Here is a 72,089-nt window from a genome sequence, read left to right as displayed (position 1 = left end):
TGCTGGTGAGCGCATCTCAGTTGGAGACCGAGTGACTTTCTCCATGCTGACACAAAATGTTGCTCGCACGGTGTCACGAATGGACGTTTACACACATCCCAGTGATGACGATCCAATAATCGGTGATGTTCAAGCGATGAGCTGTCAGACTGGCTGGACTAAGACTTGTTATGCCTACTAAAGTGTGCAATGCAATCCTGAAAATGTGTTTTGTCGTTGAGTTCTCTATTTATTTTGTATTTCATTCCATCTTGTAGTGAACATTTTATTTTTGTAATTAAAAAAAAAAGGAAGAAAGGAAATGGAGTTACCCACAAGAGTGTGCAATTAATTTCTGTCTCCTAGTTGTGATGTGATGTAATAATAAAAACTAAAAGTGTCTGTTTGGTGTCTTCAATCGAAAGTCAAGCTTAATCGTATAGGATACGCGTATCCACAAGATTAGCTTCAATTTTATTTGGGTTTAGTTGAGATCCAACATAATCATCATTGTGCATACAATGAAGAAAATACGTATTTGAACACCCTGCTATATTGCAAGTTCTCCCACTTAGAAATCATGGAGGGGTCTGAAATTTTCATCGAAGGTGCATGTCCACTGTGAGAGAGAGAATCTAAAAAGAAAATCCAAAAATCACAATGTCTGATTTTTTAAAAGATTTATTTGTGTGATACAGCTGCAAATAAGTATTTGAACACCTGAGAAAACCAATGTTAATATTTGGTACAGTAGCCTTTCCTTGTAATTACAGAGGTCAAACCTCCAAAGATTTTCTATTGGGTTTAGGTTCTAGAGACAGGCTAGGCTACACCAGGACCTTGAGATGCTTCTTACGGAGCCACTCCTTGGTTTTCCTGGCTGTGTGCTTCGGTTCATTGTCATGTTGAAAGATCCAGCCATGACTCATCTTCAATGGTCTGACTGAGGGAAAGCGGTTGTTCCCCAAAATCTCACAATACATTGCCGCACTCATCCTCTCCTTAATACAGTGCAGTCGTCCTGTCCCATGTGCAGAAAAACACCCCCAAAGCATGATGCTACCAACCCCATGCTTCACAGTAGGGATGGTGTTCTTGGGATGGAACTCATCATTCGTCTTCCTCCAAACACGGTTAATGTAATTATGACCAAAAAGTTCCATTTTGGTCTCATCTGACCACAAAACCTTCTCCCATGACTCCTCTGTATCATACAAATGGTTATTGGCAAACTTAAGACGGGCCTTGACATGTGCTGGTTTAAGCAGGGGAACCTTCCGTGCCATGCATGATTTCAAACCATGACGTCTTAGTGTATTACCAACAGTCACCTTGTTACCGGTGGTCCCAGCTCTTTTCAGGTCGTATCTTGGATGGGGCTTCCCGCCGATTGAGATTGACCATCATGTTTAGCTTCTTCCATTTTCTCATGATTTCTCCAACAGTGGACCTTTTTTCACCAAGATGCTTTGCAATTTCTCCGTAGCCCTTTCCAGCCGTGTGGAGTTGTACAAATTTGTCTCCGCTTGACTTTAGACAGCGCTTTGGTCTTGGCCATGTTACAAGTTTGAGCCTTACTGATTGTATGGGGTGGACAGGTGTCTTTATGCAGCTAACAACCTCACACAGGTGCATCTGATTCAGGACAATACATAGAGTGGAGGTGAACTTTTAACAGGTCTATGAGGGTCTGAATTCTATTTCATAGACAGGTGTTCAAATACTTATTTGCAACTGTATCACACAAATAAATCATTAAAAAAAATCATACATTGTGATTTCTGGATTTTTCTTTTTCTCACAGTCGACACGCACCTACGATAAAAATTTCAGACCCCTCCATGAGTTCTAAGTGGACTAACTTGCAATATAGCAGGGTGTTCAAATACTTATTTCCTTCACTGTAACTACAAACTAAAGAAAGATTGCATGCAACCAGAAGTGAAGAGACACTAATTCCATCAAATTTATAGGAGGCCATATTTGTCCTGCCACATCATTTTATGTGGCCCACAAAAGCCAATAAAGTGCCTGCTTGCTTATTATTTTCATTTTAGGAGAAGTTGCATTTTTTGGTAAATTTTAATCGACATCACAAGGATTTTTTTTCACTGAATACTTTCTTAACTGAAAAATGTTTCTAGGAGACGTGCGATCGTTTGGATTAACAATGTATCCAATTGGTCATGTCATATGTACTGTACCTTGAAAATTAAGGTTCATCATTTATCATTTAATGGTGTTTTGAGAAGATTTTTATCAGCAATTACGAATTTTCATGGACGCCGCCATTTTGGAGCGTCACATGACCTACAGCCGCGAATGTGACGTATTATGTGCCCAACAAAGGCTCGCTTACGTTGGGACACAATTATGGCCAGCGGCAATTTTTCGGATTTATCCACATCTGATGAAGAAATAGCAGTATCGGTTGATCGGGAAGATGGAGGAATACATCCATACAGATTTGAACCTGTGGCTGTAAAAAATGTTGAATATTCGGATGGTTCTTCGGACTGGAATGGTGCAGAGTCTCACTACTCGGAGGCTGACGCGCGGGACATTAAATGCGTAAACAAAGGCTCGGTTAGATTACGACAAAATCATGGACAGCGCTGATTTCTCGGATTTATCCTCATCTGATGAAGAAATAGCAGTATCAGATGCTCGAGAGGACAGAGGAATACGTCCATACAGAGTTGAACCTGTGGCTGTAAATGTTGAATATTCAGATGGTTCTTTGGACGGGAATGACACGAGTCTGATTACACCGAGGCAGACACCGATTATCTATCGCACTATCGATTTTGGACTTCGTTTAGGCCAGCCAGCAGAAGACTGCACTGAGGACAGCATTCGTGGCCATGAAGGATGGTAGAACTCATCAGTGAAAGGTAGGCCGTACATTGTGGGAAAGGTTGTTTGAGCCTACAGGATTGTTAGGATCCAAGTGAAAATGAAATGGTCTTTGGCTTGGTGGAAGTTAATACTACCTCCACACCAGCGGCACGGTAACTCAGCTGGTAAAGCGTTGGCCTTACACTTCTGAAGACCTGGGATCAGTTTTTGTGGATTTTTTTTTTGTAGTTTTTTTGCTTTTTTTGTGTGTATGTGGAGAATTCTGGAGTTTGCATGTTCTCCCCGTGCCTGCGTAGGTTTTCTCTGGGAACTCCAGTTTCCGGTCCTGAAATGATTCTTTTTCTTACTGGGCAGAACATTCTACTGAACATCCCACGTCTTATTTCTATACAAATTATGGCAAAATTTCGCGATACAGTATGGGTGCTCAATGCGCCAATCACGACTGACCTGTCGATCGCGAGGCAGTCTTGGTCAATCGCGACGGCGTGCCAAAAAAAGAAAGAAAAAAAAGACTTCAGCAGTATTTTTTTTTACCTTTAGCTCACTGCACATGTGCAAACAACGACACAGTACAGGAAAAAACGCTATTCACCGAGTTCCCCCACTATTTTAAGCCCTTGCTTTTTTCATAAAGTAAAGAAATGTTATCAAACATGAGTATAGATGTTGGAGCAAAGAATAAGACATAAATGTATCACTTTCATACTGAATGGCAGGCAGACTTTTTTTTTCCACGATGTCATTTTCGAAGTGCGTTTGCCTCATCTGCCAGTGTAGTGAAATGTGGAGTGGCATTTTCAAACTGTTCATGGCAAATATGACATCGACATTCCGCCAAAATGCAAGCTGAGAATGAGAAAAGTTAACGAACTAAAAACCCAATTGGCCGTAACTTTTCACAGCTCAAAGTCCAACAGCGAAAGCTGCCATTCCTTCCGGGTTCGTCACATCATTGTTAATAACAAGAAGTCCTTCCAAGATGGAGAGATGGTCAAAGAGGCAGAGCTGACTCATTGTTCCGACCTTTTAAAAATAAGGCAGAAATATTACCTTCAAAAAAAGCTCTACCGCTGTCAAGGAGTACAGGAACACGGGGCTGTGAAGCCATGGCTGATGTGTGGAAGGACATCGGAGTTTGTGTTCGTCACTGCAGTTGGACGAATCCACAGGCGCAAGTGACAGAGCCCAGGTGTGCATTTTCATTCGTATGGTGTTTAGTGATCATCAATGTGAACTCAGATAGTTACAAACATTTTTTATAGTTAATTATCTTGTGTTGTGCAATATTTGCTCATGCGGTTATGCAAGGCACACAAACTTATATTTACACACAAAGAATCATCAATATACTTTAAAATAAATGTGTTTTGCATTTTTATGGAGTGTAGATATTTGTGACTTGGTCATTCTATTTCATTGTTGGTCATTCTAAAAAGAAAAAAAAAGACTTCCCCCCGTCGATCGCGAGACGATGGCTGCTTGAAAAACAGATCTTGGGGTAAAAAAAAAGTCTGGGCACCCCTTCGCAAGACAAAAACACAGACTACACCCTGAATTGGTCACCAGTCAGTTATTGGGGAGATAGCAACACCATCACAGAGTGGGAATCAATTCCATGCTGCCTACACCAAAGTCAGGCATGTGTACCATTACACCATCAGTGACTTTTCGATTGAGTAATTAGTTATAATTACTTTGTCATCTATGTACATTTACAACCACCTCAATTAATTTGGTGCAGCTCTTCATGACTGCAAACTAAAACCACATTAATACTTTTATTGATAGACATTGAGCTCACTCACAGTGTCAATCAAAACATTGCATTATTTTCTTTGTCAATGAATTATTTGTGATCCAGCTCCTGTATTGGATTGGACGACTGATGTGGGCAGTGAGCGTAAACCAGTGAATATCTGTCTGTTTTCTGTCATTTTTAATAAGCAGCACATCTTTCAATTGTGTTTATTTGTACTTCTCCATTGTCGCTCTAAAGAACGCCACACTGCAGTTTCGAGAGGCCCAGCATGCCTTAAAGATGCCGTGTAACTGCGACCGCAGCTCACCTGCTGAGGTTTACCCACAAGCATCATAAAGTAAAGCATGACTCTTGTTCTTCATGAGAAAGGCTCTAAAAAGTAAGACAGTGGGGGGTTGCTGGGCACCCTTTCACAACTGGAGAAAAGGCTGAGCACCACGCCTTCACCCAAGATGGATACGGGCCACTAATGACTGTTATAAATGGGAGGTGGGTGGGTGGGGGTGTCACACCCCCAGGAACACAGCATACAATTCATTATCTTGGGGGCTGCTGGACCCACAATATTCAGTCTTCTGCGTACACTGGAAAGTGTCAATTCCATCATTCTGGCTTGGAAAGAGAAAATATTTTCAAGGTCAATTGGACAAGAAAAAAAAAAATCATCACACTTACTGCATGGGATTGCCATATTAAGGGGAAGATGGATAATAAATTATCGGTGATTATTATTATTATGAAACGTTAAACAGTATAAAAGAAAAAATGTACCATCATTATAAAGGAACAAAAAATCTTAATTGGATTTAAGTCTGGGGTTAATGTTTTCCTCTGTGGTATTTCAATTAATTGTTCCAACTTGCAAGATTCATATATTTGAATTTGTTTTAGAACAATCCTGATTTGTACAAATCTATTTCATATAAAACTGTTAGCCGTGGTGTTGGTGGATCTTTGTCACGGCTACCCTGGTTTATTGTGACTTGATGAATTTTGCAAAACCGAGTGTGCAAATGTGCGTAGCAAAATTTGCAGTATATTATCCTTTTGATAGTGAAGATGCATCTTTATGAAAAATTTGAGAGGTGGTCAAAGGAGTCACGACAAATATGGGAAGAAGCTTAACAACAGGACAACTATGATTAAGAAAAGCACTTAAAAAAAAAAAAAAAAAAATATATATATATATATATATATATATATATATACTGGGTCTACGCTGCATTGTCTTACATTAACAGGTAATTGGGGCCTTTTAATTGGTCTGATAGTGGTCAAAGAGCAGCACATCGATTTGCACTAAGATGTCTATAAAATCCGCCGGTGTGGTTAAGTGCAAGACATTTGTTTTAAGTATCCCCTGGTGGTACTAGACTCTAGAGCATCAGAAAAGAAAGATTGATGTATGTTGATCATGGACGTCCTAGTGTCTGCAGGACCATCCAGACAAGCAGCACGATAGTGTGAAAGATAGCAAGTGGGGGCTGTTGAAGGGACTAACAGATGTAGAGGAAACACCCTTGAGAGGAAAGCAGCACTCAACCTTCATAAAGCTGATGGAATACTGGGCCAAATGGAGAGGAACTAGGAGAGACTGGCTGGCTGGAATAAAGGCAGTATACTACAAACAACTACTGCAGTCCCAATAGTCTACGTCCACGTCTATGACTCCAGCTGCTTCAGAAGCTTTTAAACGTTTAATCTGTGCATGCCGTCCCTACAATATCATGCTGTATTTTTTACATGAACACCAAAAACACAAGATTAGATATTGTTCTCTTCCAGATGCATAACTGTTGAAGCCAGAGGTCTACATACACTTACATAAAGAAAAGTTACACGCAATGGGCTTTTTTCTCTCACCGTATAACTTGAAATCAGAACAAACTTTCCCTGTTTTAGCTTAGTTAGGACTATCACAATGATTTCCATTTGCTAAATGCAAGACTAAAGAGAGAAGGATTTTTTTGGGCTCAGTTTTTCATTACTTTCTTCCAACACCCCATTTTACATAAGATTAGTGTCTCTATATAATTTGGAAAAACACAGATGGTGCCATTATTTTGGAGGTTTCTTATGTTTAATCACAACATTGGAGTTTATCAGACACACAGGTTTGGGTTTGTTTTATCCTAGAAGACTTCACAGGAAATTACCCCTTTTGGTTAAGGAACTCTGAGACAAAAAGACTCATACAGGTCGCAACACCAGGTTGGGCACCAGAGGTCACAATGAATACACTATACTTTAAAATCCTGCTCAATATGGAACAACGTCACTGTCTCATTAAGCAGAGATGCAAACTCCAAAGGAATGAAAAAGATGTGTGTGTGTGTGGGGGGGGGGGGTGACACTGTATCCCCAGACCTCTTGAGAGAATTGTTTTTTTTAACATAAATTAAGCAATCTGGAAGAGTCTGAATAGTACAATACGGCAAAATACATTTACACCGCTCTAAGTGTCATTGACATCTCTATATACATTTTAAAATAGATATTGTTATGAAAACTACATATAATATTATTCACTTCAATGTCTGTACGGAAAAAAAAATGAGCGTGTCATTAATGCGCAAAGTTGCAGAAGTCTCACTCAACATCCCAGTGGCAGCCATATTGCCTGCAACGTCATTTAACGATGTCACACTGGGACAGTCGCCATTGAGAAGATGCTGTGCAACCTGCAATGGAGACAAACAACTGAGATTTTCTGATTTTTCCGACGTCCCTTCTGACACAGAAGCTTATTTCGAATAAGAGCACATCTCACAATCGAGTGAAGTGACTGGGCCAATATTACCCTATTTTTTCAAGCCTATAATTGTTCAATTTCTTAACTCTTTTACAAGTCTTGTATGTAGTGTACTCAGGAGGACCCATGCCAGGCGAATTAAGTATGTCAGAGGTACCCAGACACCGGTGGCCGGTTGGAGTGGGGGGTGGGTTGGGGAGCTCCTTTCTCCTCCCCGTCCGATCCACCTCCACGTCAGGGATAACGCCGGCAAACAACAACAACGCTGGTGGACAACAACAACACCAGCGAATGACATCACTCCCGCGGCCGCGCACATCGACACATTTAGCAACCCTGACTTACGTACTTTATGAAGTTATTATGACACGGATCTTTTGTTACATTCTGAGATGAAAGATTACGTCGCCAGACGTGGACGGAGCTTTTTATGATTGCTGCTTTCAGAGATAAGTTGTTCGAGTTTGGTGACTATACATCTAGTTAGCTCGTGTTACACGCTACCAAACTATCTTTGTACTTCTATTTTATTGTATTGTGTGTGTGTGTGTGTGTGTGATTAAATTGTCTTCAACTCAATACAAGTGCGTTGTTATATGTTGTCGGTTTGACCAAGGGGATTTATTCTAAGTTCACACGTACCATATGCTATAAACTGTGAGACAAATTTGTCCACCACAACTATTATTTTTTTTAATAGCTCGATACACACCTACCTACCAGTTAGAACCCACAAAGCTCTCGTCCTTTGCACCTGTGCAATCCATTTTCTCACGACAACCCAGGTGTTTTGGGAAAAGTGTGAAGAGTGAATCCATCTTCCCGAGTGTTCAAGCAAAATCCAGAAATACGACAAGTCGGCATTTTGGCTAACACAATGAAAATGGTACAATAGGTATAAACCAATACAAACACCCAACCCTGCTCCTGTAAAAAACGTCACTTCCTGGTTCTTCTCCAAAATAAATGCTTTTTGATTTTCATGGCGGGAGATGCAAAAATCCATAGAAGGCAACATCATGATGTGTGGTGAAAAAAACGGGTAGGTCCATTGTGGCTGCCTTTCTTAAAATTAAAAACGTACTAAAAATCATGCTTTATGTGCTGGTAGCACTTTAAGTACATGTTGATGTACAAATTTAACATTAAAATTAAATTTGCCCGATTGCTTTTTTTTTGTCTGCAACTTAAAACAGGCCCATCTCTACCTGCACCTGATATCTGCTTCAAGATGAAAACTAGCCTTGTGTTAAATCTGGCACTTTTACATTTTAATGATATACTTTGTTTAATAGGTTTTATTATTGTGCATTGTCCTGTGCAAATTTTGGGAAAGTGAAAAGAAACCATCCAAGATAAGAGAATTGTGGACCTGCACAAATCTGGTTCATCCTTCGGTGAAATTTGGTGCATGGAAGTGCCATGTTCATCCATTCAAAAGGGAATGTTCTGCCATCATCCAGCTCAGGGAGAAGAAAGTTTCTGCTTCCCACAAATGAAGATGCCTCAATCTGAAATGTGCATATTGACCCAAGAACGAAAACAAAAGACCCTGTGATGATGCTGGCTGAAGTTGGTAAGAGTGTGTCATTATACACAGTGAAATGAGTCCTATCCAGAAATGTGCTGAAAGGCCATTCTGGAAAGAAGATCCATTACTCCTAAAGAAACAGATTCTTCTTTTCCATTCAGCTTGTCCTATTAGGGATTGCCGCAGTTTGTCACGTTTTTCCATCTAAGTCAATCTCCTGCACCCTCCTCTCGAACACCAACTACCCTCATGTCTTCCTTCACAACATCCGTCAACCTTCTCTTTGGTTTTCCTCTTGCTCTTTTGCCAGGCAGCTCCTTCCTCAGTACCTTTCTACCAATATACTCACTCTCTCTCTTCTGGCCGTCTTCAGACGTCTAAGTCTACTCTCTCTACCTTTTTCTCCAAAACATCTAACCTTGGCTGTCCCTCTGGTGAGCTCATTTCTAATTTTATCCAACCTGCTCACTCCGAGAGTGAACCTCAACATCCTCATTTCAATTCCAGCTCTGATTCCTGTTTTCTCTTCACAGCAACTGTCTCTAATTTGTACATCATGGCTAGCCCTGCCACTTTATTATAAACTTTGCCCTTCGTCCTTGCATAGACTCTTCTGTCACATAACACACTAGATACCTTCCGCCAGCTTTTCCAACCATTTCTTCACACCTGCTGCTTCACCACGTTTGCTTTGGAGTCTGCACACCTCTATTTGACGTCAGTCAGTTGATCTCAGAGCCCTACTGTGTTTCTATTCCATTAGCATTTCTTTCGTGTATTCAGGACCTAAACCATTAAGTGATTCATGGACCAGTAGCAGAAGTTTAAAATCTATTCTAAAACTGACTGGAAGCCAGTGCAAGGACTTTAGGAGGCTTAGTTTTGGTCAGAACGCGAGCTGCAGCATTCTGAACGAGCTGCAGCTGTTCAATGGTCTTTTTGGGGAGCCCAGTCAGAAGACCATAAAGGAGGATAAAAGGATAAAAGCTTGGATAAGCTTCTTCTTGTCGGCTTGACAGATGCAAGCCTTCACTCTAGATATGTCTAGCATTTAGAGCAGGTAGAGTGTGTCAACACCCCACATCATGTTAAGTTTAGACACACTACCCTTACCCGTTCGCGGTTTACCGTTATAGAGCAGACCAATGACAATTGTGCAAAGGGAGCAGTTTAAAGTGACGAATCGTGCAATAGTTTACAGTATATATTACTAATTACTAATACTGATTGGACCATCAGGATGTGAGGGTCTGTCCCAACAACGGCACAAGGCAGAAAATAGATTCGCTGATCAAGAATTTTACGACTTAATTGAATGAGGGAAAGAAGCATCGCCGTCTTTGATGAGGCAGATGACTGTGGTGTCACAGCGATCTTCAGGAGTTTGACAGCTGGGTGCCTTGAAGTGCAGTCGTTTGTGTAGAGCGAGAAGAGCGGAGGTGCTGATAGTGCACATGGATGAGGTGGTGTCCCCCAACCTCACCTCATTCAGGGGGGTGGTAAGCTTGTCAAACACAGCAAACAGAGTGAGAGTATTGTTCAGGTTCTTACTGATAGAAACATTTTTCTGAAACTTTCTAGCGCCGACTAACTCTTGCTTAAAATTACAAAAACACTGTCTGTGGAGGCCATAGTTATATTAAATAGATTGAGTTTGGCTGCACTAAAGTGATCTGATGAGCCTGGACATAAAATGAAGAAACCCAGTAGAAAAAGCATATCGTGGTTTAAGAATTTTAAGACAACATAGGTTCATGTATTTGAAGATCACGATTTTCAGTTTCAATACAGTGTCTTTCTCATATCATATACAGTGAAGAAAATAAGTATTTGAACACCTTGCTATATTGCAAGTTCTCTCACTTAGAAATCATGGAGGGGTCCGAAATTTTCATCGTACGTGCATGTCGACTGTGAGAATCTAAAAAGACAAATCCAGAAATCACAATGTATGATTTTTTAACAATTTATTTGTGTGATACAGCTGCAAATAAGTCTTTGAACACCTGAGAAAAACAGTGTTAATATTTGGTACAGTAGCCTTTCTTTGCAATTACAGAGGCCAAACATTTCCTGTAGGTGTTTGCTGAGGTTTGCTCAGACTGCAAGAGGGATTTTGGCCCACTCCTCCACACAGATCTTCTCTAGATCAGGTTTCTGGGCTGTTGCTGAGAAACATGAGTTTCAGCTCCCTCCAAAGATTTTCTATTGGGTTTAGTCTGGAGACTGGGTCTGCCACGCCAGAACCTTGACAAGCTTCATACGCAGCCACTCCTTGGTTTTCCTGGATCATTGTCATGTTGAAAGACCCAGCCACGACCCATCGTCAATGCTCTGACTGAGCGAAAGGTTGTTCCCAAAATCTCACAATACATGGCCGGTCATCCTCTCCTTTAAACAGTGCAGTCATCCTGTCCCATGCGCAGAAAAGAAGGGATGGTGTTCTTGGGATGGAACTAATCATTCGTCTTCCTCCAAACACAGTTAGTGGAATTATGACCAAAAAGTTCAATTTTGGTCTCATCTGACCACAAAACTTTCTCCCATGACTCCTCCGTATCATCCAAATGGTCATTGGCAAACTTAAGACGGGCCTTGACATGTGCTGGTTTAAGCAGGGGAACCTTCCGTGCCATGCATGATTTCAAACCATGACGTCTTAGTGTATTACCAACAGTCACCTTGAAAACAGTTGTCCAAAATCTTTTCAGGTCATTGACCAAGTCCTGTCGTGTAGTCCTGGACTGATTCCTCATCTATTTAAGAATCACTGAGACCCCACGAGATGATATTTTGCATGGGGCTCCACTCTGATTGAGATTGACCGTCATGTTTAGCTTCTTCCATTTTGTAATGATTGCTCCAACAGTGGACCTTTTGTCATCAAGCGCTTGGCAATTTCTCTGTAGCCCTGTAGTACGTGTCTTTATGCAGCTAACAACTTCACACAGGTGCATCTGATTCAGGATAAGACATGGAGTGTAGGTGGACTTTTAAAGGCAGAGTAACACGTCTTTGAGGGTCAGAATTCTCGCTGATAGACAGGTGTTCAAATACGTATTTGCAGCTGTACCACACAAATAAATCGTTTAAAAAAAATCACACATTATGATTCCTGGATTTTTCTTTTTAGATGATCTCTCTCACAGTGGACATGCACTGACGATGAAAATTTCAGACCCCCCCACAATTTCTAAGTGGGAGAACTTGCAATATAGCAGGGTGTTCAAATACTTATTTTCTTCACTGTATACACACAGTATACATATTCAGTCACTCATATTTGAAAAATGTACGGGTGTGGTCAGTCATGCCCGCAGATATAAAGTTGCGGGTGTGATTTGGGATGGAATTTCAAGACCTTAAAATAACCCACTGAGTTGTTATATCCGAATATGTAGTTGTTACCTAATACTATAATCATAATTTATTGACACTGCACAGACTGAGACAGACATTTTAAAAGAGGTCAATAGAGATTCAACTTCAAAACTAAATATAGTCTATAGTCTAACGTTAGAACTTAGATCAAATCAAGGTAAATCACAATCGCATACTTATTATAGTTAGGTCCTGAAACATTACCTGTGTTATAGCCCAAAAATGTTTTCAGTGTAACTGAATTTCCTTTGACATGGCTCATGATGTTGATGACATTGACATAAATTCGCTCCCAGTACGTGAAAAAGCTCAGAACATTTGCTTTTGGCATAACTTCCGAGCATGCTCAGTACGGTTAAGTTGCATTTCCTGTTTCCGGGTGAATAATGATTGTTTAGGACCAGGCTTGTTTTGTTCCCAACGTTTCGAAATAAACACATAAATTAATGTCAAGACTACACAAAATAAGCCATGTCTTTCAAGATCTCTTTCTACTCGTAACAAATTTTAGGCGCATGATTTTTCGTGCTCGACTGTGCAGATTTGCGAGTGCAATGCTGGGCTCAACATTAACTTTTGCAGCTACTTGCCCTATCGGGCAAGTGAATCAAAATCTCACTTACCCCATCCGAAAGCCCACTTGCCATAGCTTTCAACAAATAGTAAGTGCTTTTCTTCGCAACTGTTGATAATCCCTACATCATATAAAATACATTATAGGTTTTGTTATCATTTATTGCATTGTTTATTGCATCCATGTGACAAAAAATAAATAAAATAATAAAAACAGAAATACCTTTTAAAAAATATGGTAATGGTTTTGGACAGTAACAAATGACTAACTAATGAAATGGCAAATTACTAAATAACGACTTTTAACAAATAACGAGTGAATTACAAAAATATGGCAAAAGGTTGGCACAATAACAAATGACTAATAAATAAAATGACTAAATGACTTTTTAGCAAATGACAAGCAAATAAAATACATTTTTTTTTAATCTGGAAATAGAGCAAGTCATCTTCATCAGCACAACTCAATAGGAACTATGAATTGCCAATCAGTGTGTAATTTCAAACACGTGGATTTATTTACAACATTGACAGGATGCAGCCTAATATGTCGGCCGGTTTTCCCTTTTGTTTTGCCGTTGCATCACAATATATACTAATGACTAATTGTGTCCTGTCAAAGTATTCACCGATGACAGCACTTATCATGTGTATTTAAAAAATATATACAATAACGACTTTCTTACCCCAGAGTTTCCTTGATTCTAATTTCGATGTTCAACTATTACTATTCTATACAACTATCTATCTAGTCCAGGGGTGCCCAGACTTTTCGCGATTGAAAAGGAGGAGTTGGGGCCAGAGTTTTTTTTTGTTGTTTTTTTTTTTAGAATGACCAATGATGAAATAGAATGACCAAATGACCAAGTCACAAAGATCTATCCACTATCTATCCATCTATCCACTACAAAAATGCAAAAAATATTTATTTTTAAGTATATTGATATATATACTTATATATCTTTATGTGTAAATGTAAGTTTGTGTGCCTTGTGTTTAGTATTAGTTATAGTAGAATATAGACTAGATCTGTGGTACTCAATGTGTCGATCGTGATCAACTGAGCAATTCTGGTCAATCGCAACAGCGTGCCAAAAAAAAAAAAAAAAGACGTCAGCCTGATTTACGCTAGTCAATGGATTCCCCCCTATTTTAAGCCCTCGCTTTTTTCTTAAAGTAAAGAAATCTTATCAAACAAGAGTATGGATGCTGGACCAAAGAAGACGACAACTTTCACTTTCACTCGGAGAGAGAGGCAGACTTTTTTTTCACAATGTCATTTTCAAAGCGCGTTTGCCTCACCTCCCAATGAAGTGAAATGTGTAGCGGCATTTTTGAACTGTTTATGGAAAATACGACACCGACATTCAGCCGAAAAGCAAGCTGAGAATGAGAAAAGTGAACGAAGTAAACTCCCAACTGGTGGCGCGGGAGTCACAGAAGCATCGTTCCAGGTTCGTCACATCACCATTAATAACAAGAAGTCCTTCCAAGATAGAGAGATGGTAAAAGAAGCACAGCTGACTCATTGTTCTGATCTTTTAAAAATAAGGCAGGAATATTATCTTGAATAAAATCCCTGCAGCTGTAAAGGAGTACACTTACACAGTGCTGTGAAGCAATGGCTGATGTGTGGAGAGACAACGGAGATTGTGAGTGTTTCTCACTGCAGTTGGACGAATCCACTAACGTGAGTGACACAGCCCAGGTGTGCATGGTTTTCATATGGAGTTTAGTGATCATCAACGTGAACTCAGATAGTTACAAAAAATGTTTAAAGTGAATTATGTTGTGTAATATTGGCTCATGATTCTCGACCAAAGCACAAGGCTTAAAATAATTGTAACTGTGAAACAAATGTAAAGTTTCCTGTATTTTTTTAAATTCTTCTACCACTTATCTGAGGTCGGGTCGTGGGGGCAGGAGCTTTTGCAAGGATGACCAGACTTCCCTCTCCCCAGCCACTTCATCCAGGTCTTCTGGGGGGATCCTGTTCGCAGGCCAGCTGAGACAGTCTCTCCAGCATGTCCTGGGTCGTCCCCCGAGTCTCCTTCCAGGGCAACGTGCCTGGAACACCTCACGAGGGAGGTGTCCGGGAGCCATCCAAATCAGATGCCCCACCCAACTCATTTGGCTCCTTTCAATGTAGAGGAGGAGTAGCTCTATTGTGAGCTCTTCCTGAATGACCGAGCTTCTCACCCTATCTGTAAGGTATAGGCCCAGGCACACTGTCGAGGAAGCTGATTTTGGCAGCTTGTATCTGGGATTCTCGTTCTTTCGGTCATGACCCAGAGCTCGTGACCATAGGTGAGGGTGGGAACATAGATCAACCACCAAATAGAGCGCTTCAGCCTTCGACTAAGCTCCTTCTTGACCACAACAGACTAAGTCTGCGTCACTGCATACGCTGCACCGATCTCACATTCCATTCTTCTCTCACTCATGAACAAGACTTCAAGATACTTGAACTCCTCCACTTGGGGCAGGATTTCATCCCTGACCTGGAGAGGGTAAGCCAACCTTTTCCGACTGAGGACCACCGTCTCAGATTTGGAGGTGTTGATTCTCATCCCAGGTGCTTCACATTTGGCCGCCAACAGCTTCAGTGAGAGTTGGAGATCAGGCGTTGATGAAGCCAACAGAACCAGATCATCCGCAAAAAAACAGAGATGCAGCACTGAGGTCACCGAAATGAACCCCCTCCAGCCTTGGCTGTGCCTAAAAATTCTGTCCATTAAAGTTATGAACAGAATCGGTGACAAAGGGGAGCCTGGGGGGAGTCCAACCTTCACAGGAAACGAGCCCAAATTATGAAGGCAATGCAGACCAAACTCTGACCTCACTTGTACAGGGACTGACAAGCCCGTATCAGGGAATGCAAAAACCTATCCTCCCGAACCACACCCCACAGCATTCCCTGAGGGACACAGTCGAATTCCTTCTCCAAATCCACAAAACACATGTAGACTGGTTGGCCAAACTCCCATACACCGTCGAAGACCCGACCGAGGGTGTAGAGCTGGTAAACCGTCCCACGGCCAGCATAAAAACTACATTGCTCCTCCTGAATCTGAGATTCAACTTCCTGACAGAACCTCCACTCCAGCACCACTGAATAGACCTTCCCGGAGAGGCTGAGGAGTGTGATCCCCTAGTAGTTGATACACACCCTCATGTCCCCATTCTTAGAAAAGGGGACCACCACCCCAGTCTGCCAATCCAGATGCACTGTCCCTTATGTCATGCAATGTTGCAGATGCATGTCAACCAGGACAGCGCCACAACATCCACAGGCATTAGGAACTTCAGGCAAATCTCATCCACCCCCTGGAGAATTGCCACAGAGGACCTTTTTAACCATCTCAGCGACCTCAACCCTGGAGATTTGAGAGCCCTCCACAAACCACAAAACCTCCACCACATTAAGGTGATGGCTTCGAGGAGGGCTAAATTCACTTAAATGTATAATAAACCCGTTGCTGCATGTTTCGAGATAAACATTGCAAAAGGTATATATTACTTTTTTAATTTTTTTTTTATCACAGGAATACATTTGCCTATCTTGGATAACAGGCTTAACCTGTTAAACGGGGGAGAAAATTACAATAAGAGAGCAACATTTTAGCTTATCTAAATCATTCAACTAACATATCAAACAAAAGCAAACTAATTGACGGAACAAAATAGGTGCAGGATTGTGTGATCATCTAGATACTTGATGATTTTATGACTCTCTGTGGCTTCTGTCATTAAACAATGTGCCCAGAAAGCCATAATTGAGTGAAGGAAACGCTAAGTGGTAATAGTGAAACCCTATATTGACAATAGAGATTGTGTTTTGTTCACACTAAAACAACATGAACATAACTATTTTAAGTTGAGGTCTTATCTTACAGCACTGCTGCCTCCATTATAAATCAGTGCAAATATTTTGCGATACCAGAGGCACAGTCACGAAAAGCTCAACTTAAATACATACACACATGGATAAAAATTGTTGGTGCTGCGGTTAATAATAATAAAAAAAAATGTGGTCACAAAAATAACTTGAATCTAACAAGGGTAAATAAGACATACAAATGTTGTATAATGAAAATTAAACAATGATAATTTCTTTTGAAATTGTGCTTCAACAGGATTATTGTAAATGAAGCAGGCCCGGACAAAAATGTCGGTACCCCAAGAAAAGATAATTTAGTACAAATAATTTGTACGTATATTGGACATAGTGAACGGAGTGTCGTCCAATTAGCATCACAGGTGTCTTCAAGCTTGTAATCAGTCACTCGGCCTATTCCAAGGGTGACAAATAATCACTGTGCTGTTTGTTGACATGGTGTATATCACACTATACATGGAACAAGGAAGCAAAGCAGAGAGTTCTGTCAGGAGATTAAGGGTGAAAAATAACATGGTGACAAAAGAGCACAGCACAACCTTCAAATAAATTAGAGGTGAAATCCAATGTCAATGTACATCAGTGTCAGATTGCACTGCTGTTGTTTGAGCCAAATTGGACTTCTTTGGAGATGACCAAGGAGGACACCACTATTGAAAATAAACAATAAAAAAGCAAGATTGACATTTTCAAAATGAACTTACCAAGGCACATCAGGTCAGTGTTCACAGAAGCAAAAATGAAGCATACCAAGAAAAGAACACCAGCCCGAATGTGAAATGGAAGAGGCTCCATTATGTTCAGGGGGCTGCTTTGCTGCATCTGGCACAGAGTGTCTTGAATCTGCGCAGGGACTGTCAAGGTATTCTAGAGAGAAATGTGTTGCCCAGTCTCAGAAAGCTTGATCTAATTTGCAGGTCTTACAACCTGATAATGAACTAAAACATAGCTAAAGCAGCAAAGAATGGATCAGAGCAAAAGAATGAATATCTCTTCAGTAACCTCCTATGAGCTCCGATCTAAATCCTTTTGAACCTCTGTGAAAGGAGCTGATATCTGATGCTTGGAAAAAGCACCCCTCAAACCTGAGAAAACTGAACCTGTGGGCCAAAAATACCTGCTGAGAGGTGAAATCTCATTGAAGGTAAGAAAAATCATTTGATTGCAGTGACTGCCTCAAAAGGTTTTGCAACAAAATAAGTTTAGGGGACATTGAAGGCACTATCATTTTTGGCTGTGTGTGTTTCATAAATTTTAAAATAATTTTAAAACAGTTCTCTCAAACCGGAACTCAAAAGCAATGTCTGATTTTCATAGACATTTTTTTTTCAGATTCAAGTTATTTCTGTGACTACTGTGGGATTTTCTTTCATTGACAGAGCGGTATCAAAAATTGTGTCCATGTTTACATAAATACACAGTGATTATACAAAGTCTATACACCTCTATTCAAAGCAAATCAGTTTAAGTTTTTCCACCATTGTGACCTATATAACCTGTACAACGCAATCGAAAACAAACAAAAACAAAAATCTCTCAGCAATGTGAAGTAAAAACAACTGAAATTTTGTGGTTGTACACGTGGGGCTTAAAAGTGGAGCTGTAGCTGTGTTCACAACCAACTACAGAATTTGGAGTGAACAAGTACTGGTACATATTCTTCAGACTTCAACTAGAAAGCTGAAAAATGTCAAGAAAAGCCTATTACAGTTTAATTTGGTGTTGATCAGGCGGATTGTAAATTGTGGTAGGTGTGCTGTCTCACCATTTACCATGTGATTGAATGTAAATGGCTCTAAATTGCCCCTAAGTGTGATTGTAAGTGCGACTGTTGTCTGTCTTCATGTACCCAGCGATTCGTTGGCCACCAGTTCAAGGTGTAACCTGCCTCCTGCCCATTGACAGCTGGGATAGGCTCCGGCATTCTCGCGACACTCGTCAGCATAAGTGGCTCAGAAAATAGATGGATGAATGGTTAATTTGGAATAAAGCCAGATCCAAGTAATAAGATGTACACACGTGTGTAACCAGAAAATCTTAGTTGCCTACTTTTCCTTCCCCACGCAATTCCCCTCCAATTGAGTTGTTTCGGTTCCAATTTTTGTTTTTGTTAACCGATGTATATATGTCGCTAAACCTGGAATTTGAACAGGGGTGTGTAGACTTTTCTATTACCTCCACTTTACTGTTTAACCTTTCACAAAAGCAGGACAACAAGGCACTATGTTAGAGTGCACCTTTTTGTGCTTTTGCGTTACCTACCCAGTGGAAATTATAAGAACAAACAGCATTCTTTAAAATGAATACTGCAGGTGACAAATATACTTGGATTAACAGCAACAAAAGTAAATGTTTACAACACATTTGTTGTAATAACTAATAATTCACATGGTATTCAGCTGCTTTTTCTACATATTGCATAGTCAATAGAAGTTATAGATAATTGCATAAAGACAATAGGATTCATGAAGACACCCTGGCAGGCCAGAAATAAAGTCATATCTTAGCTTTGATTATGGCTCATGCTCTGGCGTCACTTTGATATACTTATGAAATGTCACAGCAGACTTTTCTCATGATTTTTCATTATTTTATTCAGATGATCTCATTTTCATCAAAAATACTATGACAATTGTGATGTGCATGTGACTCGATTTCCTTGTTAAATGAAAGGACTAACAATAATTGCTTTTTAATTATTGTTATTTTACAATTACATTTATCTTTAATTATTTTCAAAAGGAATAGGAGAATTGCTGCTTTTTCTATTTTGTCCACCTTCCTCTCGAATTCAAAAAGCATCCACATCAGGTTAATTGAAGACTAAATTGTCCACATTTGTGGCATAGTGGTCTCCTCTGCAGGCGTAACACTATCACAAGAAACACCAATGCATCCATCCATTTTGTATTGCACTTGTTCTTATTAGGGTTGCAAGTTCTGACTTTACCCTGGAATGCTTGGCAGCCAATCACAGATCGCCAATCACCAAACAACCATTCACAATTTCATGTACACATAAGGACAATTTAGAGACTTCAACAAACCTAATATGCATGCCTTTGGGAAGTGGGAGGAAGCCAGAAAAGGACAACACAAGTGTGGGGAAAATATGGAAACGCCACAATAGATGGCCACAGCCCTGATTCGAACCCCGAGCCTGTGGACTGTCAATCATCTTGGCTAACCTGTCCCACACCTTGCCGCCACAATGACCTTTCTTCATAGAGCAAATTGCATAATTTATTGCCAATATACATGTTTCAGTAGAGTATGATGTATTACTTTATGTTCTGTCATGTTATTAATTAAATATTGATTGTGAATTGCTCCAGATGAATGTGGCAATTTGGTAGTATTTGATGTGATAGTTGTGGAAATAGCGGGTGGATTAAGTTGGGTGATAGTGGTAGTAGGCATAGGGTAACGTGCTCAAAATCAGCTTTAGAAAATGGGGTTGAAACAATCAGTTCCACAGACTCGACCATTAAGACCATCGCTAATTGGAGAAACAATGTTTCGCATGCAAATTTACTAAGTGGTGCTTGTCAGAGGCACTAAAAAGGGCCTTGAGCATGACATTATGCTTCCATAATAATACTTAACTAAATTATCATGATGAAAGATAGCTTAAACTTCAAGTCACATACTCATTAGTCTTCATTTGTGCTTGTGTGTGAGCAGAAAAAGTCATCTTCCCAGGATGCTTTTAGGTGTGGCTCTGGGCTCTTGGCGAAAGCCAACACAGCTGGCGGCATGAGCAGCACGCAAGGCCGCCAGACCAGAGATCCGCTCCGTGAACGGCGTGTCGCTCTTCCACTCATCTGTGTCGGTGTTGAACACGTGAACATATTTCATCCGGTTGCCTTTGTTATGAGAGCGCCCTCCCAGCACATGGATACGACGGTCCAGTACTGCGATGCCAGGTTCCCCAAGGCCAGCAGGGAGTGGGTTTAGTAAAGTCCAAGAGTTGTCTGAGGGCTCAAAGCACGCCATCTAAAAAACACGATATATTGATTCTAAAATATATTTAAAAAGATCAGTCCCATTCAATAAAAACAATGACATTTTACCTCACAAATATCCTCTCAATTTTCCACAAATTTAATTTGTCAGAAATGTGTATCGTGACTAGCTCCGAAGCGATGAGGATATTTATCACCAAATATTTTGATCAAATTTAATACGTGTGCATAAAATGGGTAGCTCATTGCACTTATCAGTACCCAAGAAGTGGTTCTCAGCTTCAAAAAAGTTGGTGACCTCTGATATATACTACATATTGTAGGTGAAGTTATTTGAGAAGCAGTTGTTGTTGTTGTTTTCGGGGGCAGTGAAAGGGCTAAAATGAATACAGGCTCCTTTTAGATACACTGTACATACAAGGGGTCCTTGGTTTATGAGCATCCCGGTTTTTCACAAAAATCTGTGGCCAAGAAAAAATTGCAAACAGCAGGTATCGGGGGTGTCAAACTCAATTTTGTCGTGGGCCACATAGAAGTTACAGTTTCCCTCGAAGGGCCATTATGACAAAAACCATGAAAATCATTAATTGCATCATCATATTTACTTATGAAATTTATGAACTATTTTTGGAACCAGAAATCAAGGGCAATGGGTTTTTCAACTATTGTTGACATTTGGAAACACAAAAATGCTTGCAATCTCTCATAATCATTTATGATAAGACAACTGGAGGTTTGATACAGATTTTAACGAAAAATCATGGAGGTTCATACAAATGATTTGCCTTTGCGGGCCACATAAAATCATGTGGTGGGCCGGATCTGGCCCCCGGGCCTTGAACTTGACACCTGTGGTGTAAGAGTTTGACAGCAAAAGAGAACAAAATATTTGCCTCAATACTTCAATGAAAAGTGACCATCCTACCTGTAAGACATCCCGCCGGTAGCCGCGCTCGTCATTGCTTCCCCCGATGACATACAGGCGTCCATTCACAGCAGCCATGCCGTGCCATGCTCGCCCCACCGGCCCGTCCGCACAAGCTGTCCAGTTATTGGCTGCCGGGTCAAAACAGTAGGTCTCTCTAAGGTATGCCCGCTCTCTGCGTCCACCAGTAATGTAAATTTTGCTGTCTACTACAGGTCCAGCATGGGCGTAAACCTGCAACCAAGATCATTGCTGATATTAAAAATAAAAAAGCCTGAGATCCAAGTCCATACAGCAGGAGTGCTGAATATATAGCGCCCTCGTGTGTACATGGACAGAGTTACAGGACTTACCTCTCTAGTGAGAGGGGAAATAAATTCCCAGGTGTTAGTGTGAGGGTTGTAACGCTCCACTGAGCACAGCTCCCTGGTGTAGTCTCGACCTCCGATGGCGTAAATATGTCCACCCAACACACACACACAATGGTCTGTGTGCTCGTGCTGCAAAGGCTGGATGGAGCACCAACTGTTGTGACGAGGGTCATATCTCGAGAATGGGGACACAAGCTGATAAGTATTAGGACTTCACAACTAAAGAGAAAAACGTACGCAGATCGACTCCAATGAAAATGCCCACCAGAGAAGTCAAAACAGACTCCGCAAGTTATTTCATGACCATTCCTCATCTACATGACAGGGCTTGCACTGAAGACCTGCGGCCCGGATCAGGTTCTCCACGCCATTTTATGTGCTCACTAAAGCTTGCAAAAATGTGTGAAATTCAGGGGTGATTACATCATATGATAGAGCGGAGTTCATTTTAGATTTTGTTCATCTACAATACTAAACGTGAACTGTGGCATTAAAAATAGGGGTGTCCCTGCCCAGTTTCTGATCTTTGAGATCGGAAATCAGTCCAATGTCAGCAAAAAAAAAAAACAATCATCAGATCACATTGGACAGGATGAAAAATCGTATAACTCGAACAATACAAGCAGTCCATGCCATGTTCTGCTCCAGCACTTTTATCCAGTGGTACCCTGACAGTACGCAGGTCCCATGTGATCACAACAGGTTGCAAATATAGTAGCAAGGAGGAGTGAATGTTGAAGTTCACTGTAAAACTAAAGTTTCAAAGCAAAAGTATTACACCGTATTGAATGTTAAAATACATCACAGCCTTCGTTTCTTTCTGTTGTTATCCACAAAAAATTGTTAGTTCAACGCTAACACAGAATAAATAAAAGACATCATTAATGAGCTAATGAAAGTTAGAAGTGAACTTGCAGCACTTATCTCTCAAAATAATGACTATTGGTACACAAACGCTGTACAACCACATACAAAGGAAATATAGCAATACTCTGGTATCCACTTCTAATAATATATGATTGTGACTTCTACTTTCTTTTCTCCTGCAAATGTGTACCTAATTGCGTGTATCACATTACCCCTTAGAGGCCAAGATGTGCACAGCAGGATTAGTGGTTGTCAATAAAACTACACTGTACCCAAGTTGCAATAAGAAATTCAAAAGCATACTGCCACTAGTGTTGGGAAAGTTCGTTTTCTACACCAACTAGTTCCAAGTTCAGTTCATCATTAAAAATTCTGAACCAATAATCCAAAATGGAACTGGTTCATAGTTCATAGTATTACTCTCAAAATACTGCACAAACATTTCATTTTCCCCATTGTTGCCATCCATGAAGTCCACAACCAGTTGTGCGGCTTTCACCCTACAATTTCGAAAAATGAGGAAAAATGTGTTGCTTGGTGTTTTTAAAAACGAGGAATTGAAACAAAACCAGGTCCTTTCTCCTTAATGTGGTAACAAAATATGCAACACAGTATGAGAGGAATGATAGTGAAAGCACATTGTAACTGCATTCCTTGCAGCTCTGGCTGACTATATTAAAATATTTCATCTATTCTTATATTACAAAAACTAAATAAATCCCATATCATGACAGTGTGAGCGTACCATTTTAACTAAAGCATTCTGATACAAATAATAGATTTCATAGTAATATAGGTCACTTGCACAACTTCAGAGCAAGTGCATTGTGGGTAAGAATTTTTGGTGTGTCGGCCATTTTGGGAGGTTGTAAACAGTTCTTAAAGTTTGTCTACATACCAGCATCGCGTTCATTGTATCTGCACTTTCTTTGGCGTTTTCCAAGAATTTCAAGGATCTGTCGGCTGATCTGAAACCCTACTACAGGCAGAAAATCAGTTTATGTGAGGATCTGGACCCGTATAGTCTATCGAAGGCTGATTTTGCGACTGAAAAATGTTGGCCGAGAGTGGAATACCTCGACATTGTGAACTACTTGGTGCTTACAACCAACAGCCTTACTAACCAACAGATGAAGGCCTACAAGTCCTTGGAGGCTTACAATTACTTTGTAAGCGGGTGGATTCAGAGTGTCCTCTGCAAAACGTTGTCTGAAGAAAAGGTTTTAATTGTTGCCCGAGTAAGTAACTTGTAATCACCCGAGACAGAGTGCATAACTCACTGTTGTTGTTGTTGTTTATGCTTAGCCATTATGGCCTTTTCAGGTCCGACAAATCGGACCGATTAGGGAAAAAGATCTATGACAAAGTAGTGTGACAATAATTAAAATGTACAAGGTGTAAATTACGAAGTACTAACAAATTATTGCGTGAATGTCTGAATGTAGCCCTAATAGTAATACTAGCCCTAATACAACAGTAGCGGCTTTCTATTTGTTCACATTTGCCTTACTCAAATGTCAGCATATAGAAAGCTGCTACTGTTTTTATTAGGGATAGCGTGAATGATGCCCTGGTAGATGGTACATGCATACTCGTTTTGTTTTTAATATATATACGGTATATTTCCTTCTTAAAAATAATTTGACGTTTACAGACAGTAAACAGACAGCAAACGCACAACACACATTCATACAATTGTATTCTAAACTGTAGATGAAAAGCCTGTCACTGGCGGCAGATTTCGATCGGCGGCCGAGTTGGATGTACATGTACATGTAGACCTATCAAACACCGTTAGTCTTGTGATATAAAACACAGCAAACCACACATACATGTAAAAATAGTGGTAGGAGGATATGGTCAAAGTGCAATACTAGGCTTAAACTTACCACTTATGAAGTGCTCACTGCACACATGACTTGAAACTGTGGGACGAGTGAGATCTACATGTGAGATATTACCGGGCCACTTCGCTTGCCGTTTGCTCGACATTTCTTCTGTTTGGGGTCCTTGGTGCGTAATTATTTTCGGAAATCGGAAAAAACGTCTGTTCCCTTCTTTGCTGAACTTGTTATAGCAGCCAATAACACAACACGTGTGCACCATCGTCTCAGAAGTCAAAAAGCGTCTTATGTAATCTAATGTAACCAGCGAAATGAGACCTCCCAATATGGCGGCCAGAAAAAATTCAAAACGGATGTGACGTCACCTGCAAGTCACCTATACCTTAACAATCCTCTACTGTATTACAAAAGATCCACCGAATAACAAACTCCCATTTACATTTATTTCCTGAATGCACCGCGCATTCTCGCAGCTGCAACTTTGCCTGCCATAAAACATGGCCATCACCGCACTACTTTGGCTGCCAAAAACAGCATTTATCCACTAACATATGAAGTCTCATTTATAGTGTGTTCACGTGTGTTTTTCCTGAAATCAAACCTGGCACTCTAAAAAGAAAAATTAACTTAACTGGAAAACATTTCTTTGATGCCAGAATGACCATGTTCTCAATTCCGTTCATCTGACGGAAATGAACCAAGTTTAGCGCTTACGAGCACAAATTAAACTGCAAACAAACTTGTTCATGAACTTTCATTCATTGAACTCATACACATAGAGCAGTGATTGGTGCAAATGTGGAAAAAGCAATGTTCACGTGTACAGACAGTTGGAAAAAAAATTGTCATTTATGTTTTATCGATTGAAATGTAGAAGGTGACACAGTGCCGTAGCTGTGAAGGCCTGGCCTCACAGTTCTGAGGTCCAAGGTTCAATTCTGGCCCCACCTATGTGGAGTTTACATGTTCTTCCTGTGCCTGTGTGTGTTTTCTCCGGACACTCCGGTTCCCTCCCAAATCCCAGAAAACATGCAACATTAATTGGATACTCTGAATTGCCCCAAGGTGTGGTTGTGAGTGCGACTGCCCTACGATTGGCTGTCAACCAGTTCAGGGTGTACCCCAGCTCCTGCCCGATGAAAGCTGGGGTAGGCTTCAGCACTCCTGTGACCCTTGTGAGGATAAGCGGCTCAGGAAATGGATGGATGGATATTTTATTGGTTTTAACAGGAATTCCTAAAATTATTTTAAATTTTTTTTTCCAATTGCATCCATCCATCCATTTTCTGAGCCACTCCTAACAAGGGCATCGGAAGTGGACCATCAGTGACCTTTTCAATTGCAGTATATTCTTATTTTTAAAGTTTCTTTCTGAAACCCATTGGTCAGTTTTTCCTCCTACCTACTGTTGCTGATGATTGTTCTCTGAGTAAGATCACTTCATCAAAACTTTCCAAAATTTCCATACTACTCAATAAGTAAAGTATACATGATTATTGCTGATATTGAAGAAAATTCAGACTGTGGTATTGCAAAGCATGCTGGGAGCATGTAAATAGTGTTTAAACTGCATGTTTTGTGTCAATTATTTTGAGACAATTTTATTTTATTATTTGCTAGTTATGCTTTTCTGTTTGCTGTGGTGTGATAATTTTAGTCTCAATCCGATGAGTTGCTTCCAGTCTTCAAACTGGTAGCAGCTTAAAACAGAAGGCTCTGGCCAGCCCAATCGTAATTCAATAAATCCTGCTGAATTTGGACAGAATGTTGTGAATACTCGACGTGGGATGCTCCTGGGAACAACTTCAGTGGACTAATTTTGTGCAATCTTAGTACCCAAATTGGAGCCATATGATTCACGTCGAAGCTGCTCAACCTAAGTTAGCCTAGCTGGACCGCTAACAACAAAACGCATCTGTTTTCTAATATTTACTGAGGAAGAAAACATCAAACGCTAGTATCTACACATCCTGCAAAACCGTATCGTATACAACGAGGATAGTGAGTACTCAAAAGTAGTTGGGGCGAGCGGAAACATCAACTTAAACTTGGTTGACAGCCTAGTATTCCTTAGCTTAGCTTGCTAACAACGAGACACGTTTGTGATCAATTCGTGGATGTTGAAGAGACACTGAACGTGAGTAACTTCATAACTTGTACGACGAGGGCCGTGAGGACTTCTAGGAAATTTAACAAGTCTTATCTTAGTACATCTTAGTACCCAAATTGGTGTTGTATTGTTCGGGTTGAAGCTGCTCGGTCTAAGTTAGCCAAGCGGGCTGACAACATTACCTACGTAGAGTATAGGACCAAACATCAAACGTGGACTCAACCTTCAACTACTCAAGTGAGCACCATTATGGTTTGAATCCTTTCTATCCACATATCCTTTAAATCGCCATATCCTTTATATTTTCACACAGGTAGTAAGTGATTTGTATACCTTATGTGCTGACTGTGTTTATTTGATTGCTTCTTCTTTTTGACTATCTGCAGCCCGTTGGGCAGCACAATATTGTGCTACCTGTTGGTCGGTCCCAAGCACGGATAAATGCATAGGGTTGCGTCAGGAAGGCCATCCGGCGTAAAACTGTGCCAAACATATATGAGCGTTCATTATACGAATTCCATAACGGTTAGGTCGTGGCCTGGGCTTCCTACCCCCACACTCGGAAATGTTAATCTGCAAGGCGTAGGTAGAAATTCAGATAATGTAGAACGAAGACAAAAATAGGAGGAAAGCGGCTTAGTCGGCAGAAGAAGAAGAGAAATGCACAGACCATACAGTTGTGTGTAGGGACATTTGAATGTTGGGACTATGACAGGAAAAGATCAGGAGTTAGTTGCCATGATGATGATTAGGAGAAAGGTTGATATATTGTGCATGCAAGAGAGCAAGTGGAAAGGGAGTAAGGCTAGAAGTTTAGGTGCAGGTTTTAAATTACTTTATCATGGAGTAGATGGGAAGAGAAATGGAGTAGGGGTTATTTTAAAAGAAGAGCTGGCTAAGAATGTCTTGGAGGTGAAAAGAGGTTCAGATTGAGTGATGATGATGAAACTTAAAATTGAGGGTGTTATGTATAATGTGGTTAGCAGCTATGCCCCAAAGGTAGGATGTGACCGTGAGTTGAAAGAGAAATTCTGGAAGAAACTAGACGAAGTAGTCTTGAGTATCCCAGACAGAGAGAGAGTTCTGACGGGTGCAGATTGTAATGGACATATTCGTGAGGGAAACAGGGGCGATAAAGAAGTTATGGGTAAGTACGGCATGCAGCAAAGGAACTTTGAGGGTCAGATGGTGGTGGACTTCCCAAAATAGATGGAATTGGAAGTGGTGAACAGTTATTTCCATAAGAGACAGGAACATAGAGTGACCTACAAGAGTGGAGGTAAAAGCACGCAGGTGGATTATATTTTGTGCCGACGATGTAATCTGAAGGAGGTTACCGACTCTAAGGTAGTGGTGGGGGAGAGTGTGGCTCGACAGCATATGATGGTGGTGTGTAGGATGACTCTGGTAGCGGGTAGGAAGATTAAGAAGACAAAAGTAGAGCAGAGAATGGGCAAAGAGGTGGTAGAAGTTAAGAAAGGAAGAATGTTGCGTGGCCTTTCGAAAAGAGGTGAGACAGGTTCTAGATGGTCTGGAAGAGCTTCCAGAAGACTGGAATACAACTGCCAAGGTATTCAGAGAGGCAGGCAGGAGCGTACTTGGGGTGTCTTGTGGGAGGAAAGGGGAGAAGGAGACTTGGTGGTGGAACCCCAACATACAGGAAGTCATCCAAGGAAGGAGATTAACAAAGAAGAAGTGTGACACAGAGAGGACTGAGGAGAGGCGTAAGGAAAACATTGAGATGCGTCGTAGGGCTAAGGTAGAGGTGGCGAAGGCTAAACAATAGCCATATGAAGACATACATCAGGTTTGATACAAAAGAAGAAGAAAAGGATCTCTACAGGTTGGCCAGACAGAGGGATAGAGATTGGAAAGATGTGCAGCAAGTAAAGGTGATTAAAGATAGCAATGGAAATATGTTGACTGGTGACAGTAGTGTGCTAAGTAGATGGAAAGAGTACTTTGAGAAGTTAGTAAATGAAGAAAATGGGGGAGAAGGTCAAGTAGAAGAGGCAAGCGTGAATGACCGGGAAGTTGCAATGATTAGTAAGGGAGAAGTTAAAAAGGCACTGAACAGAATGAAAAAGGGAAAGACAGTTGGATGCGATGACATACCAGTGGAGGTTTGGAAGCAATTTGTTGAGGTGGCTGTGGGGTTTTTGACCAACTTCTTCAATGGAATACTAGCAGGAGAGAAGATGCCAGAAAAATTGAATAAAAGTGTGCTATTTTTAAGAACAAAGGCGATGTTCAGAACTGTGGAAACTACATAGGAATAAAGTTGATGAGACACACAATGAAGAACCAGTAGTGGAGGCTAGACTCAGGACGGAAGTAAGTATCTGCGAGCAACAGTATGGTTTCATGCCTAGAAAGTGTACCACAGATGCATTATTTGCCTTAAGGATGCTCGTGGAAAAGTACAGAGAAGGTCAGAAGGAGCTACATTGTATCTTTGTAGACCTAGAGAAAGCCTATGGCAGAGTACAAAGAGAGGAACTGTGGTTCTGCATGTGCAAGTCTGGTGTGGCGGAGAAATGTGTTAGAATAGTACAGGACATGTATGAGGGCAGCAAAACAGCAATGAGGTGTGCCGTAGGTGTATCAGAAGAATTTAAGGTGGAGGTGGGACTGCGTCAGGATTCCGCGCTGAGCCCTTGCTGTTTGCAATGGTAATGGATAGGCTGACAGATGAGGTTAGACTGGAATCCCCTTGGACCATGATGTTCGCAGATGATATTGTGATCTGCAGGAAAAGCAGGGAGCAGGCAGAGCGATAATTAGAAAGATGGAGGTACGTACTGGAAAGGAGAGGAATGAAGATTAGTCAAAGTAAAACAGTATATATGTGGAGGAAGAGTGAAGCTCCAGGGAGAAGAGATAGCGAGGGTGGACGACTTCAAATACTTGGGGTCAATAATACAGAGTAATGGTGAGTGTAGTAAGGAATTGAAGAAACGGTTCCAAGCGGGATGGAACAGTTGGCAGAAGGTGTCTGGTGTTCTATGTGACAGAAGAGTTTATAAAACAGTGGTGAGGCCGGGCATGATGGAGTAGAGACGGTGGCTCTGAAGAAACAACAGGAAGCAGAACTGGAGGTAGCAAAAATGAAAATGCTGAGGTTCTCGCTTGGTGTGAACAGGTTGGCTAGGATTAGAAATTAGCTCATTAAAGGTACAGCTAAAGTTGGATGTTTTGGAGACAAGGTTAGAGAGAGCAGACTTTGATAGGTTGGACATCAGAGGCGAGGGAGTGAGTATATTGGTAGAAGGGTGCTGAGGATGGAGCTGCCAGGCAATAGAGCAGGAGGAAGACCTAAGAAAAGGTTGATGGATGTTGTGAGGGAGGACATGAGGACAGTGGGTGTTAGAGAGCAGGTTGCATGAGAAAGGCTTAGATAGAAAAAAATGACACACTGTGGCGACCCCTAACGGGACAAGCCGAAATAAAAAGAAGAAGAAGAATCTGACACCGTGAGTGTGGACAACATTGTCAGTGATGAAGTGCATACACAGGAAGTGTAGGAGGCAATCTAAGCTTCTTCTGTTTACAGATTTGAAATGCAATTGATCCTCATTGCGTTGTGAGTGCCATCATATGGTAGATTTCGAACACTCTAGAACACATGCTAGAATACATGCTAACAGTGTAAACAGTGTGTTTAAGTGTACTTTGTTGGACAAGTAACACATTTGCAAATTTTGAAACTCCATATGCACATAATGTGAACCACATTCCACTTTCACTTTCAACATGACAATGATCCGAAGCATACAGCCAGGAAAACCAAGGAGTGACTCCATGAGAAGCATATCAAGGTTGTGGCATGGCCTAGGTGGTCTGCAGACCTAAACCCAAAAGAAAATCTTGTTGAAACTCTGTTTCTCAGCGACAGCTCAGAAACCTGTCTGATCTAAAGAAGATCTGTGTGGAGGAGTGGGCCAAAATCCCTCCTGCAGCGTGTGCAAACGTGGTGAACAACTACAGGAAACGTTTGACCTCTGTTCTCACCTCCAGCAGCAAGTCTCATGAAATCCAGTGGTATTCCTGTCTCCACCAATAAGATACACAAAGTTGTTAAGCACAGCAATTCCCTGGTTGGACATCCGAGGACTGTTCACTGCATTAAGAACCCACCACTCGCTCCAGCTGGGGTGGAACACCTGGATCAGGTGCTTGCTGACCGTTTCAGAGGGTGAAGAAAACATCCCACCGAAGCCCAAGATACAGTTGAAAGTGGAGCGGGGCTGTCTGAGAGGACTCTGAAGGACTGGCTGCCACATCTCCTGCTCGTGATAATGGAGGGCTGCGGACACAGTTTCCTTTAGCGGACACTGTTCCAGTTTATTATGCAACCTCCGAAGTACTTGTTTCTCTATGAGGCAGAAGTGCACGGCATCAAACATCTTAAGACGGTCCTGCAGTTCAGTGGATTGAACAATATTTAGATGTTCAGTGAAACTCGCTTTAACATGGGTCATCGTTCATTGCAAATTTAGAGTAACTTCAATCGTTGTTGTTCCCTCAGAGAAGATAAGAGTGCCCGTGAGAATCATTGTATGTTTTCTCTGTACTGCTCCTTTGTGTATGTATGTATGTTAAAGTAGCAGTTTTCAAAGATTTATAATCACCCTAAGGTATGCTAATTTTTGTCAACCCCTCTCTGACACTTCGCATTACGTAGTGGACATTTTTGAGTGACAAAATCACATGGTTTGATATACAAATCATTGTATACAATGAAGAAAATAAGTATTTGAACACCCTGCTATAGTGCAAGTTCTCCCACTTAGAAATCATGGAGGGGTCTGACATTTTCATTGTAGGTGCATGTCCACTGTGAAAGAGATAATCTAAAAAGAAAAATCCAGAAATCACAATGTATGATTTTTTAACGATTTATTTGTGTGATACAGCAGCAAATAAGTATGAGAACACAGGTCTATCAGCGAGAATTCTGACCCTCAAAGACCTGTTAGTCTGCCTTTAAAATTCCACCTCTACTTCATGTCTTATCCTGAATCAGATGCACCTGTGTGAGCTCGTTAGCTGCATAAAGACACCTGTCCACCCAATACAATCAGTGAGACTCAAACTTGTAACATGGCCAAGTCCAGAGAGCTGTCCAAAGACACCAGAGACAAAATTGTACAACTCCACATGGCTGGAAAGGGCTATGGACAAATTGCCAAGCAGCTTGGTGAAAAAAGGTCCACTGTTGGAGCATTCATTAGAAAATGGAAGAAGCTAAACATGACAGTGAATCTCAGTCGGAGTGGAGCCCCATGTAAGACATCACCTCGTTGGGTCTCAATGATCCTTAGAAAGGTGAGGAATCAGTCCAAGACTACACGACAGGACTTGGTCAATGACCTGAAAAGAGCTGGGACCACCGTTTCCAAGGTGACTGTTGGTAATACGTCATAGTTTGAAATCATGCATGGCACGGAAGGTTCCCCTGCTTAAACCAGCACATGTCAAGGCCCGTCTTAAGTTTGCCAATGACCATTTGATGATACAGATGAGTCATGGGAGAAGGTTTTGTGGTCAGATGAGACCAAAATGGAACTTTTTGGTCATAATTGCATTAACTGTGTTTGGAGGAAGACGAATGATGAGTTCCATCCCAAGAACACCATCCCTACTGTGAAGCATGGGTGTGGTCAGGGTGCTTTTCAGCACATGGGACAGATCGACTGCACTGTATTAAGGAGAGAATGAGTGCAACCATGTATTGTGATATTTTGGGGAACAACCGCTTTCCCTCAGTCAGAGCATTGAAGATGGGTCGTGGCTGGGTCTTTCAACATGACAATGACCCGAACCACACAGCCAGGAAAACCAAGGAATGGCTTCATAAGAAGCATATCAAGGTTCTGTCGTAGCCTAGCCAGTCTCCAGACCTAAACCCAATAGAAAATATTTGGAGGGAGCTGAAACTCCATGTTTCTCAGCGACAGCCCAGAAACCTGTCTGATCTAGAGATGATCTGTGTGGAGGAGTGGGCCAAAATCCCTCCTGCACTGTGTGCAAACCTGGTGAACAACTACAAGAAACGTTTGACCTCTGTAATTCCAAACAAAGGCTACTGTACCAAATATTAACAATTGTTTTTTTTCTCAGGTGTTCAAGTACTTATTTGCAGCTGTATCACACAAATAAATTGTTAAAAAATCGTACATTGTGATTTCTGGATTTTTCTTTTTAGATTTTCTCTCTCACAGTGGACATGCACCTACAATGAAAATTTCAGACCCCTCCATGATTTCTAAGTGGGAGAACTTGCACTAAAGCATGGTGTTAAAATACTTATTATCTTCACTGTATATAAATGTTTAAGTCTTTTCCTTTTCCGGTAAACTTCAACTGGGACTGATAAATAAATAGCTGCAACCATGCATTGTTGCATCTTATTTGGAGAACTGTGCAAGGCCATGAGAACTGGCCGTACATAACACTTTCAGAAGTGTGTTTAAATGGCTTGAAGTGTTTTACAAAGTCTTAATAGTGTAGCAATGGTAATAGCTATAAAACAAAAAATCTATTTTATATGGTCCATCTGTAGCACAGCTTTTCACTTGTCGTGGATGAGTCTGGAACAAATCCTCTAGGATAAATCGGGGTTCACTGTACGAGGAAGTACAAAGTGTCGAGCATCGCCTTGTGTACAGTGGGTGACAGAATTGAAATGAACATGGACACACACGACTGACCTGCAAGTACACTTGGTTATGGTCCACCTGTTCAGGACTGTGGTGGTAGTGAACCGCTGCTTCATCCACCTCGTTCTCACTCTGGACCTCCAGTTCATCACTGCTCAGCACTCGAAATATTTCCTCTTGGGGGAGCTGTCGGTAGACGTCTGTGCGAGACAAAGCCTGGAAGTTGCTCAGGATGTGGGACTGAACTCGGGCATTGAGCTGCTGCAGTCCGTAGAGGTCAGCCAGGTGATGCATTTCCAAAAGGTTGCCCTCATCCAGCCAGGAGAAGAGGAACTCGAAGCAGAAACCAGTGACATCCTCAAGCTGTTCAAAACACAGAACATACAACACAACAGGAATAGCTGAATTATGTACAGGGTCAACCTATACAGTGAAGAAAATAAGTATTTGAACACCCTGCTATAGTGCAAGTTCTCCCACTTAGAAATCATGGAGAGGTGTGAAATTTTGATCATAGGTGCATGTCCACTGTGAGAGAGGTAATCTAAAAAAAAATCCAGAAATCACAAGGTATGATTTTTTAATGATTTATTTGTGTGATACAGCAGCAAATAAGTATTTGAACACAGGTCTATCAGCGAGAATTCTGACCCTCAAAGACCTGTTAGTCTGCCTTTAAAAGTCCACCTCCACTCCATGTCTTATCCTGAATCAGATGCACCTGTGTGAGGTCGTTAGCTGCATAAAGACACCTGTCCACCCAATATAATCAGTGAGACTCAAACTTGTAACATGGCCAAGTCCAGAGAGCTGTCCAAAGACACCAGAGACAAAATTGTACAACTCCACAGCGCTGGAAAGGGCTACGGACAAATTGCCAAGCAGCTTGGTGAAAAAAGGTCCACTGTTGGAGCAATCATTAGAAAATGGAAGAAGCTAAACATGACAGTCAATCTCAATCGGAGTGGAGCCCCATGCAAGATATTACCTCGTGGGGTCTCAATGATCCTTGGAAAAGTGAGGAATCAGCCCAGGACTAGATGACAGGACTTGGTCAATGACCTGAAACGGGCTGGGACCACTGTTTCCAAGGTGACTGTTGGTAATACACTAACACGTCATGGTTTAAAATCATGCATAGCACGGAAGGTTCCCCTGCTTAAACCAGCACATGTCAAGGCCCGTCTTAAGTTTGCCAATGACCATTTGGATGATACAGAGGAGTCATGAGGGAAGGTTTTGTCGCCAGATCAGACCAAAATGGAACTTTTTGGTCATACTTCCACCGCGTTTGGAGAAAGACGAATGATGAGTTCCATCCCAAGAACACCATCCCTACTGTGAAGCATGGGGGTGGGAGCATCATGATTTAGGTTTGTTTTTCTGCACATGGGTCAGGACAACTGCATTGTGTTAAGGAGAGGATGAGCGTGGCCATGTATTGTGAGATTTTGGGGAATAACCTCTTTCCCTCAGTCAGCGCATTGAAGATGGGTCGTGGTGGGCTTTTTCAACATGACAATGACCTGAAGCACACAGCCAGGAAAACCAAGGAGTGGCTCCCTAAGAAGCATGTCAATGTTCTGGCGTGGCCAAGCCAGTCTCCAGACCTAAACCCAATAGAAAATCTTTAGAGGGAGCTGAAACTCCATGTTTCTAGGCGACAATCCAGAAACCACATTCCACTTTCACTTTCAACATGACAATGATCCGAAGCATACAGCCAGGAAAACCAAGGAGTGACTCCATGAGAAGCATATCAAGGTTGTGGCATGGCCTAGGTGGTCTGCAGACCTAAACCCAAAAGAAAATCTTGTTGAAACTCTGTTTCTCAGCGACAGCTCAGAAACCTGTCTGATCTCAAGAAGATCTGTGTGGAGGAGTGGGCCAAAATCCCTCCTGTACTGTGTGCAAACCTGGTGAACAACTACAGGAAATGTTTGACCTCTGTAATTACAAACAAAGGCTACTGAACCAAATATCAATATTAGTTTTCTCAGGTATTCAAATACTTATTTGCAGCACAAATAAATCATTAAAAAAAAATCATACATTGTGATTTCTGGATTTTTCTTTTTATATTATCTCTCTCACAGTGGACATGCACCTACGATGAAAATTTCAGAGCCCTCCATGATTTCTAAGTGGGAGAACTTGCATTATAGCAGGGAGTTCAAATACTTGTTTTCTTCACTGAATAATTCATGTTGGATTGAAAGCATATAAAAGCAGGGGTGTACGGACTGTGGCCTGCTACAATTATTTAATCTTGCCCATAAATTTACATGGTCAAGAGTCTCGTAATATGTGTTAACTACCCCCACACCCACTATTTGGTTAGTTAAAATGTATTCATTCATGTTTTATTTGTTATTCATTTATTTCATAACGGCGGCACGGTGGAGCAGCTAAAAAGTGTTGACCTCACAGTTCTGAGGTCCAGTGTTTGATCCCGCCCCCGTATGTGTGGAGTTTGCATGTTCTCCCCGTACCTGCGTGGGTTTTCTCCGGGCACTCCGGTTTCCTCCTACATTCCAAAAAATTGCAACATTAATTGGACACTCGGTGTGATTGTGAGTGCAGCTGTTGTCTGTCTCCGTGTGCCCTGCGATTGGCTAGCAACCAGTTCAGGGTGTACCCCGCCTCCTGTCCGTTGACAGCTGAGATAGGCCGCAGCACACCCCGCGACCCTCAAGAGGATAAGCGGTGAAGAAAATGGATGGATAGCTAAATACATACCCGGAGACTGGTTGGGTGGCAACCACTCCACGGTGTACTCTGCCTCTTGCCTAAAATGAGCAACGGGTAGGTCTGATGGGCACCAGCTATACCATGACAATAATGAGTATGGGGGTGTAGAAAATTTATTACTGCATGTCTATACAGTTGATAAAAGTTTATGATGGTAGGCCTGCAAGATATGCAGTGTGTTACCCATGTATTTCCAAAGGCAAGAGATCTCACCTGCAGCAATGTGGCCGCTGTCAGGACATCGTGTATACAGTCCAGGTCCAACTCTATCTTTGAAGTGTACATATAGTCAATTATTTTGTTCATGCCCAAAAAGGACACTGTGAATCGGGATCTCATTCTGCTGCGTCTCCCGAAGGCCTCCGGTGAACATCCCCCTAAGGAGAACATTGACAGGGTGTTGGAGAACTGCTGGCCTGACCAGGGTGATGCTAACAAACCTTTTTATTTGTTAAACTGATAATCAGTATTGAAAAAGCTATTGTACTAGTAATCCATTTTCAAAACTGTTGTCTTCATTAGGGTTGTGGAAAAGATTGAGCCTCGGCCAGCTGGGTTTTGGTGAAAGGTAAAGTACAACCGAGAATCGCCGCAAGTCCATCACAGGTCATTTAACCATTCACACTGACCTATGGACAATTTAGCATCTTCAATTAAGCTACAATGTATATTTTTCAAATGGGGGTGGGGGGCACAGGCACAGAAAGAACGTAATCTCAACACAGAAATTCCGAAACCGAGATTAAAAACTTGTGACTATGCAACTGAGGCAGTTTGCTTAGCTCTTGGGCAATGTGCTGCTGTATTTAAAGTGGTTTTAAAATAAACCTACACACCACAGTTCCCATTTTTTTTCTTTGTTATATTCAGTGGAGGTGGGACGGTGGTCAAACTGGTTAGAGCGTGTGCCTCACGGTTCTGTGGACCTGGGTTCAAATGACAGCCGCACCTGTGTTGAGTTTTCATCTTCTCCTCCTGCCTGCGTGAGTTTTTTCTGAAAGAACATGCATATTGGGTTAATTGAAGACTCCAAATTGACCGTACGTGAGAATACGAGTGCCAGTGGTTACGTGTGTCCCAGGATTGGCTGGCAACCAGTTTAGGGTGTACCCCGCCTCCTGCCCGAAGATAGCCGGTATAGGCTCCAGCAAACCTTCGTCCCTTGTGAGGACAAGCGGCTCAGAAAAATTAATGGCTGGACGGATATAAAGTGAAACCTCAATAGAACAAAATAATTGGGGCAGGGGGCAGGCGATATTGCTGATAGTTCATTACACTGAAGCACTTCTTTTTCTGAGGCATATGCACCCACATGTACAGTACAGAATTATCATTTTGTAGTTTGATTATGTGGCTGAAAATGGTCAGTACAGTAAATTGCTATTGGAGAAAAAAATGAATAAACCCTAAAAAATATTTGAACATTTCACATTTTATCCAAACTTAACATGACAGTGTGTTTGGTCAATTTGAGACGTAACACTTTGTTAAAAGCATGTTATGTGATAAATATTTTTGGGACCATTCAGTTGAGTCCTGACGATCCATTTTATCTGCTATCCGTTACATTGGGCTCCATTTTATTGAGGATCCACTATGATGATGATAATAATAATAACAATAATAATAATGAGTTACTGATGTGCTTTTCAAGACACTCAAAGACAATTTACAATTGAACACACAATTCATTCCCTCCATGGGTCCAACCACTAGCCTGACCCCTACTGAACTGTGTGTTGATCTGAAGAGGCCTGTGCGCAGGATATCCCCTTGAAATATGACCGATTTGGAATGTTTGGGCAACAAAGAGGAAATATCACCACATTAAGATGTCCCGGATCGACTTTTACCCTAAAATAAGGAGTACTGTAATAAAGGCTAATGGTGTGGCAACCAAGAATTAGTTATATGGTGTGCATATTTCTGCAACCAAGTTATTGTACTTTTTTTTTTTTTACCCTAAAAATGCTTCTCAACTGAGATGTTAAGAATATCAGCTACATCCAATGGTGGATAAAGACTTGAAATGATTTGTCATGGTCTCATGGCATTTAAACAAGGGTGTGTGGACTTTTAATATCCATTGTAAATGTAGTCAGATGATGTCACAATATCTTATCTTGAATTCTTGTTTTGTGTCTTTTTTTTCTGTGCCACGCTGCATTTTTATCCTGAAAATTTCCACATATAATTTTTTCCCCCATTTCTTCAGTGTATGTGACGTTCGCAATTCGTTTTGGCTATCTGTCGTTAATTTCCTATGCCAATTATTTAAGAGAAGATATTGTTTTTCTGTCATCCTGTTTTTTCCATGATTCTCCTTAATTGACACCCCTGTGTACAGTATGTCAGGTCAAAATACTGCCTGGGTTTATGTTACATTTAATACTGCACACACATTGAGTAGGATAAATAATATGTAGAATTTTCAAATTTTCTCACACTAATTCCCATGCAAGATGTGTCAAATGACAAAGTGGTGCGTTCCATCTTAGCAAATGTGGCAGTGTGATTGTAATTTTAATTGTACAGGTTTCCGGCATTGACTGTGTACCACCTCATTTTCTTTGAAGAAGCGTATTCACTTTCACTTTCACTTCGACAAAATCGGCAGTTAACGACGGACGTTTTGAAGGTTTTACCTAAAGTAATCGCAGGAGGCAGCAAGAAGCACACGGTGGCCGTGGATGGCTTGACCCTCCACTAGCAACACCACATCCGACAGGATGCCAGCTTGCCGGAGCCCCAGCAGACTGTTCAGCAGGCTTTGGGAATGAGCCGAACTTCTGTACGTCTGTCGGCCGCGGCGGGCTTGGGTTGAGGGGGAACCGCCGTTCTCGGCCATCGCAAGACTACGTTGTTCAGGCTTCATCGCCCTTAAAGGTTGGCGCGAGCAATGCTAGCAGGACGACTTACATCATAACCTAACACCGGAAAACAGACAAAACAAAACAGGTCACAACAGGAATGATAATGGGTTACTGTCAGGGTGGTTATCATTCAGTAGCCAGACCACCGCAACAATCATTAAAATAAACCGTGGACTTGCACTGAACCTCGGTTGTTGCCTAACGTCAACATTGACGAAGGATGAATGAAGCTAGCAAGCTAATGTTGAAACCTCATTGTTACGAGGTCAAGCATAAACGTTCGTCAAATGGACTACAACAGCAACGAATACGCGCCAGTAGAAGCAGGTTGGGTTTTTCTTTTTTTAACTTAATTAAGGATTTTCTAATTCCGGCGACGTGACTACTCACGTTTGCGATGTCAACTTTGAGTCGCTCCTGTGTTGACAGCTTTCTCCCATTGGGCATTCCCATCTTATTAGCCCGCCCATTTTTCCGCAAGAACCAATCAGAAACGTAAGAAAAAAGGTAAAGCAAGCGAGATAAGAAAATGTTTTAGGGTAGCCTACTTTTTCACCTTAAAATACTTTATGCGGTTATATTCCCTTGATCCGTTTTGTATTTTTGACTCTAGACTAATCACTAGTGTGTTTGAAGATACATGTATGCTTCTACCTTGCGTAAATTAAACTACATGCTTTGCTGTATTGGAATTATTTCTGCCAGACACTAGAGGAGGCTCTTCACTTCAGCAAAACAGGTTGCTCTTGTCAAGTGTACTCTCTTGATCAAGCTTCACACTAACGTTTGAAGCCTTGTTAATAATAATCGTTAAGTAAGTACCTTTCGGCTTGTCCCGTTAGGGGTCGCCACTCAGATGAAACGCTCATATTTGTTTGGCACAATTTTTACACCGGATGCTCTTTCTGACGCAACCCCTCAGGGGGACTAGCTAATAATAGTAATAACGATATTAAATAAATAATAATGTAAAATAAGTCCAATTTAAATGAAACATGTTTAACAAGTACATACAATGAGCACCATGGTCAAGTGGCTGCACAACTGGACTGGTCGTCATGATGTAGCCATTCGTACACAGCGAAGGTGCATTTCCAAGTCAGTGCCCCGAACAATGGAGTCAACCTGTATCACACAAGCCTTGATATAAATAAGTAAGTCAATAGATAAATAAAATAAAATCTTCATCTTGTGGTAGCTTCTTTACCACACTCTCCATTGCTCTGTATTGACCCCAAGTATTTGAAGTCATCCACCCTAACTATCTCTTCTCCCTGGAGCTTCACTCCTCCTTGTCCGCCCCTCACATTCATGCACGTATATTCTGTTTTACTTTGGCTAATCTTCATTCCTCTCCTTTCCAGTGCGTGCCTCCATCTTTCTAATTGTTTCTCCGCCTGCTCCCTGCTTTCACTGCAGATCACAATATCATCTGCGAACATCATAGTCCAAGGCGATTCAGTCTAACCTTATCTGTCAGCCTTTCCATTACTACCAGACAAAGTATGATGAATACAAAAATTGGATCTTGGTTTCCCTTGCCCGGACACGGGTCACCGGGGCCCCCCTCTGGAACTAGGCATGAACGTGGGGCTCGAAGAGGAGCGCCTGGTCGCCGGGCCTGCACCCATGGGGCTCGGCCGGGCACAGCCTGAAAGGTTAACATGGGTCCCCCCTTCCCATGGGCTCACCACCAACAACAGAAACTAGCTCTAGGGACATGGAATGTCACCTCTTTGGCAGGGAACAAGCCCGAATTGGTGCGTGAGGTCGACAAAATCCGATTATAGTTGGACTCACCTCTACGCACCGCTTAGGATTTGGCACCACTCCTCTTGGGAGGAGTTGGACTCTGTTCCACTCTGGAGTTGCCCACGGGGAGGGACGCCATGCAGGTGTGGATAAACTTATTGCCCCCCGGCTCGGGGCCTGTACGTTGGGGTTTAAACCGGTGGATGAGAGGGTAGCCTCCCTCCGCCTGCAGGTAGTGGGACGGGTCCCGACTGTTGTTCGTGCTTATGCACCAAACAGCAGTGAAGAGTACCCACCCTTTTTGGAGTCTTTAGAGGGAGTTCTGGAGATTGCCCCCTCTGGCGACTCCATCATTCAGCTGGGGGACTTCAATGCACATGTGGGCAATGACAGTGAGACCTGGCAGGGCATGATTGAGAAGAACGGCCCCCTGATCAGAACTCGAGTGGTGTTCTGTTACTAGACTTCTGTGCTCATCACGGATTGTTCATAACAAACACAATGTTCAGGCATAAGTGTGTTCACATGTCCACCTGGCACCAGTACACCCTAGGTCGCAGTTCGATGATCGACTTTGTGGTTGTGTCATCGGACTTGCGACCGTATGTCTTGGACACTCGGGTGAAGAGAGGGGCGGGGCTGTCAACTGATCACCACCTGGTGGTGAGTTGGTTCTGATGGTGAGGGAGGATGCCAGTCCCGCGTGGCAGGCCCAAAGGTATTGTGAGGGTCTGCTGGGTACGGCTGGCAAATTCCCCTGTCAGAAGGAATTTCAACTCCCACCTCCGAAAGAATTTTGCTCACGTCCCGGAGGAGGCAGGGGACATCGAGTCCGAGTGGACGATGTTCCACGCCTCCATTACTGATGGGGCCGACTGGAGCTGTGGCCGTAAGGTGGTTGGTGTCTGTCATGGCGGTAACCCACGGACACGTTGGTGGTCACCAACAGTGAGGGATGCTGTCAAGTTGAAGAAGGAGTCCTATTGGGCATTTCTGGGCTGTGGGACTCCAGAGGCAGCTGAGAGATACCGACTGGCCATGTGGAATGCAGCTTCGGTGGTTGCTGAGGCAAAAACCTGGGCGTGGGAGGAGTTCGGTGAAGCCATTGAGAACGACTTCAGGACAGCTCCGAGGAAATTTTGGTCCACCGTACGGTGTCTCAGGAGGGGGAAGCAATGCACCGTCAACACTGTGTATAGTGGAGATGGGGCGCTGCTAACCTCAGCTCGGGATGTTGTGAGTCGGTGGGGAGAATACTACGAAGACCTCCTCAATTCCACTAACACGACTTCGCTCGAGGAAACTGAGTCTGGGTACTTTGAGGCAGGCTCTTCTATATCTGGGGTTGAGGTCACCATGGTGGTTAAAAAGCTCCTTGGTGGCAGGGCCCCGGGGGTGGATGATATTCGCCCAGAGTTCCTAAACGCTCTGGTTGTTGTGGGGCTGTCCTGGTTGACATGCCTCTGCAACATCGCATGGACATCGGGGACAGTGCCCCTGGATTGGCAGACTGGTGTGGGGTCCCCCTTTTCAAGAAGGGTGACTGGATAGAGGGATCACACTCCTCAGCCTCCCTGGTAAGATCTATTCAGGGGTACTGGAGAGGAGGGTCCGGAGAGAAGTCAAGTCTCTGATTCAGGAAGAGCAGTGTGTTTTTCTTCCTGGCCGTGTAACAGTGGACCAACTCTACACCCTCGGCAGGATCCTCGAGGGTGCATGGGAGTTCGACATTCATTCGGCAGGCATTCGACCGTGTTCCTCGGGGAGTCCTGTGTGGGTGGGGGTTGGGGGGGGTGTTCTTCAGGAGTATGGTGTACCGAACCCCCTGATACGAACTGTTCGGTCCCCGTACGAGCAGCGTCAGTTTGATCTGCATTGCCGGCAATAAGTCGGACTCGTTTCCGGTAAGAGTTGGACTCCACCAAGGCTTCCCTTTGTCACCGATTTCTTTCATAACTTTTATGTGCAGAATTTCTGGCGCAGCCGAAGCGTAAAAGGTGTCTGGTTTGGTGGCCTCAGCATCGCATCTCTGCTCTTGGCAGATAATGTGGTTATGTTGGCTTCATCAAGCCGTGATCTTCAGCTCTCAATGGACGCATTCGCAGCCGAGTGTGCAGCGGCTGGGATGAGAATCAGCATCTCCAAATCCGAGACTATGGTCCTCAGTCAGAAAAGGGTGGCGTGCCCTCTCCAGCTCGGGAATGAGAACCTTCCCCAAGTGGAGGAGTTCAAGTTTCTTGGGGTCTTGTTTCCGAGTGAGGGAAGAATGGAGCGGTAGATCGACAGACAGATTCGTGCAGCGTCTGCAGTGATGCAGACTTTATATCGGTCCGTTGTGGTGAAGAGGGAGCTAAGTCGAAAGGCGAAGCTCTCAATTTACCAGTCAATCCACGTACCTACCCTCACCTATGGGCATGAGCTGTAGGTAGTGACCAAAAGAACAAGATCCCAGCTACAAGCGGCCGAAATGAGTTTCCTCCGCAGGGTGTCTGGGCTCTCCCCTTAGATATAGAGTGAGAAGTTCGGTCATCCGGGAGGGGCTCATTGTCGAGCTGCTACTCCTTTGCATTGACAGGAGCCAGCATCTGATTCGGATGCCTCCTGGATGCCTCCCTGATGAGGTGTTCCGGGCATGTCCTACCGGAAAGATACCCCGAGGATGACCCAGGACACGCTGGAGAAACTAGGTCTCTCGGCTGGCTTGGGAACGCCTCAGGATCCCTGAGCTGGAAGAAGTGGCTGGGGAAAGGGAAGTCTGGGTATCCCTGCTAAAGCTGCTTCCCCCCCAACCTGACCCGGAAAAGTGGGAGATAATGGATGGATGGATGAACTCCAGTCAAAGGCTGTATGTCTAATTTGTCTAATCACTTTGGTAGAAGTTAATATTTATCTCATGAGCCCATAAAACTTTGCTCCAAAACGTTTTTGTTGCTCATCCCTGTACTTTGCAAAATTCACTTCTTTTTGCTGATGAGCAGTGTTGCCATAGTGACCTTGAAAAAGTAACTTTACTTTATTAATTACTTATCATAAAAGTAATGTAGTTACTTTACTTGATTTCAAAAGTAACTAAGTTAGAAAAAGTAACTTTTTAGTTACTTTCAGCATCTATGAAGCGACAGGAATATCACTTGTCCACAGTACAAAAGAGCATGAACTTAACTGTACCCATTAATTTTATCATATCTTTCAGACAAGTTACAGAATGATGTCATAAACATGAACCAGTTACTTAAAACATTAGTGTAGTTGAAGCGACGTTAAATGAGCAGCTTAATGCAGACCTGACATGCCAACACAGTAAGTACCTAAATGTTTTTCTTTGTCCCATGCAAAAATCTCTGGTGTTCATCTTTGCTGAACACCAAATGCAGTTTTCACAGGTGAAACCAAAAGCCAAAAACCAGCACAGTCTGTTTAAGCATCCATCCATCCATCCATCCATCCATCCATCATCCATCCATCCATCCATCCATCCATCCATCCATCCATCCATCCATCCTCACGAGGGTTGCGGGAGTGCTGGAGCCTAGCCTGGCTGTCATGGGGTAGGAAGCAGGGTACACCCTGAACTGGTTGCCAGCCAATCGCAGGGCACATGGAAACCAACAACAGTCATACTCACAATCACGCCGAGGGGAAATTTAGTGTCCAATTAATGTTCCATGTTTTGGGGATGTGAGAGGAAAACGGTGTGCTCACGCAGGCATGGGGAGAACATGCAATCTCCACATAGGCGGGGCCAGGATTTGAAGCCCAATCCTCAGAACTCTGAGGCCAATGCTCTACAGCTGCCCCACCGTTCCACCTATATGTGTGTATGTATGAATATATATATATATATAAATACTGTATACATATATTTATATATTCCCAATAAATGACTCGTACACATTTTTTTTGCTTAATCTTGTACACAACACTTTGTTACATCTTTTTATGTGTAGTGTCTATTATAATCATTTGACATGAATATAACAATTCGAGAAAAAAAAAACTGTTTGTGCCCATGAAACCCAGATATCGATGTTATCAGATTTGTCAATTTAAGATTCAAGGCCAATCCTAGGTGATTGGGTCATTCTGCTATGTAGAATAGACCCAAGTGCTGAAAGCACCCTAAGCATACACGTGTGGGGATTCCCAAGATTCTCCTGCTTGCCGGTTAAGAAATTTTAATCCACAATCAATGCACAAGGTTGGAATTTTGAGAAAAACACCAGCTCCCAATCATTGACACAAGGTCCCACACATAGGCACAGGACTTTAATTTAAAAAAAAATGTTTTCGTCACAAATGGGTGGGAAAGACACGGCCAACAGCAGGTGCAGAAGGAGTCGACAAGACAAATAAAAACATTTTGTCAACACGAGCACTTCAACCATCAGCTAAAACACGATTCCCACACAGGTACAGTTCAAGGCTTAATTTAAAAAGTTATCAACAGCAGTGAGAAATTCTGCCAAGATGCAGGGTCTTATTCAACTCACACTGGTAAACAACTTGTCCAGGCATGACATCAGTCCCACCAGGAGTTTCTTGTTGGACTTGGTTATTTTTGGCTTCAAAAGACTGAGGAAATTCTTGATTTTAGAAGAAACATGTCAAATTTTTGCCTTAAAAAGACATCGTATTTCTCCTCAAGCTTCTGAGTGGAGTGTTGAACATAAAGGATGGGACCCTAATCCTGGCCCTATCCTGCTTTCCTGATCTCTGTGTTTCACATCAGTTGCTCTATAAATAAAGTTAAGTTGCAGTCCTGAAGTCAGCTACGTCACCCACTATGCTATGACTGCTCCGCATATTGTTATTTTCTAATATAAATCCATCCACCCATCCATTTTCTGAGCAGCTTATCCTCACGAGGGTCGCGGGTGTGCTGGAGCCAACCCCAGCTGTCATTGAGCAGTAGGTGGGGTACACCCTGAAGTGGTTGCCAGCCAATCGCAGGGCACATGGCGACAGACAACAGTTGCATTCACAATCAAACCTAGGGGAAATTTAAAGTCTCCAATGAATGCATGTTGTTTGGAATGTGGGAGGAAACCAGAGTGCCCAAAGAAAACCCATGCAGCCACGGGAGCAACATGCATACTTCATACAGGTGGAGCCATTTTTTGAATCCCAGTCTTCAGAGGTGTAAGGCCAATGCTTTAACAAGTTGCTCCACTGTGTCGCCCTATTAATACAGTACCGATTTGGTTTTTTTTAGAATACGAGAGGCCTCCAAGATAATAACGAAAGAAAATCAGGATGTGTGTGATGTCTGTCCCATTACCAAGACTGACCAGTAAGATATAACTTAGTACCAAATACCATCCAGATTCCCATAAAATACAGTCCATGGTAGCTGAAAAATAAATTAAAAGGTACGACAAATACTAATGTATTGAAATGTATGAAATATCCATCCATCCATTTTCTGAGCGACTTATCCTCACAAAGGTCACGGGGAGTGCTGGAGCCTATCCCAGCTGTCAACGGGCAGGAGGCAGCGTACATCCTGAACTGGTTGCTAGCCAATCACAGGGCACTTAGAGACAAACAGCCGCTCTCACAATCACACCCAGGGGCAATTTAGATTGTCCAATTAATGTTGCGTGATTTGGGATGTGGGAGGAAACCGGAGTGCCCAGAGAAAACCCATGCAGGCACGGGGAGAACTCTGAAACTCTACACAGGTGGGTCCGGGATTGAACGCGAGATCTCAGAACTGTAAATCCAACGCTTTCCAGCTGATCCCCCGTGCCGACATGAAATATCAGTGGCTAAAATTAGACATTACCTGGACAGGCTCAATTGTTGATTAGGGTCCCTGTGTATCTCTGAAACATTATTCAAAGGGTCACATTATTGCCCCAATTGTTCTGGTATTATATGATTTTTTTTTAACGATTTATTTGTGTGATACAGCTGCAAATAAGTATTTGTACACCTGTCTATCAGTTTGAATTCTGACCCTCAAAGACCTGTTAGTCTGCCTTTAAAAGTCCACCTCCACTCCGTGTATTATCCTGAATCAGATGCACCTGTATGAGGTCGTTAGCTGCATAAAGACACCTGTCCACCCCATATAATCAGTAAGACTCAAACTTGTAACATGGCCAAGACCAAAGAGCAGACCAAAGACACCAGAGACAAAATTGTACAACTCCACACAGCTGGAAAGGGCTACGAAGAAATTGCCAAGCAGCTTGGTGAAAAAAGGCCCATTCTCGCAGCAATAATTAGAAGATGGAAGAAGCTAAATATGATGGTCAATGATGGAGTGGAGCCCCATGTCTCAATGATCCTTAGAAAGGTGAGGAATAAGCCCAGGACTACACGACAGGACTTGGTCAATGACCTGAAAAGAGCTGGGACCACCGTTTCCAAGGTGACTGTTGGTAATACACGAAGACGTCACGTTATGGTTTGAAATCATGCATGGCACGGAAGGTTCCCCTGCTTAAACCAGCACATGTCAAAGCGCGTCTTAAGTTTGCCAATGACCATTTGGATGATACTGAGGAGTCATGGGAGAAAGTTTTGTGATCAGATGAGACCAAAATTGAACTTTTTGGTCATAATTCCACTAACCGTGTTTGGAGGAAAATGAATGATGAGTTCCATCCCAAGAACACACAACATGGGGGTCGTAGCATCATACTTTGGAGGTGTTTATCTGCACATGCGACAGGACGACTGCACTGTATTAAGGAGAGGATGACAGCGGACATGTATTGTGAGATTTTGGGGAACAACCTCTTTCCCTCAGTCAGAGCATTGAAGATAGGTCGTGACTGGGTCTTTCAACATGACAATGACCCGAACCACACAGCCAGGAAAACCAAGGAGTGGCTCTGTAAGAAGCATATCAAGGTTATGGCGTGGCCTAGCCAGTCTCCGGACCTAAACCCAATACAAAATCTTTGGAGGGAGCTGAAACTCAGTGTTTCTCAGCGACAGCCCAGAAACCTGTCTGATCTAGAGATCTGTGTGGAGGAGTGGGCCAAAATCCCTCCTGCAGTGTGTGCGAACCTGGTGAAGAGCTACAGGAAACGTTTGACCTCTGTAATCGCAAACAAAGGCTACTTTACCAAATATTAACATTGGTTTTCTCAGGTGTTCAAATACTTATTTGCAGCTGTATCACACAAATAAATCATTAAAAAAAATCAGACATTGGATTTTTAGATTTTCTTTTTAGATTCTCTCTCTCACAGCACCTACGATGAAAAGACCCCTCCATGATTTCCAAGTGGGAGAACTTGCAATATAGCAGGGTGGTCAAATACTTGTTTTTTTTCACTGTAGCAGGGTGCTCAAATACTTATTTTTGTCATGGTCCTGCTGGTCCAGCCCTGGTTGGGCGGGTCCCAGCACACCGGCACTGATTAGGACACGCACACCTGCGCCTCATCCTCGTTGATTAACCCCTCTATTTATAGGACCCAGGGGACGACTGGTCTTCGCCAGATTGTTGCAACTCATGCCCTGTTCCTGCACTCCCATATTCTTGAACGTGAACCCTGGTGTACCGACCTCCGCCTATCCTCTGACCGACCCTGTAAGCTTGACGTCTTTGATACTCCTGCCTTCTCTGATCGATCTCCCGTGTACCTACCCCTCCCTGCCCGTGGACCTGCTCTATCCGCCCGACGTCCTAACTACCGCTGCTCCACTTGACTGTCTGCCCGATGCCCGACTTTGAAACTAATAAACACTTTTCCCGATCTACCTTTGCATCTCCGGAGTCCTGTATTTGGATTCTCCCTCCAAACCGATGGGTCGTGACAATTTTCTTCACTGTAAATAAATGGCATAATTAGTACCAATCAGGTGCAGCTGAGGAGCTGCTGAGGTATAGGCGTATAGGGCAGTGGTCACGCCCCTGACAGGTCTTATGTATAATTCACCCCACCCCGTGCAAAAAATGTCATAAGTCAATTCTGTACACTGTATACATACATAGGTAATGGGCCAAATGAAAAACTCTTCCCATTTTATAAACATTCGAGATGTTAAAGAAAGAAAGAAAAAGCTATAGACTTTCATTCCAATACGCCACTGCCACATAGAGATAATGAAAAAGGTGGAGCCTCCACTTTCATTCCAATATGACAGTCGTATATATGACTGCATACAGTATATCTATAGTTGTGCTCGTAAATTTACGTTTTCGACTACTATTTACTACTACATACAATTTTTGAAATATATTTTTTTTTAACGTGACATGACATGAATTTCTTATTTCTTCTTCATTTTTTATGTTTTGTTTTATAACGCTTTTCTGAATCCTTTAATTTGAATCCCATTAAAATAAAACAGTTATGCTTAACCCTACATGGTTCTTGAAAGAATTGTACCCACTTTACAAATTATACCTGGCTAATAAAACCAATAAGTGAGCACAACTGTGTTTTTCCTCATTTACAAAAAAAAAATGTAGGGCTGTCGATTTGAAAATAATGGAAAGTAAATGAAAAGTATTACGTGTTAAAAAAACAGTGCTTAACTATACATAGAATGAAACAACAAAATACAGATAACACTTCATGTTTTGATCAAATGGACAGAAGCAAAATCTGCCATGCTCCTGGCTTCCTGCCCAGGCTGGCCGTGGCCAGCCAATTAGCGCACACCTGCACCTTGTCCCGGCTGATGCCTCCCAGTATATATAGGACCCGGGGGACGACTTGTCCTCCGCCAGATCGTCGTCCTTGATGCCTCGTTCCCGCAGTCCCGTTTGCCTGACTTCTGCTCTCTGTGTACCACGCCTGTCCACTGATCACCCTCGTAAGCCTGCCGCATTGTTACTTCTGCTTGTTTGGACTGTCTGCCTGATCCCTAACCTTGGACCGAATAAAGGTTTCATCTGTACTGTCTGCTTGTCTCTGGAGTCGTGCATTTGGGGCCACCCTCGAGCCCCTTCATGACAAAATCATGAAATAAATATAAATCCAGGAATATTCTCTCAGGGCTTGAAGTCCCAGGCCAACATGAACTCCATCCCCAAAAGTCCCAGCAGAGGTTATATTTCCCACAGTTTCTGAGAAAGCACGGCCTGCCATACTCATTGAATCGATTCAATGCCCATCCATCACAGTCTGGTTGGATGCTGCCACAAAGAAAGACTTAACAGACTGCAACCGATAGTCAAGAATCCCCCAAAAATGATTGGTTCCCAGTTACTCACTCTTTAAAAATTGTACGCTGCCAGAACTAACACAAGGGTATGCAAAATCCTCTTGGACCCTCCACATCATGGTCACCACCTATTCCAGCTCATTCCCTCAGGTAGGCACAATTGAACAATACAAAGAAAAACCTGCAGATATTCCAACAGCTTCTTCACTCTCTCCATCAACCTTCTGTACAGTTGACTTACAATTTCATTGTAACATGCTGCCAATTTTTCACATCTGCATATCTCCCTGTGCAGTGGAATAATGACAGATAAATTCCATTCACTCATTCATTCGTATCCATTTGTAGTCTTTAGTCATTTTCACGAGTTTGTACATTGAGATCTAAAGGACATACTGTATTGAGCAGATTGCATATCTTTTTTCATTTTTTCCAAATGGGAATACAGTAGAGTGAATCTTCTGTGTCCAGTGTGTTGGGTATTTTCCCTCCCTTCACTGTGAATTGTAGGGGGAATGGGAGACTGTAAAGTAGTAGGACATTCCTGGCCGGTGCAATTTGGCTGAGGCTGTTCGGTGTTCAGGACCTCAGAAATCAATTTTCCTTCATGCCATGTTCTGTTCCAACTTGCTCTGGTGTTTAGCGTTTTCTGTTATGTGGATGCTGCTGGGTGATAATCTCCCCACAATGATTAAGAGTGGGGATCACATATAACTGCAGTACTACAGGATTTGGATGTTGCATCGATATGTAGTTAATCTTATCAATCCTTTTGTTGCAAAGTTCATGCGAGAAATATACTGCTGATACATTTTCATGCCCCATTTGGGATTTTAAATCAAATAAACCACGTTACTATACTCTACTCACTATTATCATATTTGTCATTACTTGTCCTATGCAGGGCCAACGAGATTCCAGAGCTTTTTCCCTCTGAATTGGGTTGAGAGGCAAGGTCACTCATGACAGACAATTACAGAAAAGGCACAGAGAAATCGAAAATCTCACTCACAACCCCGCTGGCAATATAGTTACCAATTAATTTGACATGCATATATTCCAATTTCTTTGCTGTTAAGTGACCATTGCTCCAATGTAAAAACTATTGCTTCCAAAACACAAGAGCCCTTCAAATGACATACAGTATGCTGTACTTCATCATGCAAGGAATGTTAATTGTTTTTTTTCACCTTCTGTGTGCCTATTTTCACTTCAATCTAATAAAAAGATGTCAAAAACATGACTGCTTCTTAGTAAGACACAGGAAAACAAATTGGTGCATTGTCAAATTGACATCACGTGGAGCGCACATGTGCTGGCCCAATAAAAACTATTACGTACACAAGATGTCAAGCAGGCACTGTAGACTCCGCTTTGACAGGTGCTCACTGAGGGGCAGGGAGGGCCTTTGTCATGCCCAATTTGTCTCCACTCCTAATGGAATGTCCCAGGCAAAATAAGCAAATTTAAGTCTGCATCTGGTTTATCATGAAATGATTAATTAACATGCAGCAGATCATGCAGAATGCGCCACATTTCCTCCAGGACTCAATTTCACAAACACTGGCACGTACAGTAACCCTGGTAACAGCTGTCTTATGAAACACTAAGAACAAAACCCTGTCGGATGGGACTAATTGTGTAGACTATGTGGAACCTGAGTGGTTGTTTAGTCATATGTGGCACTAAAGTTATTGAAGCCAAACAATATGACACCCCCAACAACCCCATGTTGCAGCTGAAAATCTTTGGTAAACTGAAAGTGCTATTAATTAAGGGGTGACAACCCCCACCCCCACCCTCCTTTTTTTTTAAGATGGAATAAAGTCTACATCAAATGCAGCCTCTGAGGAAGGAATCTGAGGGAAGATGAAGTAGCAAAAAAAAAAAAAAAACAGCCATCTGTGTGTGTGTGTGTGTGTGTGTGTGTGTGTGTGTGTGTGTGTAGGTCTATTATGCAGATGTGGCGTGCTGTTTAGAATGTTTGTGGCAGGAGTCATATTCAGACTATTTATATGAATTAAATAGGGTGATTTGATCCAATGCTCACTACATTGAATCTCTCCTTCAAGCTGGTCATTCACCTGTTTTTACAAGCCCCATCTTGGGTCCACCTCACAATGTAAATTGCTCTTCTGATAATGGCATAACAATATATATCCTCAGTAATGAGCAAGAACATTGTTTTGTTTTTTCTCCGCTTGCTTGTTTTTTCTTACTAGACTCAATGGTCCATAGGAAAAAGTGTTTTTCCAAGTGGATAGTAATCTGAAAACATTAAGGAAGAATAGAATGGAGAAATTAAGTGGTAGTATTGTGCTTGACTCAGAGGTTCTACACTATTGTATGCAGTCCATTAATGAGATGAAACCCAAAGCAATAGGATTATATTTATCCCAAAGAAGAACAACAAAGACCAAGGCTTCATTAGCATATTCATTGTTCACAACATTGTACAGTACTGTTTTGTGCCTCCTAACAGTATTTGGACAACAACCAGAAAATATGTACGGATATATATATGTACAAAATGTCAATGCGGGAAGGAAATAAAAAATACATTGGGAGGATGGTTTCTTGGCATGTGGTACGGTGAGCGACCACATCTGTCTCACAGTTCTGAGGACCATTGTTCAAATCCCATGTTTTCCTTGTGCCTGTGTGGGTTTTCTACGGTTTCCTCCCTCACCACAAAAACATGCATCAATTGGGGACTCTAAATTGCCTCTAGGTGTGATTGTGAGTGTGTCTGTTTGTCTCAATGTGCCCTGTGATTGCCTGGCAACCAGTTCAGGGTGTACCCTGCCTCCTGCCTGTTGATAGCTGGGATTGACACCAGCACCCTTGTGACCATTGTGAAGATAAGCGGCCCAAAAAGTGGACAGAATAACACACAGGATAATTTTATAAATTGCCGGGTTCATGCTAACAATCAATAGAAATCCCCAATTTTGGACTAGCTAGAATTAGCTCAAGATCACGGGTGGAATTTACCTTCAAATAATGATTATTTATACACAAACTTTGTAGTAACATTTCCAGACAGATAATAAAATAACTCTCAGAACATGCATCCTCAACACAGGCGGGACCAGGATTTTAACCCCATTCCTCAGAACTGTGAGGCAGACGTGCCATAAAAAAAAATTACAGACTAGTAGCAGATCTTTAAAATCTATTCTAAAGCTGACTGGAAGCCAGTGAAAGACTTGAGAATTAGAGTTATATGCTGTGACCTTTTTGTTTTGGTCAAAACCTGAGCTGCAATCTTCTGAATGAGCTGTTTAATGCTCTTTTAGGGAATGCAGCCAAAAAATCATTACAATAGTCAAGTCTACGTGACATAAAAGCATGGATGAACTCCTGACATTGTTAAAGAGTTTTCCCTGTTTGAGTTCAGATGTAGTGATTGATTATTTGTTGCAAATAAGCTGGCACAGACTTCACAATAGCTCGTTGATGGTTTCAGCTACTAGACCACTTTCTCTACAGTTTTTTGGTCAACAATAAAATTCTGACCTGGTAATAGAATTTTCCCTGGATAGCTTCAGATGTTGTTATGTTGTAACATTTTGCTGATTTGTGCTGATATTTAACCTTATGGATTGTATTTTTTCACTAAAATAGGTAAACTAATTGCATTTATCAGCTGTTACGAGTTCTGGAGGCATTTGATTCGGGAGGTAATACAGCTGCTTTCTTATATTTTGTTGGTTTGACCGAGGGTATTTATTCTAAATTCACACATGACATATGCTATAAACTGTGAGACAAATTAGTCCGCACTCCCCCCCAATTATTATGATATTTTTACTAGCTCTATACAGGTGGCATGGCCTGTGTGGAGTTTGCATGTTCTCCCCGTGCGTGCTTGGGTTTTCTCCGGGCACTCCAGTTTCCTCCCACATCCCAAAAACATGCAACATTAATTGAACATTCTAAATTGCCCCTAAGTGTGATTGTGAGTGCGGTAGTTTGTCTTGATGTGCCCTGCGATTGGCTGGCAATCGGTTCAGGGTGTTCCCTGCCTCCTGCTTGTTGACAGCTGGGATAGGCTCCAGCACTCCCCATGACCCTCGTGAGGATAAGCAGCTAAGAAAATGTATTTATGGATGGATGGATGGATAGCTCTATTACACCTACCTATCATTTGGAGCCCATAAAGCGCAGAAAAAAACAGTTAATTTCTCACCTGTATAAGAGGTAAATAAACTTGACTCTGCAGCTAAAGTTTTCTGTATAATATGCCCCTTCCGGCCTACATAATACGTCACTTCTGGCTTCTTCCTCAACCCCACACAGTCCACAGATTTTTTATGGCGCGAGATGAAAAAATCTATGTACGGCAATATTCTGACGTGCTGTGAACAAACGGCCATTCCAGCCGATTTTTGGGGGTCAACAACATACTAATTTTCATAGGGTTTTTTTTGTGAGCGGCACGGTGGATCAGCTGGAAAGTGTTGGCCACACAGTTCTGAGGACCCGGGTTCAATCCCAGCCCTCCCTGCGTGGAGTTTTCATGTTCTCCCCGTACCTGCATGGGCTTTCTCTCAGCACTCCGGTTTCCTTACACATCTCAAAAACATGCAACATTAATTGGACACTCTAAATTGCCCCTAGGTGTGATTGTGAATGCATCTGTTTGTCGCTATGTGCCCTGCAATTAGCTGGCAGTTTAGGGTGTAACCTGGCTCCTGCCCATTGACAGCTGGGATATGCTCCAGCACTCCTGCAACCCTTGTGAGGATAAGAAAGAAGATGTATGTATGTTTGGGTTTTTTTTTTTGTGTCAGTGGCATTTTAATGTCACTTGATAGAATCTCAACATCCTTAGAGATGACCAGGTTTAAGATGTAACCTTGAATGTGACTTGGACTCTTAATATGTTGAGAGACATCAATAGTGTCTCGCATTGCAGAATGTACTTTGGTCCTCGTGGCACAATCTCGAATAATGCACAAAAAACAGTCCAGAATATAACAAATATTCCCATGTCAGAATTATATTATATTTAGCAACTGATTTAGCGTAGGCAGACTTGTTGCCATGCATGAAAACGCGAGGTGCGTTCAAGGATGCCCCCCCCCCAAGCCTAAAAAGCAAAGCTACTCCCCTCTCAAAAACTCAAAATTTAAACAATTCAAACAGTAAAATGAAGATAAAAGTCCCGTGTAAAGCCCCAAACATCTTAAATGTAAAGATGCAATATAATGGTAATGAAGTTGTATTTTTGAAATTCATTTGATAAACTTTGTCCCCTGTTATACTTGGACTTTAATATTTTCACAAGATTACAATGAATTTTTAAGTCTTTGTTGTTGTAAAGATTATATTTTTTTCCCTGAAAAACATTTGATTTTATACTTATTTTATTACTTTTTTTCTGTAAAATTGAGATTTTTTTTTTACCATAGCATTATAACTTTTTTTTTTCCCAAGCAACATTTAAATTTCTATGGAATTTAGGGGTACACATGATAGTTGTATAAAATTGCAACAAGGAATATGTGGATGTACTTGGAAAGATTTCTTTCCCTTAAGGAGTCCCTGGACCCAAAATGGTTGGGAACCCCTGATCTACACTCCATGCATTATTGTATGCACAGTAGTTACATAATCTGTTTTGATTTTTTTTTTTTTTCATTTTTTTTAGTTTCCATCAGTAGGTTCACACTGCAGCAGAGTAGCATCAGGGTGAGCTGTGTGTCAGACATGACCTGTGCTGCTCATCGGGGTTGTTTGTCATCAGCGACAACCCGGAGCATTTTGGCATTTGTTCTAGGCCGAGGTTACTTAAAGCTTGTGGGGATTTAAGCAACTATATTGCGGTGATGGTGTCAAGGATCACTTCAACTTGCCTCATGAAAAGGCGTAATAAGGCGGCCAAGACTTTCCTCCTCTCAATCAGGTACTGCATGCTTGTGGACGAAACATAATGGACCTTTCCAATGGCGATCTTAAGATCCGCCCCCTTAGCCATGTCCCACAAGCTTACAAAATGGTGATTGAACAGAACATGTTTGAAGTCGATTCTCTATCGCGTATTCCAGATAATATTGGGGTATGGTTTTTGCCAAATGTGTCAGACTTATCCACAAGAGTTCTACAGAAAGGTCTCAACTACTCCATGCAAGGATATGTACACGGAATTAAGATTTGGGATGGAGCAGGAAGCAATGTTAGAGTTACAGCAAAATGTGATCGATCGATGCAAAAAAGTTTGACACCTCACAAACTTCACATTGAAATCCAACAGGATAAAATTGTGGAATCCTAATGCGCATGTAAAGCAAGGTGTGTACTTTTTACTTGGAAAGATCACAAGTAATATCATTGTAGACTTTATAAGTGAGTGGGGGTATTCATTTGACTTGGCTCCTCATCGAACCCAGTGCTCTTTCTTAAAAGTCTGATGTGATACAAATGGCCAAATAAACATTTCTCTTGCATGACATCAATGTTACGTTATTTTCCTTTAGTCCTTAATTGACCTGAACTCAATTGAAAGAATGGATTATGCACCTCTTAAATACCAATAATCACCAATTTTAAGAAGCACTGTACCTGTGCTATTTTGTGACCTTTTTTTCATAAATGACAGGCCACAACAATATGACCACTTGCAGAATGTATTGCTATCCAATACAAGTGCTGCATCAAATATTCTGCCTTTAAAAATGGTAATGTTTAATTTTTATAGGTCAGAGATGTATTCATTTAACAATACTATGTTTTAATTGTGGTGACTGTAGTTTGTTGGGGTTTACATTTGTAGCTATCATATAGCTATATATAGCTATCCCTAGTATTTTTTAGTAATTAAATAGGTAAGATAAGCAGTACAGTTCTAAATCATAAACAAACAAGATATGTTAAATTTATACCTCTCTGAAAGTGTCAATAAAAAGATCGTTATCTCAGCAGAAAATACTCTTGGTTTACATAACATTATATTATGCAAATTGTGATCATGAAGTTGGATCAGGTAAATAGACTGGTGATTTTTCAGTTTTGTGTTTCAATTCAAAGTAAGTGACTTAGTAGGAATTGTTTAATATCAAAATACGTTTAAGATGAAGAAAATGGATGCGACAATTGGTCCAGTGTCAAATACCCCAAAAGGTAAATGTCAAGTTTAGTAAATGCTACACACCCAGCACAGACCAAAAACAAGAAGATTAACTAATATGTGTTATGGCTTTAATACATACACAGGCTAAAGATTGGCTTTTGGTTTCGATTCAGTCTCACCAGCATTCTCAGAACTGTGAGGCAGATATGCTAACCAGTTGTCCACCGTGGCATGCCCTCACTTATTTTTTTGCATGAATACGGACAGGTAAATGCCATCCAGTGGAAAACTATTGATTATTCTTCCTTTCACCATACATGATTGTGATGAATAAATTAAAAAAGATACTTCAAATTGAAGCACCATGGGTTGTTTCTCTCGGTTGTCAATTTTCCTTCTACATCCCCAAAACATGCGTGGTAGGTTAATTGAGGACTCAAAATTGCCTGTAGGTGTGAACGGGAATCTGGTTGTTTGTTAATATGTGGCCTGCAATTGGCTGGTGACCAGTTTGGCCTGAACCTCACCTAACAGCCGACAATAGCTGGCATAGGCTCCAGTACCCCCGCAACCCCAGTTTGGATAAGCGGTACAGAAAATGGATGGATGGATGGATTTCAACTCAATGAATTAATATTTTCAAACAAATGATTGAAACTTCATTATTGGCAGCAGCACCCCTGATGATCTCTCGCTGCACTGTAATGTGCCACAGCATCTTGGTTGGGAAACACTTCTGTATAGCCTTGCTGACATTTTACACTCATGACTCATGCAATAATGTGAAAACACCTTTGCCATCTGCAACTTCACAGATAGATGCAGCTGAATGCACGCTGCTCCATTACAACACAGCTGAAAATTTATGGCTGAAGTCATACAAAGAAAATAATGACCACTGTATAGGTTTGAAAATTAGACAAAAGGACAAATTAAAAACAAGTGTTGTGCAATGATAAGGCGGTGGAATGCTTTCACGTAAAATACAATACTAATAAACAAAGATGTGGTGCACTGGATCAGGCAAGTCATGCTCAAGCAATGTTTCCTTAAATTATATGGTCTGTGACACATTCAACCCTGAAAAATATATCGCCATTTTGTAACTGATGCTGTTTGTAATGTAAATATAGCTTGTAGTCCAAATATGGTCATTTGTCTCTTATATACTAGAATTTGTTTATGTAAGCGTACACAGGGAGGCTTCTAAACAGCTGAAATGGATTAAGGAAGTTAATCAGTGAACTATCGAATAAATATTAATCTTTTACTTATCACATTGTAAATATTTCGCACATGTTATCTGTTCTTATTCTACATTGCCTTGCTGACTGTTTTAGAAAGCGTAAGACACATTCCCCCTCCTCAGATGACAAAAGCTTATCTAACTTCTCTTTGTAAGCTTGAACAACTTTGAATTCATCAACCGGCCAGATAAAACTCACGACCAAAGTTTGTCGGAAAAATATTCATGTCACCTTAAATATAAGGGTCTCAAGACAAGAGCAGAAAAACAAAACAAAATTAAAATGAAGTTACAGTCGAGTGATGGTGGGAAGCAAGGAGTAGACATTTTAAGATGGCAGAAATTTGCTCATTTTTTTCCTGCCATTCTCCCTATCAAGATTGTTCCAACTAAAAATCAGGAAATAAATGATGAAATTCTTTACCGATTTCTGACATTGATTCTCGAGTGACTTATCTGCCGTCTCTCTGTGTGAGGTGAGCACCAACGAAGCTGCTGGTGGTTGATGCAGAATGGCTTCATTGCTCTGCCTTGCCGACAAACAGCTATTACTTGGCTCGCCAACAACCTCCTCTTGTGACTGTCATGTGTGAAAAAGCAGTTAACAATCTAACAATCTGTTGCACAACTCAGAGCAGAAAAAAAGAAGGATGGAAATAGAAAGAGGTGTTACTGTCAGTGGAAGCTGGACTCCAAGATGGATAGTAATTGTGATGATTTTCAGATGGGGAACATGGTGCAGACTCAAGATGGAAAGATCTAAATTTTAAATTCAACCTGCTGGAGGATAATCAGCAGACATTTTGCACATACAGTAATGACAAATGATGGGCAAAAATCTATTGGCCCTCTCAGAATGAATGTACAGGGATTCTTAATCAAATATGCACCATATAACATTCAAAGCAAGGAAATACAGTATTTTAGCAGTGCTGACTCTTGCATTAAGGGCAGGGGGATAGTGGATGACAAGTTGGTGTGCCATCATTATATTTCCGATATGGATTTCATATTGAATACAGAGCCGTTATCAAGTTGGACCTTGTACTTTGTGCATAGTATCACAGTTTGTGGTTCAGGATTTGAATATGTATTTCAGGTTAATTGATGAGTCATTTGCCCATGGGTGTGAATAAAAGTGAAAAGGTTGATGGTGCTGGTGCTAGTGCTGGTGACAAGTCTACCTTGGACCTAGTCTCTTTCCAAAAATCAGCAGGAATAGACTCCAGCTCATCCCATGACCCTGGTTGAGATGAGCACTGTACAAGAACTGAACAGCCTGTTATTATATTCTTGTTTCATAATCCTCATTGTGCTGCTTTTGTAATTTCCTTGGCGAACACATGTCTGACTTGTTGTTCCTGTGCATTGTTTATTAAAGTTATTTAAACAGTCTAGTAAGCTCCAGCTCACCTCCGACCCTAATGAGAATAGAAAATGGATGGATGGACAGATGGACGGATGGATAGGTGGAAGGATGATGGATAATTATTTTGAAGCACCCTTCAGATCACTCAAGGACACTGCAACCAAAACAAAAGTATGACAATAGATACAAATTTGCAGGACACGATGAACTGAAAGAGTAGAGCATAAACAATCTAGAGCAAAAATAAAGTACACTTGGGAGTTTATAGCCAATATGGAAAGATTTTATTTCAAGCATTCTGTGGGTGTGTACAAGATTCCAATAGAATTAAGTCCATCAATATAATAAAAGATTGTGTAAAAGGCTCCATTCAAATTTCGGTGGATGAGGATGGTTTCATGTCCAGAGTCACCTGTCACGAGGAAGAGGTCTGCACTAAGTTGCATACACACTGCATAAATATCCATGCATTTTCTGTACCACCTATCCTCACTAGTGTCGCAGGTGTGTTGGAGCCCCTCCCAGATATCTCTGGTTGAGAAGCAGTATAGAGCCTGAACTCATTGCCAGCCAACCACAGTAACTGCATCAATATAAAAAGAGCCTATGTACAGGATACGTGACGATTCCCTTCATTACTTGTAATAAGACTCAGCGTATAACAGCCATGACAGAGCCAGATATTCTGCTAGAGTGAAGCCCATGCAGGCACGGTGTGAGCAGGCAATTTCCCAAGTTAAGCATTGGCACCGTTCATCACACTGACGGTCCTGGCAGTCAGCGAAAAGCATTATGGAAACCTAGAATTCGCTGCTCCGACATTTTTAACTACAATATTGTAGTTGTCGAAAATCAAGCTAAATGTTGGCCCTTGTTTCCATGTTTTGCCTGTTTTGCTTTCATAATTGTGTGCATTTGGTATTTATTGGTGGTATTTCTAAATCTATCCAATAAAACACTGATTGCAAGTTGTATTTTCAAGAGTGATTTTTACAGTCATGTTCATCGTATCCTGATGCAAGATGGTGACTCACAAACAGTTGACATATGTCTGGAAGTCTCCCTGATAAGAGTAAGAGTTCAACTGATCTTATGTGAGTCATTGCTGCCACCTTCAAATCAAATGGTCAATTAATCTAATGATATCAGAGATGCGCAGGTGAATAACTGCACTATACTGACCTAAAAAAAAACGAAATGCACTAAATCTGCAATCAGTGAACTGCCACATAATGAGCAGCTCCTGTGCTATTTTGTTGCAGATACAAGGGGGGAAAAATGAAAATACGCTGCCTTAACGTAGGTGAAAGCAAGACTGAGAAAATGCAATTTCATTTAAAAAAAAAAAGAAAAAAAAAAGATTCACGCCAGCTTTTGTTTTGTGTTGTTCCTATGATCTGAAAACTATTGCTTCCAAGAGAATAATCAAAAATTCAAATTGAAAAAACACAATGAAGTTGCAACTCTTTTCTGGAATGACCCCACAATTTGGCTGTGTCAGATCTTTGCAGAGAACCTACTACCCCAATGAGAACAATGGCTTCACGAAATTGAGGGCTAGATGGTTGATTCTGGAAAATTTTATTTTACAAATAGTATTTTTTTTTCCTGGTAGCCCATGTAAACCCATTTAGAAGGTCGGACCCCATTTTGGCATAAATTAAACCCTACCGGTTTGGTGGCAAATTATACAGACAATAATAATAAGGATCTACCACAATATCATCTCTCTGTACTATACTTATTATTTCTACAGAGAATAGTGAATGTCTTACATCTTCCTTTCTTCAAATTGGCGAAGCAGGCAGTGTGCGCACATTTCTAATCATTCAATGTCCCCACTGGCCCCTTGTGTGTATATATAGGCAAGTACGTGTGTGTGTGTGGGGGGGGGGGTGGACGCGGCTGTGGGCGCGTGCGTGTGTCACGGAGGAATTGATTATGTAACATGTTCCCAATCACATCGTCGTCTGAGCGCGAGGATGCGAGTGAGGTCGCTTTAAGGAATATCTGCGCTACCATCGGTCCCAAACAGCAGGACGCCTCCTCCCTCCCCCAATCCCACAGCAAAGTCGCTGTCACTCTCTGCCATTGTGGCTCACCTGGTGCAAAAGCAAATGTGACTCCAAGTCAACGCGAGAGGCTTCATCTCGGTAAGAGATCTTAATTTTTTTTTTAAATTTACTGATTGATACCTAATATTTATGCACACAATCTTCAACTATTCCCTTTATGGAAAGTAGAACTGATTTTCAATGATCTGATTGGTCCACATTCTGCATTTTAGCGAAAATTGAGTGAGCCCTGTAAGCCGCTATTAATATATCAATTGAAATATTGACTTCAAAGACTATTTCAAGTGGAATGCAATTCCCTCCAGTGTTTTCTCTAGTACTGTACCGTAGTTTGTGGCGCGCTAATATTTTGCCGGGTGTCCCCGTACAGGAGATCCGTAAACAGACTTATGCAGGAGCAGCTAGACAAGTGTACTCCACTTGTCTGAGATACCTTTCACACACAACTAGCAACAACAGCAATAATAATAATAATAATAATAATAATAATAATAAGAATAAGAAGAAGAAGAAGAAGAAGAAGAAGAAGAATAAAGACTGAGGCTGGAACTGAAGGCACACACAGCAGGGATGGTGGGCAGGACATGCACTCGTTCTCGCGCGCACGCAGATTGCCACTTTCACACTTTTCCTCCTGTCATGTTTCTCTTCCGCCACTGCTGTCTCCCATTTGTGGATGAGCAAGTCCAGACCGGTGCCTGTTGCGTGTGTGGGTGCCATGACTGCTTCATGTGATTATCTAAACTTTACACATCGACCTAAAAAAATAATGTTTTCATTTTGATGTCTTTATAATGCATCACTTGCACCTCTATATGTATAACATGCAAAATTAGTCTTTAATCTGGATATTTTATCTTCTCTTGATGAGCTCAATAGATGTGGAAATGGATAGAAAAATTCTAGTGACTCATACGGCGCTATTTTCATGCATAAATCCAGGTCAGCGAAAAACACAACAGTGAATCATCATCATCGAGATGGGTTAGACCAGTGTTGGTAATTTTGGAGACAAGTGCAGGTAGACCAGGTGGATTGTTTACAGCAATCAATTGAAGCGTTCGTCTCATTCCCTGTAAATGTAGAGCCACTGACAGAGAAAACTCTGCAGAAGAGGGCGATGTGTGATTACCGCAATCCAAGTGTGAGTGGCAATAGACGATGTGAGCTGATATATACTGTACAATGAGTTGGCGACAGCCGCTGGCAAACATATTACGTCGATGGACCTCAGTATCTGTCTCCCCATGTCCCAATCAAATCAATCTCTCAATTTTTCTCTTTGCCCTGTGATTGGCTGGCAACCAATTCAGGGTGTACCCTGCCTCCTGCCCGATGATAGCTGAGATAGGCTCCAACACTCCTGCAACCTCCGTAAAGATAAGCAGATCAGAAAATATATGAATGGATGGATGGCTGGATAAATACATCCATATATGCATACATACATATATATGCACACACACATAAACGTACACAGTTGAACACCATTTTAATCTGCCAAAAAATTCATTGACAGGTGCAGAGTGGCACTGCTGGAAAGCGCTGGCCTCACAGTTCTGAGGTCCCGGGTTCGATCCCGGCCCTGGATGGATGGATGGATGGACTTGTGTCCATTGGCCAGTGAGGATAATTTTGTTAAAATTTTATTTGGTTTGGTTTAAGTTGTTTAGTATTTCAGTGTTTGTAAGCACATGAGGTCCCACTTCCTTTTGGCATGATGAAATAAGAAATGAACTAAACTACAATAAAACACACCAAGACACTATAGATATTGTATATAATGCTATACACACTCCTGGTGATGGCTTCATGCAAGCTCAAGGCTCACTGTGGGCATTTTTACAATTTGAGAGCCCTGTCTGCTCCAAGCTAGGCGTTCCAGTCCAGGAGTGGGAGTCTCTTACAATTTTGGTGAATTTTACCGTGGCACATAGATACTGAGGTTCACAGACATTTTTAGTTTACTAGCTGTTATCACCAGGTCATTCTGTATTTAATAAGAGTAGCCGCTTACATTGTCTGTTGCCAAATCGGCTAAGAACAGCAACAATGCTCCACTCATGCACGGATTGCCGAAATTACTGACTGTTCTCTTCCCCACAGAAATGTCTCTGTTGGGAGTGTCAGTTTTGCCATATTTAAAGGAAATGAGAGGAGCAGCTTTGATTGGCGCTGAATGAAGCCAGCTGTAAAAACTCCCACCGTGGTGAAGCCTGCCTACTATCAGACCTACAAGATTACCAACACCGTCCAGCAAACAGTTCCACTGTCCGGTGTGCTGGATTTACGCATGTCACGTGAAGGTAATACATCTATATTCGAGCCTAACAGATTGTACAGACATGTATTCATTGTGATTTTTTTTTATGCATGTATTTCCTTTAAAACAAAATTTTAGTCATGATGAAGAACATAAAACAGTCAAACAATCCCAAAAACTTATATAGTAACTAATAGTGTCTAAATAGATGTATAATTAGCTGCATAATCTTTATTCTAATATATTTTTCATTTCATAAAGTAAGTAGGTTTGGATAAGTGGAGTTTTCCGTTGGTTTAAATATTGCAAAAGTTTAAACAGGTTTGTTTTGGGCTCCAAGCCCAGATCATTGCCCTTGATTTCACCACAGATGAAACGGCAACATGTTAGGACATAACAGAGATAGCAGCAAGCAATTTATGTCCCACCTGTCATCAGGTATCAGCATTAAGGGCTCTTTAAATAAAAGGTTATAAAGATTTTTATCTCGGGTAGGTTTCATTATGTTCGCAAAGCTGTTACAAGCCACAGCTTTTGCAGAACTGAGGTGTGGAAAAAACAGCTTAAGTCAGCATTTAAATGTACACGTACACACACACACACACACACACACACTGTTTTATTCTGTTTTTTTGTGCAATGGACCTATCTCTGAGCACCCATTTTGGCAAACACGCACACTAATGACATTAAAGAGGGCTCTGTTCTTATTTGCAGAGCCCTAATTAACATGATTAGGAATAGCTTTATTTACCTCTGAAAGAGTTCTGATCAACAAAGATTTAGGAATGGCTTTGCAGCTCTGGCCTTTAGCTGTCTGCATATACGAAAGCTATGCAAAGGATTGACTAATGAGTGATGAGGAAAATGACAAAAGTTCATGATATCAATGCTCATTTTGAAAGCTTGTTCCTTCAAAGATGGAAACTGAGCACATTCTACCACTCAAGAAGATTCAAGTCGAGAGACAAGTTGATTGTCTCAGAGAAGTCATTACCTACATCATTATGGAGGAAATCACAAGCTATTTTAGAAACGCTACAAAGTCTTGATCTGCACAGTTCACTGGATGATGTGCTACCGCCAGGCAGGATAGTAATGAAGACAAATCGACTGAATGAGTGACATTCCACATGTATGCAAACTGGCTATTCTGAAACTGTCATTCTCAGCGGGCTGAGTGATATTTCTGTATCTCAACAGTGTAAAAAAATGGTATACTAAAACAGTAACTTCATCCATCCATCCTTCCATTTTCCATACCACTTGTCTTCACTTGGGTCCTGGGTGTCACAGGTGTCACCTCTCGCCTATCTCAGACAAGTCTGGGCGAGAGGAAGGGTACATCCTAAACTAGTCCCCAGCCAATTGTTACCAAGCATATTTTTTGGAATGTAGGAGGAAATCACAGTGCCTGGAGAAAAGCACTGACAACAGCTACAGGGGAAATCCAAACTCCACACAGGACAGCTGGATTTGAATCTGCGACCTCTGAACTGTGGGGCAGTTGTGCCAACCAGTCCCCACCCTGCAGTAAAGCAGTAATTAAATTTTGAAAAAAATATAAAACACCAAAATGTAAATTATTAAGAAGGTGGGACGGTGGGCGAATGGTAAGAGCGTCTCCCGCACAGTTCTGAGGACTGGTGTTCAAATCGCAGCCCTGGCTGTGTGAACTTATAATGTTCTTCCCGTGTTTGTGTGGGTTTTCTCCGGGCACTCCGGTTGCCTCCCAGATCCCAAAAAATGAGCATCAGTTGGAGACCCGAAATTGCACTGGGGTATGATTGTGAGTGTGACTAGATGTTTGTCTCTACCTGCGATTGGCTGGAAACCGGTTCAGACTGTCACCCACCTCCTGCCCGACGATAGCGGGGATGGGTCCCAGTACACCCGCAACCTTTGTGAGGATAAGCGGCTCAGTTAATGAAGAGCTGAAATGATTAAGCTTGATGGCAACAATGTTAGGTAACATCGTAAACAAGTTGGTCCTTGTTTTTTTGTTGTGAAATGCGAAAAAGCCTACTTTCACAAAAGCAAAATTTAAACTAAAGTTCATTGAATTGTCCGACTTGAAGGTTTATTGAGAAGTTTGTTTCCTTGAAATTTTGACCGCACCCAATCTTTTTTCTATAGCATTGAGAAACTTCCCTTTTCATGATGAGAACTTTTGTTATTTTCTCTGGCAGAAAATGAAGACTACTCTCAGAGAAAAATAATAAAACTCTCTAGAGATCGCCAACATCATTCGTAAAATAATTCCAACAGAGTTCACCAAGCAGCCCCTGTGCATTTAGAGTGAGCCCAACATAATGGAGCAACAGCCCAACAACAACTACAACCAAGCTTTGTGGAAAGAGATTCCATGGGATTTCACAGAGGATTGCTCGCTCTCGTTGAGTGGCACCACCTTCCTCATTGTAGCATACAGTGCCGTTCTAGCGGTTGGCCTCGTTGGTAACTCGTGCTTGGTGTTTGTTATTGTCAGGCACAAGGAGATGCGCAATGTCACCAACATCCTCATCGCCAATCTGTCCGTCTCGGACATCCTGATGTGCATCGTGTGCTTGCCGGTCACTATCATCTACACGCTGATGGACCGCTGGATCCTCGGAGAGAGTCTGTGCAAGCTCACACCCTTCATCCAATGTATATCAGTCTCTGTGTCCATCTTCTCCCTAGTTCTCATTGCCATGGAGCGCTACCAGCTCATTGTCCACCCGACCGGATGGAAACCGATGGCAAGGCAGTCCTACTTAGCAGTGGCTCTCACCTGGATCACAGCCTGTTTAATCTCTGTCCCTTTCATCAAGTACAGCATCCTTACATTGCCCTTCCAGAACCTCACCGTCCCCTTCCCGATCAATGACCAGCTTGTTTGTATGGAGCAGTGGCCATCGATTCAAGCACGCCAGGCGTACACCACCTCCTTGCTCATCTTCCAATACTTCCTCCCCCTTTTCCTCATCCTGCTGTGCTACCTGCACATCTATCTACGGCTGCGGAGGAGGAAGGACATGGTGGAACGTGGCAGAAACACTACGCAAAAAAACAAAAAAGGCACCACAAGGATCAACGTCTTGTTAACCGCCATAGTGGTTGCCTTCGCCCTCTCCTGGCTCCCTCTCAACATATTCAACACAGTGTTTGACTGGAACCACGAGGTCATTCCATCCTGTGGCCATAACATCATCTTCTCCTTCTGCCACCTCATCGCTATGGCCTCGACCTGTATCAACCCGATCATTTATGGATTCCTCAACAACAACTTCCAGAAGCAGCTCAAGTCCACCTTGTTGCACTGTCGCTGCTGGGGTGTTGCAGAGAGGTATGAAAGTGTGCCGCTTTCCACTGTTAGCACAGAGGTTACCAAGGGGTACGTCCTCAGCAATGGTTCCAACAGCATCAATACTTAAAGTGAAGCCTTCTGGTAAAAAAAAAAAATAAAGCAACTAGACTGGCTCCCTCCTTAGCTCCCCTTTGCTTTATTCTTTTGAGGCTTTGTTTTTTTTTTCCCCCAATATATAACATGGTTGACATTTACAGAGAACGTGACCATAACTATCCAGAGGGAAGTAAAGTCACGTCCCCGCCATGACTGGTGCCCTCTAATTGTTATGGTCCCAGCCTAAGAGGAAGCGACAAAATGACTGGACAAAGGTTGAAGAGGCTTTAAGTAATAAAAGATGACTGCAAGACACACTTCACATAAAGATCTGTGCTGTACAGTGCTATTGGACCATAAGATATTCATTATAAGCATGTAGAAAAAAAAACCCATCCACCTCAGATGGTATCTTTTCATGCTGAAGTCATTGTATTTAAATATTTGCAGCTTGCTTTGAAAACTGTAATTCCTTGAATTGGAAACCTCAATTGAAGTGACAAGGACTAGGTGGGTGTTCTGCAAATGCTGACAGTATTGATGACTATGAAACAGAGTGTGACCCATGATGTGTTAATGATTACTGACGGAGTAGCCTATTACATAGTTGAGGGGGGGAAATACATGATGATCTGGCTCTGGGCATTTATGTGCGTTATCTTAATGTGTTTCTTATTACCTAAACTCACAATGTATTAAACCTCATGAGCAGAGACATTCCATGTTCTCTACCAGGGTGTTTGCATCAATATATTGTGTGCAAATTAGTGTAAGTTGCTAATACACTGCACCATCCAACAATATATCAAGTGCCGTAAAAAAAAAAAAAAAAGTCAAATGGGCAGTTCAGGCCAAAATATGATTTCTAAGATGTATATCACCCTTCTACATGAATGTATGGCCTATAGAATATGTGACCGTTCCAGTTTATTGTGTAGTTGTCAATAAAAAGCATTGTGTAGCATAGCAGGAAACATGTTAGTTTTGTTTGTGAATGAAATTAAAACATTTATTGTTATCTTGAGTGATGTATTTATTTATACATTCACAATACCATATTTGTATGCAGGCTTGGGGAGTAATGGAAGACTGGACTGTAATTATGTATTTCTAATACAAAAAAAAGGAAAAACAAGGAAACTGTATTCCATCAAAGTTACAGAAAAAATATGTAATCAGATTACATTTATTAAAAACTAGGTATTTTACAGAATGACAATTTTCATGAGAAGCCAGTCGTTCATTTTAAAGTGCCACTGACACCAAAAACCCAATTTTACAGTGGGTATTTTTATCAAACATATAAATATAATACCCGTCGGAAAAAGTGAGCTGGGGCCATTTTATAAAAGCGCAAAGTTGCATAAGTCTGACCCGACACAATGTGCATCCCAATGGCGGCCATATTTTTCTGTGACGTCATGTCCTGACATCACAGTGGATGGCTAGCATTGAAGACACGCTGCACAATGGCAGACGAGCGAGAGCGATTTTTGGATTTTTCTTACGCCCCTTCTGCGGCTGAAGCTATTTTCGATGAAGAAAACATCTCCCGAGTGAAGCGACCAGGGGCAATTTACCATATTGTTTTGAGGCATATTTAGACTATATGCTGATCACTTCTCCACTAACAACAGACTCCCTGACAGACACAGACGAAAGGACGCGAGGGGCCCCGATGAAATATTCTAAATGACTGGCCCATAATTGCAAGTCTTGTGTATCTAGCGTACTCTGGAGGACCCATGCCGGACGAAGTAAATATCATGGATGTTATCGAAATTAATCTAGCGCTATGGGTATGTGTGTCTATGTTGTTATTGTGGTTATTCATTCTTTATTCTTCTCTTTATTATGTACTTGATTACTTATGTAAGGGGTGCCCAGACTCCGGTGGCCGGTAGGGAGGAGAGCTCCTTTCTCATCTCCACCCCCGGTGCGACCGGACACGCCAGCAATGGGGTCAAAACAGAAAGCACTGTAGACGTGGCAAACCCTGATTGGCTCTCAGTTTTCCAGCCGGGGTCATTGGAATGTCTGAGCGAGAGAGGAATTTTGATAATAGTTTCTAATCTAGAGATGTTTCTAGTTTTTGGCATTAAAAGAAAACATTTAAATCAACAATTAAAAGAAACACTGAACCCTCATCTCCTAACTTTTAATGTGTGCTCCCATTCCGATTTTTTTTGACAAAGTCCTTCTTTACATGCAATACAAGTGCTTTGATATATTTTGCTGGTTTGACTAGGGGATTTATTCTAAATTCACACGTAACATATGCTATAAACTGAGACAAATTAGTCCCCCCAACTATTATTTTTTTAATAGCTCTATCCACATCTACCTGTCATTTGGAACCACAAAGCTCTTGTCCTTTCACCTGCGCAATCAATTTTTCACAACGAATCGGGTCTTTTGGAAACAAGTGAATCCATCCTCCCGAGTATTCGAGCACAACGAACTGTCATTTTGGCTAAAACGCAGAAAAAAGAGCTAATTTCTCGCCTGTACAAGAGGTAAATACACTCGAGTCCGCAGCTCTGGTGTCTGCAAAATATGTCACTTCCGGCTTCTTCTTCAACCCAAGATAGTCAACAGATTTTTCATGGCGTGAGATTAAAAAAATCGATATACAGCAGCATTCTTACATGCTGTGAACAAACAGATGATTCCATTGCTGCTCATTTTCTTTGGTTAACAACATACTAAATTTCATGTGCTAGGTGTCAGTGGATATACATTTTAAAATAGGTATTGTTGTCAAAACTACATATAATATGAATCACTTTGATGATGAGATGAGTAGGAAATAGTGAGCTGGGAGCATTTTATTAAAGCGCAAAGTAGTAAAAGTTAGACTTGACATCCCATTGGCATCCATATTTGTCTGCGATGCCATGTCCAGACATCACAGTGGAGCCCCAGCATTGAAAACACGCTGTGCCGTTTGCAATGGCAGATGAATGAGAGCGAGTTTCGGATTTTTCTGTCGCCCCTTCTGAGACTGAAGCTCTTTTTGAGGAAGAAAACCTCTCAGTAGCGAGTGAAGTGGTTGGGGCCATTTTAGCCATATTTAGACGATATGCAGATTAATTCTCCACTAACAAAAGACTCCCGGACAGATAGACAAGGCGGACGAATGACCCATTGAAACATTCTACATGACTGGCTGATAATTGTTCCATTTCCTAACCCTTTTACAAGTCTTGCCAGGCGATGTAAGTACGTCAGGGGTGCCCAGACCCGGGTGGCTTACAGAGAGCTCTTTTCTCCTCCTCGCATGCGGTCACCGACCTCCCTGAAAACCCACCACAACGGCGGCTAACAGCAGCTATTGGTAGCACCCCAGACTTATGGACTTTATTCAGTTATTATGATGCGGGTCTTTTGTTACGTTCTGAGAGAAGGATTACGATGTCGGACACGGACGGAGCTTTTTATCAATACTGCTGCTTTCGGACAACCACACAGACACCACACTGCATTCTTGGAGCATCCATCCATCTATTTTCTTAACTGTCTATGCTCACAAGGGTCGTGAGGAGTGCTGCAGCCAATCCCAGCTGTCAACGTGCCAGCCAATCGCAGGGCACATGGAGAGAAACAGCCACACTTACAATCACATGTAGGGGCAATTTAATCGGTGTGCCCAGAGAAAACCCACGCAAGCACAGGGAGAACATGCAAACTCCACACAGGAAGGTCAAGGATCAAACCCGGGAGCTCAGAACTGTGATTTCAACGCTTTGCATCTTAGTCCCCGTGCCACCCATTCCGGGAACATTCAATGGGAATAACATTTGTTTGTGTTGTTTGGTGACTATACATCGTTTGGGTAGTTAGCTCGTGTTACATTCAACTACACTGTCTTTGTACTTCTATTTGATTGTTTTGTCTTGTGTTGGTATTGTGTGTGATTAAATTGTCTTAAACGCAATATAAATGCTTTGTTATATTTTTCTGGTTTGACCAAGGGGATTTATTCTAAATTATCACGTAACATATGCTATAAACTGTGAGACAAATAAGTCCCCCAACTACCTTTTTTTAAGTAGCTCTATACACACCTACCTGTCCTTTCCACCTGTACAATCCATTTTCCTGAAAAATCAGGTCTTTTGGAAACGTGTGAAGAGTGAATCCATCCTCCCGAGTCTTCGAGCAAAATCCAGCAATACAACGAGCTGGCATTTTGGCTAACACGCAGAAAAAACAGCTATTTTCTCACCAGTACAATAGATACAAACACACGATCCCGCCACTATAGGCATCTGCAAAAAATGTCACTTCCTGGTTCTTCTTCAACATAAAATCCTCAAGAGACTTTTCATGGCGGGAGATGAAAAAATCTACTGCACCATTCTGACATGGGGTGTTTTTTTTTAGTTAACAACATACCAACTTTTATATTTTAGGTGTCAGTGGCACTTTTAGCATGAGTAACACATTAAGTGGGAAGTGTGCGGGTGTGAGTGTGTGTGTGTGTGTGTGTGTGTGTGTGTGTGTGTGTGTGAGTGTGTGTGTGTATATGTGCGTGCGTGTCTGCGTATGCATGTGCGTGTGTGCCTGCAAAAAAGGCATTATTGCATCACTGTTGGTGATGAAAGCATGAAATAAGAATCAGAATAATCTTTATTTGCCAAGAATGTCGGAAACATACAAGGAATTTGTCTCCGGTAGTTGGAGATG

General features: G+C 41.8%; 3 protein-coding genes and 1 long non-coding RNA gene across 9 annotated transcripts in view; 2 read left to right on the top strand and 2 right to left on the bottom strand.

Annotated features, from left to right (window-relative positions):
• The window catches only part of tbx16 (T-box transcription factor 16), a 5,067-nt gene extending 4,761 nt beyond the window's left edge, over nucleotides 1-306 (top strand). Inside the window, exon 10 of the mRNA XM_061817057.1 lies at nucleotides 1-306. This exon is cut by the window's left edge and continues 427 nt beyond it. Within this exon, the coding sequence (XP_061673041.1) occupies nucleotides 1-9 (9 nt within the window). The 3' untranslated portion in view covers nucleotides 10-306.
• The window catches only part of LOC133499255 (uncharacterized), a 7,859-nt gene extending 3,874 nt beyond the window's left edge, over nucleotides 1-3,985 (bottom strand). The window contains exon 1 of the long non-coding RNA XR_009794608.1: nucleotides 3,892-3,985. This is a non-coding gene — a long non-coding RNA (uncharacterized LOC133499255). The remainder of the gene's footprint in view (nucleotides 1-3,891) is intronic.
• Nucleotides 3,986-13,013: 9,028 nt separating this feature from the next.
• Nucleotides 13,014-40,204, bottom strand: klhl22 (kelch-like family member 22). The gene is given in 10 exon segments (XM_061817058.1): nucleotides 13,014-20,505; nucleotides 20,507-20,731; nucleotides 21,626-21,859; nucleotides 21,979-22,171; nucleotides 30,829-31,235; nucleotides 33,531-33,842; nucleotides 36,444-36,552; nucleotides 36,554-36,638; nucleotides 38,889-39,157; nucleotides 39,494-40,204. Coding segments are annotated over 9 exon segments (1,899 nt in total). The 5' UTR covers nucleotides 39,106-39,157; nucleotides 39,494-40,204; the 3' UTR covers nucleotides 13,014-20,388.
• A 21,457-nt stretch (nucleotides 40,205-61,661) lies between these two features.
• npy8br (neuropeptide Y receptor Y8b) lies at nucleotides 61,662-68,366 on the top strand. 6 transcript variants are annotated; one of them, XM_061816904.1, is made up of 5 exons: nucleotides 61,662-61,830; nucleotides 63,272-63,375; nucleotides 63,859-64,058; nucleotides 66,205-66,410; nucleotides 66,504-68,366. In XM_061816904.1, the coding sequence occupies exons 4-5, from the start codon at nucleotides 66,328-66,330 to the stop codon at nucleotides 67,429-67,431; spliced, it is 1,011 nt and encodes a 336-aa protein (XP_061672888.1). In that variant the 5' UTR covers nucleotides 61,662-61,830; nucleotides 63,272-63,375; nucleotides 63,859-64,058; nucleotides 66,205-66,327; the 3' UTR covers nucleotides 67,432-68,366. The 6 variants fall into 6 exon arrangements, with proteins under 6 accessions (XP_061672888.1, XP_061672889.1, XP_061672884.1 ...); XM_061816905.1 differs by lacking the exon at nucleotides 66,205-66,410; XM_061816900.1 differs by having other exon boundaries at nucleotides 66,205-68,366.
• Nucleotides 68,367-72,089: the final 3,723 nt, after the last annotated feature.

This window comes from Syngnathoides biaculeatus, chromosome 4 (genome assembly GCF_019802595.1).
Source record: "Syngnathoides biaculeatus isolate LvHL_M chromosome 4, ASM1980259v1, whole genome shotgun sequence".
Lineage (NCBI taxonomy): Eukaryota > Metazoa > Chordata > Actinopteri > Syngnathiformes > Syngnathidae > Syngnathoides > Syngnathoides biaculeatus.
This window is presented reverse-complemented; position numbering and strand designations above follow the sequence as displayed.

Coding starts and splice junctions, on each gene's coding strand:
- npy8br (XM_061816901.1), top strand. CDS start 66,328: ATGGAGCAACAGCCCAACAACAACTACAACCAAGCTTTGTGGAAAGAG.